The following is a 61,659-nucleotide window of genomic DNA, read 5'->3' on the forward strand; positions in this document are numbered from 1 at the left end:
CAGGGTGAAAGGTCTTATCTATAACCTGGTATCATCATTTTATTGAGATGTAGAACTATCATTGGCATTCACTTCAACAAAGACACTGCTACCTGGGAGAGAATGACTTGTACACACTTCAAAGGCAAAAAGCCCAGCTCTGCCCCTACACCTCTTATTGCAAGCTCAGAAATGTTAAATCAGCACCATTTTTAAGTGTTTAAGTCCAGGATGCACAGGCATTACTTCTTACTGGTGGTTACAAGCCCCTCATTTTTACTCCATAATTTACAAGCTGCTTGCACAGACTGTGAACAAAAGGGAGCTAATATTTAATCCAAATACCAAACATCTTAGGTAGAGCTATGTGTGTACTTCTGTGGGGGAAGAACAAGACTAATATTTTTCCATTTGTAAAACTCTATAACCTGAATTTTTTTTTAAAAAAGACTCAGAGCCACCAAGCAGGGCCTTTTGTCCTGTTGTAAAGGCTTGTCTGATACATTAAATACCTGCCAATAACTCCTAGGACCTCCTGCCATGATACACAATGATCGTGTATTAGAGGTGACAAAGGAGAAGTTATGAAGGGAGGTGGTTCTGAGATGTGTGTGTACAAACATAACAAGCATCCCTCCTGTGCACATAAACACACAATTCACCACAAAACTCGAGTTGTTACAGGCAGGTTGTGCCCACAACTTGGGCATCTGTTCTTTTAAGCATCAAAATGTGTCTGTGATGTGACACTGACTTTTGAGTTATTTTTAAACACAATGTCCTAGGATTTAGCAGCACAATTAACACTGAAGGAAAACTGATTGCAAAGGAGTTAATAATCTGATTCAAGATCTGTCTGAGCATTCACAGACAACAAGGTCTCTGCTAGGAGGGCAATAACAGTTCTGGCAAATTTTTTAGCTGTTAAGTAACAGCTCACACACAGCTTTAGACATTAGAGGCTGTTTACTGAAGTACAAACAATAATGGGGGTTGCATATAAAATCACTCAAACACGAGTTTGCACATACACCCTGCAGGGTCCATGAACTGATGAGGGATTGACAAAACAGAGCAATCACCGTCCATTATGGAAATAATTTACACTCTAAGAGGCACAAATTTAATAGACCATTATGGTTAAAACACCGTTTAATATCTCTGATACAGCTCGTATTCAAAATATATAGGGACAAAATAATATGTATAATACTCCTTTGAGGCCTCTGGTCAGCATGCTGAGAAGCAGGAATTAAACCGTAATCCAAGAGTTTTCATGAAAGTAACAAGTAAGAAGATGTTTTGTTGCTGCCATTAATACTTTTACTCAGAGTGAAGAGACATTGCAGAGACATTGCAGAACTGTATAGACAGAGGGATTCTGACACAGAATTACTCGATGTCAGACATACCTAATTCTAGAGTAAGGGAAGGACTGAAGTCAAATATGGTGACTGTCATTGCAAGTATGCAGCAACGAGGTAATTTAAAACCTCAGCAGAGGACCAAGATGCCCAACACGTCCTTTCTGAAGCTCTCACTAGGAAGAATTCATGCAGACAGAAGGCTGCAGAACAGTTCATCTACGTCAGATGGAGCTGAAATCCCTTAGAAATCCCCCCTCACAAGTCCCACAAGCCCCTGAACTCTGCTACAAAGTGACCATCTCGAAAATGGTTTCTGAGCACATGGGGATTTCCTAATTTCCTTTGAAAAAAACCCCAGAAATACAAGGCTGAAGTACAGAACAGGCAACTAAAAACTGGGAAATCAGCTATTTAAGGTCATTATGATTGACTTATCTTAATAATCATGTTTTCACCTCAGCAATTATTTCACTGAGAACCGTCACTATGCACCACTTTAGGGAAGTGCCTTTCAATCACCATTTGCAAATAGCAAATATTTGTAATCAATATTAATCACTCCCGACTGTGGCATAACAAGTTATCAAATCAGAGGAATTACCTCCTCCACAACAAAAGAACACAAAACATAAATTTTAGTCAGCCTAAATGCCACTTGTACAACAGACTCTGAAGAGGTATTTGCGTGCTGACAGGATCTACCAAATTGCCTTTGAAAAAGCAGATCAATTAACTGAGAGGCAAGAACAAGCATAACGTATTTTCTGAGAAAATCTGAACAAATTCCTTTTTTATTCATTCACATTCATGACCCTCTGCAATTATTTTCTCCATTAGTATATAAGCACTCAGTCTTCACTAGCATGAAAGTGGGAATATAGCTATTTTTTTAGGTTGAATATTCATTAAAAGCAAATCTCCTACTGTGCACTCCTTTATCAAGTGACCTGGTTAGCTAAATGTGATATTGGTTTTGTTCCAGGCTAAATACATTAGGAACATATCTTCTGTAGCACTAACTTAATTTAGTCTTAATATACAATTCTAGAACTGCTCTGCGTTGATCAGCTTCATAAACCTCTTCAACCCATTGAAAAAGCATTACAAAAATCACTATCTTTAGAACATTTAATTAGTGATAATTACATCAATTAGTAGCACCAGTTAGTAAACCCTACCTGTTTCACGTGGCAATCGTTTTTAATCCATCTACAAGTCAGGTTTTGTTTACTGTGAAAAAAATCCTGAATGCCTAAAAAGAAAAAAATAAATCAGAGTTGCCTGAGTGATCTCTCCAAAAGCTCCCAAAAACTACCACAGACTGCAGTTCCACAGAGGGTAAAATGAATACTTGAGGATTTTGTGGAGGGCAGATTTTTTTTTCAAATTCCAGGTTCTTTGCCTTGCCTCAGAATTTCTGCATGATTGTCCAAATCCAGACAGATATTTTAATTCAAAATTTCTAAAATTCAGTGGGACACTTTTCCCATCCTGGCTGGATTTGGACCTCGACCTCTTGTGATTCAGTTTCTACTAGTGAAAGAAGTTTTAAAAAAAACCAACAAAAACCACTCACAAACTTAATGTATTGTAATAATGATTATATAAAAAAATTAAACTCAGGAAATTTTCATCCCTCAAAACCATTTTCTTAATGGCCATAAATTTGTTAATGAAGCTAAATTAGTTAATGAAGCCAGAAAATTTTGGTTGATATAGAAACAGAGATGTGTTAGCTTGCAAAAATAAAATACATTTTTTCAGTATAGATACAAGGGCCTCAAGCACAGGTAATATGGGGCCTAACCCATCACACTGATGGGCAACCTTCAAACCCTCAACTTCTGCCACTGAAGTCATTTAGTATTATCAGGTTTTGTTTCTCTAGACAGAGCTCAGCATCCCAGTAATTGCTGATTTGAACCACTGCTTTAAACTCCCATTACATGTCTGCTGTGGGGGTGGGTAAGCGAAGAAAATCAACGTTTTCTAAGGCAATGCAGTAAAAAAAAATATTGATTTAATACAGTGACCTTTTACCAGGTTACTTTTTAAATGTGATAAATGTGAATCCTGTCTGGACAAAGCACTCTAGCTGCCCAAACTCATCTCTCTGATTTATAACAGAGGAAAACAACAGGAAATGAAGAGCCACAAACCAGTACGATTTCATGAATAAGATAATCAAAATGTGGATACTTCATCTGTAATATCACAGATGTCTTCTTGACAAACCAGTGTTTTAGCAATTACATTGCCTCATGCAAATATTTTTCTTCATAAGCATTTTTCACTTTTAGTGGAAGATTAATTTGTCTGGATTTAGAGAGTGAATAGCCAACTTCTATCAATGGCTGATTAAGGGTGTGTACAAAGGATGCACTGGGTGGGATTCACACATCTTTGGAAAACTGTGATGTTTCAGCCCCAGTGGTAATTAAGCACCGAGGATCCAAATGTCAAGATTCAAATGAGAAATCTTTAAACTACCAGGAAGCTTTTCCATAGGCGAAAATTGATCCCAAGCCATAAGATGCTTTCTAAAATATTGACTCTTACCTGCACATTAATTGCCTATTGATTTCCCCAGTTACAGAGACAAAAAGGCCCCACTGAGCATTTGAATAACAAAAGATAATTTGTTCAGCAGTTCGTTTTCAGTCCTGCTTTTCAATCAATGCTAGTAAGGCTGGATCTAAGTGCATTTCTAAACCCACATTTCTGAAAGATGGTTGTGTCTGTTTAAAACATTTTCAGCTATGTGAATAAGCACAAGGCTCTTCCTGTTTTGTGTCTTGTTTTACTCACTAATCACGACAGAAAATAACAGGATTTGAGTGTGCTGCAGTGCTACATTCTGGTTAAATGCCCCACCAACCTGAGCCTGGGTGACCATTGTATTATGCCAGTCCCTGCAATTAAAATTAATGGAATGTTACCAGAATAAAATGGATTGTAACAAAGTAACCAGCCACTGCCATCACTTCTTGCTGAAATGAAACATGCAGACAACAAGTTAGTTATTAAACTATAATTATATGGATTAGCAGTATGGCTGGTCTTTTTGTCCTCACTCATCAGTCAGGCAATGTATATATAATACACAAATACATGTCACCAGTTTGGTGGTATTAAGAGTACAGCAATAAGCAAAGAACAGAGCTGGCCAAGGAACGCACACTTCAAGGAGCCAAGGCAATATTTTATATAAACAAGGGCAGAATCAAAAACCCAAGCCCTGTGGATGAGAAATCGTGCCTCCTTGGACAATTCTATTTCAATCAGTGGAGAGGAGATGAAAAATTACTCTCAGTGGGGAAATGAAGGACAAACACAATCTCAACACTAAAACAAGGTGGATTAAAAAATCTGTCTTTATCCTACGTTTTATGTCTCAGAAAAATGGGCACATAACACATGATAAATTTCAGAACTGCTTAAGGACAAATGGAGAGCACAGCCTGAAGGGAGCTTTGTTCTGTTATCAAGAGTTGCAAAATCATCCCTTATCATTATTGGCACACAAATGTAACCTCCCCTCCAAACAGTAATAACTGCAGTCTTCCCAGACCTCTGCAGTGCAGGCAGAATTAATCCCTGTTTAACCAAACGGGAAAACTTGTTCCTGGGGAATGCCACTCAAACTGGCACTATGGAAGACCAGCAGAAAACAAAGTTGTTCCTCAAAGGCCAGGCCCACATCGACACTGGGACGAAGTTTAGCAGTATCAGGATGGAGCTTTAAGGTACACCAAAGCCATTTTCACAATGGTGATGAACTCATTATTAATGGTCCAAACCCAAAATAAAACTCTCAGTTACGACAGGGCTGGGAAAGAGATGCTGAGCTCCGAGTTACCTCTTCTTCCTGATTCAATGCTTTAGTTAATCTACTGCATTGAGTCCTCAATACCCACGTGTTTAAAAGTGTGGTCCTTTTTAATGCTTGCTACATCACCACTTGATTTTCTTTTTTTTGTGCAATTGATACCACCTACGTTTTCCAAGGTCTTACAAAGGCGGATAGAACTGTAAATAAATATAAACCCCTACAATTAGCACCAAAATAGTGTTGTAATCATGTACTAAAAAAAATGCATTAAAAAGATGAGTACTAGAACTGTAAAGCGCTAAACAAAATTACAGTTCAAGCTCCTCCAGGAAATAGAGGATTGACTGGACTTTAATTCAGGTTAAATTCCCAGGGCTTATTGTCAGAATGAGAAATAAAATCTACCATATCTCTCCTGTTGCCAGCTTAAAAAACAAGGACAGCATCAAAGACTCAGCAAGGGAAAGCAGACAGTAGTTAAGGAAAGTCACACAGAAGAAATAATCCCAGCCATAAAAAATGGGAAGAAATCCTATGGCACTCAACTCTTCCCTGAAACAATTCATCATTCTGTCTCTTAATTGAATTATTTTTTCTTCGCTGTTCTTAGAGGTAAAACCTGTTTCCTTTGGAAATACCTTATTTCCAGCAGACCCAGAGGTTACTCCTCAGCCCTCCTGTGCCTCTACTGGGGGATCCAGGAGATCTTCATGCTGGTTCTGAAGGAGCACTCTGGAGAAACGTGGGCCAAGTGATTCACTCAGCCCTGTGAGCAGTCACTCCTGTTTGCACTCACACAGGGCCCCGAGGCAGGAGGTGATTCCCCCTGGTGCAGGTGTCTATTGACTCTGGTAAATTTGAGCTCTTACAAACAGTTGTTCCAACACTAAAGCTGGAGCTATTTGGCACTTTTCATCACCAGATGAAGGGATCCTGCAAAGCCTCTCTGAACCCTGTAAGAATCATGGTGCTGTCACCCCAGAGCAGGTGGCTGAAATGTTGAGCACAAAGAACCCAATTCCCAGATCAATAGGACACTCTGGGAAGCCGTCAGGAAACCTGCTGAGCTTTTCACACATCAGTAAACAACACTGCTCTCCCCTCAGGAACTGAGGTTGCAGTGAGCACCAAGAGTAAGGGTGAAACCCCCTGTGAGTACAGAGGTTTTTAAAAAAGCCTCTGGCATTCTCAAACAGTCAGAGAGTGCAAAGTATCTGCAGGTATTAAATAATCTGCAAAGAAGCTGCACCAGCTTTGGTGCTCAGGCAACCTTCTCCTGGTTTTATTAAACTGGCTGAAAAGCCTGTAGCCGTAGAAGGAAAAACAACAGTGAAGCCTAAAAATGCTGCACTAAACCAAACAGAAGGAGAGAACTGAGTATTAAATTCTACTTAATTCAGTTTGGTAAATCCCAGGGATGAGGCAAAACACGAGAGACTTAAGGATTTAATATTAGTTTTCATTTTTTCCTGATCCTGTTTATACCAATATCACTGCTTATAATGCATAATTACTTCACACATGTGATCACAAATAGAAACACTCAGAATGTGGATTTAGGAGAGGCAACTACCTGTTTTGCCCATAATTTTATTAGATAATTCAGGGATTTGAGTCGACCCTGCACTTTTTGAGAATTAAAAACTCGCTGCTCTTAAGAACAAGAAGAGGTATGGACCTGATTTCTTACACAGGCAAAGTTACTTCTAGTTATATAATAATACTCATAATTACAGAATTGGTCCCAACACTGATACTGCAGGAGGGCATGAGTGGAGCTGTAATTTAGAGATTGAATGAGACTGCCCCTTTCCAGCCACAGGCAGTCAGGAAAAAATCCATGGTTCATGGGATCAGACATTCTTTTAAGGATGTGCCATTCCGAAGCATTAGAGTATTAGAGATGAAACCAAACAAAATGTGCAGTGAAAGAAGTAGGAAGATTTATCACCTTTAGCTATGATGTATTAGAAGTGGTTACAGGCTATAGCTGGATTTTTTTTTAACCCACTCAGTAGTTCCATCTACTGCTGACAGTATTTGTGTCTCAGCATTTCACAAGCTTGTTAAGGTCCCTTAAGAAAAAGCTTAATGGGTTTTGAAAAATTTTGACTTTTCATTACTAGTATAATTATCTTTTACACAGAATATAACCAGAGTACACAGAAGTAACTCTTCCTTCACTGTGAGAGGGCAAAGATCCTCTGTTCTTAAATCAAGATTTCTGAATTTCTAGAGAATAAAATTTAAGAACATGGTCCAAAAAAAAAAATCACACGGTAAAAAAAAAAAAAAGGAGGGGGGACAAAGAACTGTATTTTTCTTTTATTTAAAATATCTAAGCCTAGGATTTCTCAGAACATTGCTTGAGATTCCTCCAGGAAGTGGGAGAACTCAGAAATGAGTCTCAGATGGCTGTTCCCTGGCTAGTTTATACTGCTACTTAGCTGCTACTGGCATTTAAAGATAGTTAATTATTTATACAAATGAGGAAACGTTTCAGTCATTAATTGCAGTTCTTTTGTGCTCCTCCTCCCTAAAATTACTGAGGAGCTGTGCCTCCTCTGAGGGTAAAAACTCACACGAAATCACAGCAGAGAAAGAAAAAAGTTTAAGAGAAGATGACTCAAATTGGTCATTGTATAAAATCAGATAAACATGGGACCACCTTATTTTAGAATTTATGATTAGTGAAAATTGAGAAGAAACTTCACTACAATTCATAAAAAAAGCCAGCATCTCCTGCAGATCCTGAACTTCAGCTATTTCTACTAGATAGCATTCTCTTCCTTCCATAATTAACTATCTAATGCCAAACAAGATCCAGGTTTCCAATTCAACACCCATCATGATTACAATTTTCAAATTTTGCTGTAAAACACCTGAGACACCTCCAGGTGAATAAACAAACAAAACAATCTTTCCAACGCAGCAGTCCAGAACAAATCCACACACCGTGCCCTGGCATTTTAAAAGAGAAAACAACCCAGAAAAAAGAGAAACCAAGCCATGGAGATGCAACCTAAACGAAATGATGATTTTATTTTTGTTCTCCTTCCAGCACAGCCCACAGTAGTTCTGGCTCCTACCACTTGACTGGGGTTTGCCCTCGTGATTGTTCTGTCTTCACATACGTGTCATACAGTTCCCTGAGGTGCCACAGCAGCTCCTCCAAGTTGTCCCCCGTCAGAGCAGACAACGCGATGACCCGCTCAGCCACCTGCTCTCTGAGGAGCGGCAGATTGATCCTGGACTGGGCAAGGTCAATCTTGTTCCCAATGACAACACAAGGCCTCTCAGACAGCGCTCTGTCGTACTGTTCCAGTTCATATTTCAAGTCCTGCAGCTGAATCCATGGCTGAGGCACGGAGAGATCCACCACGTACAAGAGGAAGCGGCAGCGCTCGATGTGCTTCAGGAAGGTCACTCCGAGCCCCCGGTTTTGATGAGCACCTTTGATTAGGCCAGGAATGTCAGCAACTGCAATGGGAGAAACTCCACACTGAATCCACCATATCCAATTAAAAAAAACTGAGTAACAAATCCCTTTTACTGGCCAGTGCCTAAATTCAGGTGATTCCAGACAGAATACAGATTGCTAGTTATATATTAAGGATGGTACCTACAAGTGAAACGTGACACGGGCTTTCAGTAAAGTTTTGCTTGAAGTTCTCCAGAATTCTACAGGAACTGTCAAACTTGCTTCTGCAGCATTTCAAAGCATTGCCCAGGTGACACAAACCACCACCAGGGTACACACAACATGCTCCAATTCTTACCTGCCACTTGCTCATAGTCTTGATAGTGGACAATGCCAACATGGGGGTTTAGGGTTGTGAACGGGTAGGCAGCCACAGCTGGCTTGGCACGGGAGATGGCTCTCAAAAGTGAGGATTTGCCAGCATTGGGAAAGCCCACCTGGAATTCAAATGCATTTCTTAATCTTTAAAGAAATACTCAAAATTTCGCTAGGCCAGACAGTTATTGAACAGTTGCTGAACTACAGCAAGAACACTTTGCAGCAAAGCATAACTTTAACAGCTCCACCAGCTGGTGTTGAAACGTTTCCATACTCCACTATGAAAAATGCTTAAGCCCTAAATTGACTTAGCATTCATGTCTAAATAGATTTTTCATTTCAGAGGATGCTAAACTTGGATCTAACAAAATCAAATGTTTACTATCTGTAAAAAGAGAAAGATGGGGATGAAATATAAATGATGTGAACTTTATCGATTAAAAACAAGACCAAGAAAACAAACTAAATTAGAAGAATTCTCTATACTGTCTTGTCCATCTGCAGAATCAGCAGACAAAGCTGCTGTACGTCACCGATCACTGATGAATCTTGCACATTGCTTTTCCATATATTGTGTGGATTTTAGCAGAAGTAGGACAACATCAAGTAGCAAGAGAGTGACAGCTCTGTGAATCACTGTGGACACCTTTCTACCACTTAACAGCAAGAAAGCATCGAGCTGCATTTCTAAACAAGCAAGCCAGAGGCTAACAAAAATGTTATCACCCATTATTTCTTCAGTCAGTCAAGTGTCATCCTACGATGATAAGGAAGCTGAAGAACCACAGCAACTCACCAATCCTGCGTGAGCTGTTGTCTTGAGTTCCAGATGAAGGACCCTTTCCTGACCTGGCTCTCCTGGAGTAAATAACGTTGGAGACCGGTTTTCATTGGAAAGAAAAAAGCGATTCCCTTTCCCTCCAGCTCCTCCATAAGCTGCAACGTACTCTTCACCATGCTGAGTGAGGTCAGCCACAACTTCCCCATCCTCCTTCACCAAAGTACCTACAGGGACCTTCAAGTGAAGAGAGATGCAAACATTACATGGAAGATCAAAGCCTGCAGCAGAGTGGCAGCAGCAGGTCCTTTACCAGACAATTTCAGGTCTGATGGAAATCCCTACTCCTTATTCTCAACCTGAAGAATCCAAAACCAGAATTGCACTTCATGAAGCTCACCTTCTGAACTCAAAGAGCACTGTCAGACATCCACCCTTCTTCAAAGTGTTAGCAGAACCATAGACCTCCTTTAAGAAGCCTGAGAACAGTGGCGAGGTAAGAAACATATTGCAGGTGTGCACCAAAACAGCTGAAGAAAAGAAGTCTGCTCCTACTTAAGAAGCTCTGTGCTCAGACTGCTCTAGGTATGACCCTCAGAAGTCAAGCAAATTGTTCTGATCAGATGCAACTTCCAAAGGAGTCTAATTTTTATGAACAACTCAAAGCAGGTTGATCTGCCCTGTGCCAACCAGCCCTGTCTCAGCAGACAGCACGCAAGGCTCGCTGCAAACACGCACAGGAGATTTGCTCACAATAAGGTTCTCCAGCTTGAAAATCAGGATTGTACCAAACTAACACACAGCAGGCAACGTTCATTTACTTACTTTAACATACACATATGCACCATTAGCTCCATAACAGTTTTTACTTCCTCCTCTCTCTCCATGACAACCCTGATAGAAAGGGAGCACTGAAGAAAGTGATTTTGTTTGCTGGTCAGCTGTAAAGCAAAATACATGTATTTTGAACACAACATTTTGGTAAAAAAGGCACAGAAGAGCAACCTCTTGACTGTTCTTTCCCTTTCTGAATACTGCATGAATGCGTATCTATTTACTGTCTCAATAATAACACAGCAGGGTAGACAAACATTAATCTAAGTTGTGATGAAGTTTAACTGCCTTTGCTTATCTACTTAGGTTTATTAATGATGCACTTAATATAGTGGTCATTTCAAAAGCAACCATTACAAAATACTCTGGAAAATTAATTTGCCAGATTAGCACATTTTGCAGCAGGGTGGAGGTAGAAGCCGCTTTATTCATCTTAAGAGGAAAATTTAATCAGATTCCACGCTTATCATAACACAGTCAGGTAAAAGACACTAATATATGTGCAAAATACCTTGATTTTCAAAAAGCTTTCTAAGGCTGTCAGTGTCATTTATGTCCCCATTACCACAGCTCAGGACAAAGCTTAAAAAGCAAATACACCTCACACAGAAGTAACCACTTCAACATTTTTGACATTTACCATTTCTTACCATCCTGCAGGGCTGTTTTCGCTGGGATGGGGTGTTAAGCAGTAAGGCAACAACATGAGACAAAACAGATTTAGTGAGTTTTACCTTTCAAAATGACATGACCCCCATCACCTCCGTTTCCACCATCAGGACCTCCAAATATTTTCCTGGGTTCGCTGTAGAAGGAATGACCCCCTGTCCCTCCTCGTCCTCCGACCACGCGCACTTTCCGGTGATCCACGAAACACCGTGTCTGTAACAAGGGTGGGGGTTGTACCCTTTAACTACAATTTATCAGAGTCATCTTCCAAGGAGTTTTAATAATAGGCAGGCCTGCTATTTTTAGTCATGACGAGTTCCATTCAAGGGTAAAAATGTATCAGAACTCTGCTGCCATTCACAGATGTCAGTTCCTAAAGGGACTTCATGAGAATGGGCAATAAGGGTCACTTTAAATAAAAAGCCCAAATAATACGTGAAAGAGAAAATGTCTTATTAGTGTTTTGATATCAAAGAGAAGCAACTGAGAGAAAAAAAACCTCCCAAAACTGAGCTCTGGATAATTAAAGTTATACTAAGACCAGTGATGCCTTAAAAAGCCTCTTTTAGAAAAGCATTTGGCACCACCAACAGGCGAGATGAGAAACTAAGGCTTTAACTGGGAAGTGATTTATGGATCATTAGAAAGTAAGAATTTCCACACACGTGTAAACATAAAATGAAGATGAAGAGTAAATTCTAGGACCGTGCCGTTCCTCTGACATAAAATGCTATCTGTTTGGCAGCTGACTACTTAAAACAAAAAACAACAAAACCAGTGAGAAACAAAACAGTATTTTAGCTCTAAAGCTCGGGGGTTTTTTATATTGTTTTCTTATTTATTATTAAATGTTTTGCAGCTTTAGCTAAAAGAGGCTTTTTGCTTTCTCGACCCGTGGATGCTCCTTAAAGAGGCATAAAGGAAGGGTGACCGCTACTGTGACCCCTGTGAACACCGCGACGTCGCGGGGCAGCCCCATTTCCTCACTATTCCGAGAGTTTATTCTATTTTAGCCGGTGTTTCCTCACAGCAGGAGCTGGGCGTGAGGAGGCGGGAGCTGCAGCCGAGGCGGGCGGGGGGCGCCCGCCCCGCAGCCCCCTCGGCACTCACCAGCTGCCGCTCCGAAATGGCTCTTTTCTGCCTCAGCCGCCTGTCCTTGGCGCACCTCGCGCAGCTCGTGGAGAAGGTCGGCGGGCTGAGGAGGAGCAGGACGGGCTTCCAGGGGGCACGGCGGCCCAGCCCGGCCCCGAGCGCCGGCACCGCCATGGCCGCGGCACGGCGGGCCCGCCCCGCGCCGGCAGCGCAGCCGCTGTGGGGCCGTGAGGGCCGGGCCAGCCCGCGAGTCGCTGAACCGCGCGGTGCTTCGGGTGGGAAGGGATCTTAAATATCGTCCCGTTCCCCTTGTGCTGTCACTCCACACCCTTGTAGAATAGTCTCTCTCCACCTGTCTTGTCGGCTCCACAATTGGGTCACCCCAGACCCTTCTCTTTTCCGGGCTGAACAGGCCTAATTCTCTCAGCCTTTCCTCGTATCAGAGGAGCTGCACCTTGGTGGCTTCCTCTGGACTCAGTCCAGCAGGTCCATGTCCTTCCTGTGCTGGGGCCCCCAGAGCTGGAGGCAGCAGAGGGGCAGAAATTTCCCCACTGATCAGCCCAGCACAGGTTTCTGGGCTGGGTCACATCCAGCCTCTCACCCACCAGCACCCCCAAGTTCTTCTCCTCAGGGCTGCTCTCCATCAGTTCATTCCACAGCCTGGATTGATACTGGGCGATTGCCCCGACCCAGGGGAAAGAGAGGGGTTCAGGGATCCCTTCTCTGCCCACCTCAGCCTCACCAGTGCTGACAGTCGCTGTTCCCACAGTGATCCCAGAGGAATGCTGGTGCAGGTGTGGGTGGTGGCCCATGGTGTCCCTGCCCCACGAGGAGCCCCCGAATCCCCCTGCACCGTCACTCAGCGTGACCCACTGACAAGCTTTTGTCATATACAATGAACACGCTGCCCAGAGAAGCTGTGGATGCCCCATCCCTGGAAGTGTTCGAGGCCAGGTTGGGTGGGGCTTTCACAGAGTAACAGAATCATTAGGGTTGGAAGGGACCTCTGGAGATCACCCAGTCCAGCCCCCTGCCAAGGGGGACACAGGAACATGTTCAGGTGGGTTTGGAATGTCTCCAGAGAGGGAGACTCCATGCCCTCCCTGGGCAGCCTGCTCAGAGCTCTGCCACCCTCAGTGGAAAGAAGTTGTTCCTCATGTTGAGGTAAAATTTCCTGTGTTTTAGTTTATGGCCATTGCTCCTTGCCCTGTCGCTGGGCACCTCTGAAAAGAGTCTGGCACCATCCTCTGGACACTTTGACCAACCTGGTCTAGTGGAAGGTGTCCCTGCCCATGGTAGAACAAGATGAGCTTTAAGGTCTCTGCCAACCCAAACCATTCTATATGATTCTATAACCATCCATGACATAACCATAACACTTATATAACACATCAGAGAAGTAGGGCAGAAGGTACAGCTCAAAATAATCTCCCTTTACCTGTTGTTTCCATTCTATGTGTCATAAGAAAAGTACCACCAACTTCATTTCCAGATAATATTTAACCTAAACAGTTTTCAAGCATTTTGTATTACAAAACAGAAAATGATACAATTCATGGAAGAAGTCAAAATGCTGGCATCACTTTGTTTCCACATTAATACATAAAAATGGACAACACATTAAATAAACATTTTGTTATTAACAATTAGAAATATTAACACCAAAAATCATGTATAAATTAGGAAATAAATGTACAAACTATTTCCAAAGTGCTCTTTCAAATACATTATATACACAACATTCACGAAGTTCTTAATGTAAGACATTTCAGATTGATGTAATGTTGCTGTTTCAGTTTAAGTGTTGTTCATATTCTCTCAAAAGCATGTCAGCACTTTCAAAAACCACATAAAAGGCATATTTCCAAGCTGGCAAAGAGCAATATTGCATTCTTCTGGCTACCTAAAATATTAATTATTATAAAGAAAACAATCTCACTTCCTTTCTGTTGCTTGCTATTTGAGAGTACTTTTTTGTATGAAAACACCAGCAGGAAAGATGAGAGAAATGACTGACTAAAAAAATGTCTTCTCTTTTATCAGTAATTGAAATTATTAACATAGGAAGGGCAGTGCTTGGACAACATTTAACAGTAAACTCTTCAGTTGTCCAGTTAAAGACTTTCCTATAAAGGAAAAAAAGTAGTGAATTGAGAGATGTTCTGTTTTTCTTGTGGTCTTGGTTTTTAAAAATATAAAGTACTCAAACTTGAAATCCCATAAATACACCAGTTCAGACAAAGAATAAAGAGAAAATCCTACAGAGAGTGTATTTACTCTAGATTGCAAATTTGCAGTTAATCTCATATTAAAAAATGCTCGTGGGGTACAATTACCCCAGCTTTTTGCCTCAGAGAAATTTGGACACAGTATTTTATTCAACACTTATATAAGCACTTTAAAAGTGCTTCTTTTTTTTTCCCCCCAACACTTTATAAGAACATATAAAACTGAATAGAAGTGACTTACATTGTTTATACTGATTTTTACATACCACTAGTTTTTATCTCTAAATTCTCCCTCTATAGGTACTCCCTCACTGGTTGACCCCATTAATAGCTCCCCTCTCCATATGCATAATAGTGTTTCACAATTAAAGCTGAATTTAGTTGCTTATCTGCAATAAAGATGGATTTTTTTTTTTCTTTCACTTCTGAACTATTTCTGTCAAGCTAGAAGAGGAAAATAAAGGTGATGATGAACTCTAAGAACAACGGACCAACAAATCCGACAATGTTTATGGTTACAATGCTTGCTGGGAGATCTGAGCAAGGGCAGCAGAAGAACCAGACCTAAAGAAGGATGCCAGCCACCTGCTTGTGAAATTTGGCGTGAAAATGTATATGCAAGTTACAAAATTTGGAGTAGCATATTCAAGACGGGACTTTTGCCAGATGTTTTTCTCAGCTAAGCACGATATGAAGCGAGATTGACGCCGAGCAGGTGGACACTGCAGATCCCAGAGCTCCCTTCTATTTCTCTTTCCACGACAGAAATACCTCCATTTACATGGACAGATAAAAGGTGCCTCTAAGTGATCAACATTTCCACAATTACAGTTTTGGGTCTTCTTTCTGTACCTTTTACAGCAGAAATGTGGACTTACGTGGATTACTGAATTATAAGATTTGGGTAGGCAGGTATTACAGAAGTTGCAGCTAATTTTATTTTTATCAGATAGCATAGAACTGTCTTCATAAAAGGAATGTATCCACCCGCTTGCTCTTAAGAAGTAAAGTTAAGAGCCATGGATTTTGGAGGCTGGCAGGTTATCTTCAATGCATTCAGTTAGAAAAAGATCAATAACCTACCACAGTGAACTTCCCTGGACCTAGATGTGAGTGATGGGCTTTGTACTGAGCCAGACTGCAGAACAACCTGGCTGTTTTCCAGAACGGGCCACAACTGTGATCAAATGATCCTAAAGCTATTTAGAAACATCAAGAATGGGGCAAGGGGGGGGTAAATGGAAAACTTCTGCGTTGTATCAACATACAGTACTATACACAGCACCAAATATCAAACCATTAAAGCATTGTCTTGTTACCAGTAGTGCACTGCTTCATATCCAGCATGAAATGAACACTGTTCACATACAGACGCTGCTTTGTGCTAAGGGGTAACCAACATATTACAATTAATCAAAACTGCCTGTACATCCAGTTCGAAAGATGGAAAAGATACCACTGAAATAAATCTGACACAGCATCGTATTCCTTTATTGCTGGTAATTTCCATATTGTCCCTGTAAAAAAGAGAAATAGAAATGTTGAAGGATTATGTATTGCAGGCTTACAGGGAGTTAGGCAATTTTCTTTTGGTCTGTGAATTTTACAAGACCCACTCAAGTATCACCAATATGCCTGCATCAAATTATCAGACAGATTTATACGCAGAGCTAACAGCTAAATCTGCTTTTTCAGAGCACAGATTTAGACAATTTACCTGCTCATAGCCATAAGGCCTCTGTTGCTGAGCGGATGGGCCTGTCTGGGAAGCTCTGTAACTTCCATATTGCTGCCCCTGTCCCTGTTGGTAGCTGGAATACTGTGAAGAGGCTCCTTGTGCAGGACCTGAGAAGACAGTAAACTCCATTACTAAGGCCTGATTTGCTGGGGGTATTCTTATGGTTAACTACCCCCCAATGTAAAACATGATGCCAACAAAGTAAGCCCTCTGAGGATGAACTGTGAGTAAATTCTGCCTAGACCTCCCCTCTGGCTTTACACTAGGAGGTGTTAATCCTAATAACAATGTAGGTGCAGCACTGTAACTTCAGTTTAGGTTTTAAACTTTGCTCAGAAAATGTGATATACTTCTAAGTGATTTGCCTCTCTGAAACCTGTATTGGCCCAGCTCAGTTATTAATTCTATACAGCTACCTGGCCTTTATTTTGGTAACAATTGCATGTTAATCTGGCTGTGCCACGAGTGAGGGAGGAGGGATCCTCTGGACTGTTGATGTTCTTCTTCATGTCAGCTCTGAAGGAGTAGGTGTGTAGGAGGCCTGGGAACCCAGGCAGTGACCTCCTGATGATGTTTAATGCAAAGTCCACATGAAGTAAATGTCTGTTTTCTAACTTTCTTTAAAAAGAGGGAGGGATTCAGGATGCTAATGTAACAGTATGGAATGCATTGCTGCACTAATGTATGTTACTGCCTCGAATCCCTTTACTAGCTCTTTGGCTAATTTTGGTACATGGATGACCAAGGTTAATCAAGGAAATAGTTACAGCCTATTTTAGCTTAGGAATGAGGCATCAGGATGAAGCCCTGCAAACCCTTGACCAGCCAGGGACAGTTTTCTTACCATATCCTTGCTGTTGTCCCGGGTAACTCTGTTGATTTGGGTATTGCTGCTGGGAATATGTTTGTTGTTGTGCAGCTCCCTGTTGGTATCCTGCCTGCTGCTGGCTGTACTGAGAATTTCCTGAGGAGGGGAAAATTGAAGTCATTTGGTTAAAGATGAGGCAGGTATTTCACTGTACACACAAATCATAAGGAAAACAAAGGCAGAAGGAGCCTTGGCCTGGAACTCATACTCTGGAACTTTCTTTTCAGAAACAAATGATTGCATATTGCCAAGTAGGATGTTTATTTCTTCAGTAATTTTTATTTCCTTTGAACAGGAGAGTCATTTATTTATACACATCACTAAACAAACAAACAAGCAGCCTGTTCCCCAAAGGGTTTTTTTCACCCCAGAAGTGTTTCAGAAGAAAAACAAAGTCAAAGATAAGGGTGCCTGGGTAAATAGCCAGTTTCTCAAGAAGCTCTCCCACTGTATTTTCTTCTAGATAATGATGTTTATTCATATATCCCAGAAAGACCACTTATCTAGTTGTTACTGGCATTTCCTTGAAATGCCTATGATGGAAATTCCATTTGCTGTACCCTGAAACCATAAAATGAATAGAGGCTCTATAGACAACATTGCTTCTCCTAAATGCCACCCTGCTGTATCATAATTAATATCTCCACTTAATTTAGAGTTCAGATATCTTAACAGTATACTGAATTTACTGATGTACTGCTGCTAAGATTTTGATTTGTTTTCCTACCTCCTTCATAATAGTGTTGTGTGGAGTCATCAAACGACCGGTCGTAGCTCTGCTCAGTGTAGGATGACTGCTGATAGGCATAATCACTGTGTCCTGCAAGGAGTCACAAAGATGTATCACATACATTGTTAATACAACTATAGACATGTTGTTGAATGATACATTGTGAAGCTGCTTACCCACCAAGATGAGGCTGAGAGGAAATACAGACCCCTTATGTGGGAGGTCAAACACATGGCAAGGAAAGTCATACCTATGGATAAATTTCCTGCATTTATTAATCCAAACTGGGCTTTGGGCTCTTTTTGCAGCAGTTTGGATAGCAAGGTGCACTGATGAGTATGTTTTGTACCAGGCTGCTATGCCCTGGGACTAGAATTTTCTGGTATTTAAATTGGAAATGAATCATAATAGGTTTGCCATGTCCTTGGATGTGGCAGTCACGGTGCTCTGCACTTTATCAGTGTCACAGTGACTCCAGCTCAGAGGAATTACCATCTGGGTAGTATTGCTGATTCATAGGTTCTGATGAGCCTTGGCCATGGCTGTACTGTTCACTGTAATATTCTTCCTGACCCATGTACTGCTGCGAGGAACCTGCAAGGCACAGACAAGACAGAACAACCTGAGCCCGTGGACTTCTAAGGGATGGGTTTCTCTTATCTATTCTTTTTGAAGAAAACAGAGTTTATGTCTGGATAAGCAAACAAGCTACGTATATTGAGAAGAGTTATAAAGATGTTTTGCTCACTAGAGAAAGGAAATAAATTTGTGTTCTCAGAAAAAGCTGGTTGAAATTGAAATTACACAGCAGTCAGTAACATCCTAGAACCAGTCACTTCTGCGGCAACACTGAAAGCAATGGCTACATTTAATGTACTAATCTGAGTTATGAGAAAGCACAGGAATGGATTCCATGCTCAAGAAAACAGTCGGAATTAAATATATTTTAATTAATACATTGATTTGTTTATTAGCAAAATTCAGCTTAGGTTAGAATCAGTCTAGCAGCTTTATTACCTCTTAGAACTTTTTCCAGAGAGGTCTTAGAGCATGATAGTTATCCTCTGGTGTTTTCCTTTCCTTGGCCTAATTTTTCATTCTAATTGCTGGCAAACTATGTCTTCTTTGCAGAAATGTGTTCCTTGTTAACTGTGCCATGTTACGGCTGATCCAACACCATGTGAAAGAACTGCAAAGATTCCCAGTGGCTTCAATGAGCTGTGTATCAAATTGTTCATCTTTTCTTTAGAGATACATGATCCCTTTTAGACAGAATTATTTTTCTAAACACCTGAAATAATTAAATAGATAAATCTTGAAAATAGATTCGGGCTCATCTCATTGTCATGACACTTCCACCATTCGGGATTTCCTGTGCTCCTGGATGGGATTCCCTGCTCATAAGCGTGACTAGGAAATTTTGTTGACTCGTGCCCCACAGGGTGGACTGGATATCATCAGTCTCATAACAGTTACATCAATGATCTAACAGCAGATTTTACCTTGCTGGGACGCTCTGTAAGGGCCCATGGGTCGCTGCCCCATCATGCTGTTGCCTTGGTTGCTCTGGCTCATCATGGCAATGGAGGACTGTCCCTGGTAGTGCTGGCTCCCTCCTTGTGCCGAGTTGTAATGTGATGTTGCCGCTTGCTGGTGCATCATGGAGACTACAATGTACATGGAAAACACTGTTTTCTAAAAGGATGTGGCAGTTCTCTCCCTAGTTTCTTTGGAAGCAAGTTAAAACCTCCAGCTAACGTGCATCCTGATAATTCTGTGAATTTTCCACAGGGGGAGATGTTTTCCTACTCCATTTATTTAACTCTTCTGCACTGTAATCCAGACAGGAGGTTATTACATGGTCAGTTCTTGCCATTTGCTTCAGTCAGATAATTAACAATACATCCAGCTTTGATTATTATTAGTTGGTTTATTTAAAAGAATGTAAACCTTATTGAAGTAGGACTAAAGAAAGAAACAAGAACTGATGCTTGTTCCTCCCTGCCTTCTGACTATTTCATCACTGTGTTGCTTTTCTAATAAACTCTTCTGCTCCCATCTTCTTGTATACTTGATGATTATACAGTCTGAATAAACTGATATTCTAGGATTTATTCGATCCCTAAATTTATTGTCAGAAACAATTCTAAAGCATGAGACATCTCATTCAATACTCAGTAGCAAGCTTTAAATTTTAGATTAATTTTAATTTAGATTATGAGATTAATTGAGTTGTCTGCTAGTTTCTCAATGCCCTGCAAGCAGTGTGAAGTATCAGTAAAATAACAAAATGGGGTGGTAATGTACAAACAGTAAATGTGTTATACTCTTTGGTAGGCTCTTTCAGCTTAGATAAAGGTGCTTCTCAGATCCCTCAGATCCCTGGATTTGCTGCCAGGGGTATCAGATAGTGCTGCTGCACCTCTGTCTAACCCTCTTTTCCCCAGCTCATCACTAACCATGGTAAGTTGGCGTAGGTTAAAGCAAGTCTGAAACTGTTCTGACTTACACTGGTGCCTGACACCTTGAAATTCAGAGATGTCTTAAAGCTGGCTTTTCCTCTGGTATGCTTGTCACTGTCTACAGAAAATATTTACAGAACAAATTGGTGTGGTGGTGGTAAACCGCGGCGGTCACTGAGAAGTCAAGTTGGCCCAGAAGGAGGAAGAGGGAGGTTACCTGGGTTAGACTGCATGTTGATGTTTGTTCGAGAGACATAATTGCCTATTGACCCCTGGCCTTGCATTGGCACGTTCTGAGACGCAGGCACTGTGTGGCTGTAACCAGGGCCAGTCCCATGACTGCTGACAGTCATACTCAGAGAGGTCGTGGGCATAGTGTTCTGGCCTGACTGCTGCATAGACACGTGGTTGGGACCTAGAAAAATCAGAGAGAGCAACAAGAAAATCTGTGCTATTATTGGCAATGTACAGTGAGCATTGAAGCCCTTGCAGCCTTTCTGAAATACCTCATGACAAGGCAAAAACACCCCAATCTTCATTATTAAAATTCCCTGCTATCTACAGAGGAATTAGAACTGCCTACTGCATAGTTGGAGTGATCCTCCTCTTCCTGGCTGCCAAATCCAGGCTGTACAGGATTGCAGACAGGAAGGACAAAACCAGCAGCAATGCCCTGCAACCTTGGAGGCAGCAGAATTAACAAATGCCAGTAATTTCAGTTACTTCAGAAAACTCTGGAAACATCCATGTGTTTATTATTAAATCCATGAGAATTACCCAGCTACTCTCCTGCAGAGCTGATTCCTGTCAAGTCCTGGCTGAGGTCCAATAAAGAATAAAATGTAATATCTTCTATGGCTTCATCCCATTACACACTTCCATTTCCATTCCCATTAGATGAGAAGTTTTCACAAGTCCCAGAACCCACATATTTGTTTCTACATATTTACTCCCAATTTCCAAAAAAAACACTATCAAGCAAGGGTGTGAGTGTCCTACTCTCACAGCAGGTACATGCCATCATGCTGCTGTTACTCAGGCTACTCAAAGAGGCACTTCACTGCCTTCTCAGTCACACCTTTGATGTGAAGTGTAGCTACCTCCTCAGTCAGGTTTCCAGTGCACTGACACTGCTCATGGTAAAATACCTCGCACTGCCCAGGTGACTGGGCAGAGAGGGAACTACCCTGAGACCTCACAACTTGGGCTGGGTTTAGCACCAGGCTGTAGCAACCTGAGGGAACTGCCCTGTCTGGTCTGCCCTGTGGATAATTCCAGTCTTCAGGACTGCCAGTCTGCTTCTTTTAATCAGCACTAAATTATTACAAAGACCTGGAGTGTGGAGGGCAAATCAGAGACACCAGAAACAGTGACACTAAGAACCCTGATTCTTAGTAACACAAAACAGTGTTCTGACTGACTTACCATATTACTTATAGTAGGTATTAAATCTTTCAAAAAGAAGGCCCTAGAAAATTTAAGTAAGTTCACTTTATAAGTTGTAACCGTTTAAAGGACATACCTCATCCATTAGTTTAAAAGGTACAATCACTTGATCATAAATGGATTTTTAAAAACTCAGAAGTAATTTCATGGTTTGCATCTGCTCTTGAATCCCCCTACCAAGGTTTGTGATTTTACAATCAGGTATTTCTATTTATAGGAACTGGGTTTGCTCTGTTACTCTGGGAAAGACCCACAGCAACAAGAACTGACTAGGAAGTTAGGAACTACAAAATAAATAGATAATTAATAACATAAAATGCACAGATTAAAAAAAATGTTTTTCAATTAGTTTAGTTGCATGAACAAAACCAGACAAATTATATTATCTTATTAATACAAAATGTCTGTGCAAACTCTTGGGCTGTGCAGTACAATCTCTGCAGGCTTCTCTAGAGGACAAAGGCTAGTGCAACATCCAAATGATTTGTAAGAAGGCACATATCCTGGAAGGTCTGCAATTTAAAGGTTTGGTTATGTGGCTAGTCATGCAAGCAATTCCATTTTACCCTGGCCAACCCCACCACTTTCAAGAGAAAAATGCTACAATATATGATTTTTCTTACTAAAAACATGGATGCCCCTTGGTGATTTTCATTATGCATTTTTTAAAAAATGTTTTTAATTTCCTCCACAGAAATACAAAAGCACACTGGAGTCCTTGCAGAAGCCAACACCATTACTGCCTGTAGCCATTTTGTGGTGATTTCAGCATGTGCCTGAAATCCCCATATGCCTGAAAGGTGAGTTAGGAGAGGTCTTTTCCAGCTCTCTAAGTATATTCTGCATTAATGATTTTGTTGCCAAGCAACAGCAAAGCAGCACAAAGGGGACCAAAGCTCACCATTGCTAATCTGACTCTGCATGAGGGAGGAAGGAGGAAGGCCCGTCCCAATGGCATCACTGAGATTGCTCTGGGAATGGAGAGATTGGTTGGATGCGCTCTGACTCATCCCTCCGGGGCCCAAGTTTATATTTTGCGTCGGTGGCTGCAAACAACAAGGAGGAGAAGCGAATTCTTGGTTAGGTTTTTAATTAGAAAAAGAACAGCCCCCAAATTAGTCTAACTATGAGTAAAGGCTGCCTCGGCTAAAGATGTGTTTCCTCCACATTTTGTGTAAACCTTTCTTCGTGTGACTCCTCCGTGCGAGTGACACCGAGCACGACACAGAGCAGCCGACAGGCAGCAGAGGGAACGTCTTAAAATACTGCTTGTCACAGATTCTGGCTTCTGTGTCCGTCCCTCCCTACTTACATGGATTTCAGAACACAACCACTGCAGGGAATGCATTAGCAAAGACACCACAGAAGTGTGCTGACAGACTGACCTTTGCCAAGCTATGCTGTGGTTTGTGTTACGTGTGGTACCTCCCAAATCAATTCACTGAGCAAGGATAATACAATGTTTAAAGACAAAGCCAGTGCCCAAGTGCTGAACTAGATTTTTGACATAAAATATTGGCATTTTTTCCCCCCAAATAAGAAGAGATAAAGAATAATGAATCTGGAACAAACAGAGCTGTTCGGATCTGTACCATTTACAGTATATAGAGTACTGTATATATTATACTGTACAGAATACTCTTACCCTTGGAGACAGAGATTAACACAAATGTCCCAAGGAATGTATTTTAAACACAGTAAAAGTAAGTTTTGATTTGCTTGGTGGCCTGCTTGGCCACTTCAAAGCTTTTAGCTGGAAAAATACCAAAAAATGGTTCATTGGTAGTGATCAGTGACAGAATCAAAGAACATTTCCCTATGGCACAGTTAACTGAAGGCAGACTGGTACTTACAGCAGGAAGCAAGGACTGCATATTCTGGTTGGAGTCTGCTATTGTTGCCAAGTAAACCAGATTTCTGTGCAAGATTTGTTGGTATCTACAGAACAAGGAGTAAAGCTTATTTGGAAAGGGTTAAAAATACAGAAAATTCCAAACCTGTCTCCTTTTTTTTTTTCCTATTTAGTTAAATTACATTAGCCCATTTTTGTTCTGTCCTAATAAATAGCAGCAGTAATGACCTCTATCTGTGCTGTCATGTTTTCCATCAAGGATCAGTGTGTTCAACACCTCTTTTACAGCAGGATAAACCTGGGGGAAGGGAGAGGTAAAATACACTCTCCTTTGAAAGCACTTTGAACTGTGGAGCTGGAGCTCAGCCTTTGAGGACTGACACCCAGTCAGCTGCTCCAACAATCAGCCACTTTCTTTCCTCTGTCTAACAAGGATGCTCATAGTAATGAAGTTCCAAAAATCCCAAAACCAAAACCTGTTTTCCCTGCAGGCAAGCTGAGAAGAACAAGATTTTTTTTCAAGAGTGCTCTAACTGGAGTGTTTGCTCAAGCACCACCAGAGCCATTTGTGCTCCTTCACAGTTCTCCATGAACTGGAAAAGCTCATAATAAAGAACAGGAAGGTTTCCAAAGCAAACTGACAGCTGTGCCACTGAGCAAAGGGAAGAGGAAGACTTCTGGAAACAGGGACCGTGCCAAGAAAGCAAAAGGAAAAGGGGTTTTAGCATTTTCTTCTGATAAGGGAAAATGTCTGGGAAAGTGGCAAAGCAGAGCAAGTGGTCCAATAACCATAATACTCACTGAGTACATTCTGCAGTTTTCCCCTTGCTCTGATAATCCATAATACACTGTATTAGGTGGTGATTTTCATCTAGCATCTGCATAAAAGAAATACGATCAAAACATGTTACTACAAGAATTGCATGAAAGTCCTGTGTTTTTGATGTCCTCCACCTTCCCTGGCACTTGATGATGTTTGGTTGCCTTGGGGATATCACAAAGTACCTACACGTGACTTTATCGAGCCACAACATTCTGCTTTCAAATCATTCATTTATGAACAGTTACCTTTAAAGTATCTAACTGAAATACCCAGCACAGAAGAATTAACGGACTTACCTTTCTTGTTCCTCCAATGGCAGGTAAATTTTAATGCTGAAGAAAGAAAACGCTTTCACTATGAAACACCTCTGCCTCATTCTAACATATCACCCAACCCCTTCCTGATATACCTATTTTTAAATAAGAAACAAACTTTCAAATAATTATGCCTACTAGTTCTCCTGCCCAGGACTAGCATGTGCCAACTGCTGAACTTGATGAGGAATAGAATTTGCATTATTGGAGCAACTTGAAACCGCATTTAAGAGAATTACATCCCAATATGTCCTTTGGGGTAGTTCAGTTCCAATACAGGGAGGACTTAAAATGAAAACACAGAGTAATTACAGATTATATATATATGTATATATATCTCTCTCACAATATATATATATTGTGGTCCTGCCCATGGCAGGGGGTTGGAAACGAGATGATCTCTAAGGTCCCTTCCAACCCAAACCTTTTCGTGATCAGTAATTTATGTCTATGACCACTGACCTTTATTTAATGAACTCCTAATACAATTAAAAGCTTGAAATATCCTTGGATTTGTTTCAAAATTTCAAATACAATAGTTTGTCTCTTTCCCCCAGATTTCTTGTGAATGTGACAAGCTTTCTGCAGGTGAAGGAATAAAATAATAACACCAGCTTTTAAAAATTTAGATTCACCTCTACATGATACCATTTGTGGGTACCACTGCTATCAAGTGCTTGCAAGACTGAGCCTTTGAACCACTGTGTCATCAGTGACAGAATTCTTGAGGAAAGAATCATTATATAGAAGACACTGAAGTTCACTGCCCTGCAAATGTTATTTGATGAACTATTTTAGAGCACCATCATCACTGCTCTATTGCCAAAAGCTCTGACTTACTCTATTTTAGGAATAGTTGAGACTGGAATAAGAACAGCCTTGAAAGACCATCAAAATTGAGTTAATAAATAAAACCAAGCTGCTTATATAATAAGAATGCAAACAAGAAAAATCTTCTTCTTCACTGAGATTGGTATGTGTTCTAAAAAGCGCACTTTAATGAGGATCTTCAGAGTTCCTGCTTGTGGTGGGTCTGGTGGCTCAGCCAAACCTACCACACTGCTCAAAAAAATTGCAGGAGCACCTGCCCCTGCTCTCTCTGTGCCATTTCCATCCTTGACTATAAATCCCATCCAGTTCCCGTGCCTGGAAGTCTCTTCCTCAGCATTGCCACTTGGCAAAGAGAAAATCACTGCCAACAGCCCCACACTGATGAACAGCCCTGAAGTAACCTGCCATCAAAGGTACCTGGGGTGGGAAAGGGTTTTACTCATTATTTGTGAAGAAAGAACTTCCATAAAGTTTCTGAATATGCAAAAGGCAAAGGGCTTGAAAATCAAACTGAAGATACTTTATGTGCCCTTTGTCTGTGACAGGTCATGGGTTTAATCACAAACTATCTGAATTATGAAATAACTCCAACTGATCTGGAGGTTAGAGAAAAACTTCTTCAGCGAGTCCGAAATATTTCAGTATTTAAAATGAATCAGTTCAAAACACCACGTGAGCTCCGCAAAATGGGATGTTTCCAAACAGTCTCCCGAGATGCAGGTCATCCCTTCAGCCTCTCCCGTGGCAGTCTGTCCTGCCTGAATCTCTGCTCTGTCACAGGCTTCCTTTCCCCTTGAAGCCACAAACTGGCACCAGCTCATGGCTGGGCTGCACGACCCCTGGGGATGGGTTAATTGCTGTGTTGGCAGTGGCACTTCTACACTGGTCACCCCCTCACGAAGGGACCACACAGAACTCACACCTGGCTGCCACCACAACACACCTGGGCGGTGGGGAACGGCCAAAATCAGGACAGAAACACAAATGACAAATAGCAGCCGCAGGAAAAGCATGCACGTTTCTTTATTGACATTTCCAGCCTCGTCGTCCCTGACCGTCACCTTCCGCAGGAGGAGGGGGGTCAGCATGTGTTCAATAGGAAACAATAACTTCCCAACTCGGCACCCTCTGCTTTGGTCTCCACGCGGGGATCTCCCCTCCAGAGAAAACCTTTCAAAACCTTTGTTTGTCATTAAACATCAATAAGCACATCACAAATAATAATAGTATATGAAAAATACCAGTGACTGGTGCTCCCTCTATCTTCTGAGAGATTAAAATTCTGCATCCAGATACAAAAGAACGCCCTTACAAATTCAGTATTTTTTTTTTTCAGGTTGGATTCTTTTTGGGGCCAGAAGCTGACACACCATCATAAATTAACCGCATATTTGCAGATTTTATTGCCCTTTCCCAATGTCTGCTTGGCAGCGTTTCCCCTTGGCGAGCAGCGGGGATAACGTGCCATCCCGATTTTATTCCCTGCGTCCTTCCCTCGCTCTCTTTGCAGCGATCTGAACACCTTTGCTTTGTTCCACCTCCTCCTCCTCCTCCTCCTTCCCCCACCTCTCTCTCTCCAGCTGTCCATCTCTGCAGCCCTCGCAAATTCACGAGTTTTTCCTGATCGCCCCAGAAATCAGCCTCCAGCTGCAGGAGCGTGGACGGAATAAACGTCTAAAATTGTCTGTATAAAAGCATGCTCTTTTACCTTCTGGATAGTTTGCTGGGTGACCTCCCCTTTGCCTCTTGGGCGAGCAGAAGCAAAGGCAACCGACATGGTGGGGGTGTTTTATGTGCCTATAATATATCGGTCCCAGGCTCTAATAATATTGTTATTATCTGGCTGCTATTGCCGTGCGAGGATTCTCCGCAGTGCACGGCCAGGGGGGCGGCCGCACATGGTACGACCTGCGCCCCGCCGCCACCCGCGGGCACCGCGCCCCCCGCGGGCGGCCACGGCCCGTGCCTCGCCCCCAAAAAACCCCCGGGGCCCCGCGGCGGGAGGGAGCGGCGGGGATTTGGGGCCGGGGCGGGACCGGCGCGGCCGCCGCCTCCCCGCCAGCCGCACATGGTGCGTCCCGGCCGCCCGGCTCCCTCAGCCTCGGCCGCGCCGCCCGCTGCGCCAACTGCGTACGCCAACTGCGTACGGCGGGTGCGCCAGCGCGGGCAGGGCCGCCGGGGGCCCCTGCGCAAAGTGCGTAACCGCGCGGGGCGCGTACGCAAAGTGCGTAGCGGCCCCGCTGAGGGGAGAGCCGCCCGCGGGGCCGCGTCCGGAGCCGGGAGCCGGCACGGGAGGGACATGGAGCGGCTGGAGCGAGCCCAGAGCGGGCACCGAGGTGATCGGAGGGACTGCAGCACCTCTGCCGTGAGGAAAGGATGAGAGAGTTGGGGTTGTTCAGCCTGGAGAGGAGAACGCTCTTGGGTGACCTAACTGGGGCCTTCCAAGTGCCTGAAAGGAGCCTCCATGAAAGATGGGGCAAGAGAATTTACAAGAATCTGGAGTGACAGGACAAGGAGAAATGGGTTAAAATTAAAAGACAGTAGGTTCAGATGAGGTGTTAGGGAAAGATCCTTCTCTGTGAGGGCGGTGAGGCCCTGGCACAGGTTGCCCAGAGAAGCTGTGGCTGCTCCATCCCTAGGGGTGTCCAAGGCCAGGCTGGACAGGGCTTGGAGCAACCTGTTCTGGTGGAAGGCGTCCCTGTCATGGCAGGGGGCTGGAACACGATGAGCTTGAAGGTCGCCTCCAACCCATGGCGTTCCACGATTCCATGAACCCACGAAAACCCCGTGTATCTCCAGTTACACGCACGGCTTCCCCCAAATCACATCACACCGCATCTTACTTTCCGGTGTCTCCTCCGCGGCAAGCAAACACACGTCATTATTTTTAATTTTTTGGGGGGTTTTCTGAGCGGCGCTCCCGCCCCGGGGCCGTGCCGGGGTTCCCTCGCGCGGGGCGCGCGCCCGCAGCGTACGCCGGGAGCGCAGCGGGGGCGCGCGGCGCGGCCCCGCCCCCGGCCCGCCCGCATGACGGTGCGGGTTCTGCCGGAGCCATGAGCTACGACCGCGCCATCACCGTCTTCTCCCCGGACGGCCACCTCTTCCAGGTGGAGTACGCGCAGGAGGCCGTCAAGAAGGGCTCCACCGCGGTGAGTCGGCGCGGGGGCGGCGGCGCGGCGGGTGAGCGGGGCCCGCGGCGGGGCCTGCGCCGCGCCGCGCTGCCGGCCTGGCGGGCCCCGATCGTGCGGGCCCGGGCGGCGCTGGAGCGGGACCGGCTCTCGGTCGCGTTCCCCGCGGTCCATCGGGCTGGATGCCGCGTGTGGAGCTGCCTTAAAGCCCGTCACTCCCTCCTCCGCGATGTGTGGGGCTCAGGCGCCCTGTCAGGCCTGTAGAGATCCTGTCCTGTGTTGGTCTGTACGTGGTGGAAACAGTGGTGGTTTGTGCTTGTTCACGATGCAGATTCCCAGAGGATTGTGAAACACGTCGGCAGAGGCAAGCAGAAGTACTTTACTGCCTCGCAGCTTCCACTTGTCCCAAGCCTTTGCTCAGTGAAAGTTTTATTTCATTTGGGGGAGGAGGAAAAAAGTATTAATTTGCAAATGACATTATATTGATAAATGCAATAACTTGTAGTAATAATTGTATTATTAACAACAATAATAAGTTGTAATAAGTAGTAGTTGTAATTCTAATAACTATTAATTTCCAATAGCAAAAAGCAAACGTGCCACCTTTGGGATGGGAATGAATCTAACAAGACTTAGTGCCAAATAGGCTTTTTCATTTTCTTTCCCAGAAATTAAAAATACTCTAAAAGTGGAGCCAGCATTCAGTATAACCCACCCCTGTCTTGACTCTTGTTGAGCTTAACGTTTTTGGAAACATCTGTAACATGCTGACAGTGTAGGGCCATAAGAAAAAATTATTCCTGTCATCCTGTGAGAAACAGTGAGAGTGAGGGTGAAAGGTCAGGGGGTTTTCTTTTTCCCTGATGTTGGAAAAGGTGTATTCAAAGTATACATTAGGACGTTAGGGCAGCTACTGACAGGCACTGTAGGTGTTACTTGGTCTGATGTTCAGTGGTTTGGGCTCTGAGGTGAGCGGTGCCACTGGACTAGTGGGATTTTCCTTGTTGATCCTGGTTCTGTGGCTGTGGAAACACTGATGGTGGAGTTGGGGAGGAGAGTTGGAACATATCTCTTGGGACCTACACGGGTTTAAATTGGTATAAACTGATGATGAAACTGCACCCTGAAATCCAGTGCAGTATTTGTTACATCAGTTCTGCCTCCTGGTTGGGCCGATGAGTGGGACAGTAAATCCTGCCTTGGTTACAGTGTGGGCTTTGTGTTGTGCACTTACTACTCGTTGAAGTAAAGCCTACTGGGATTTTTGGACCTGCTTAACTCCTTTTGGTGCTTCTTTTCATGCACTGAAGGTTGGAGTAAGAGGGAAGGATATCGTTGTCCTTGGTGTGGAGAAGAAGTCTGTGGCAAAACTCCAGGATGAGAGAACCGTACGGAAGATCTGTGCTCTGGATGACAATGTCTGCATGGCTTTTGCAGGTAAATGGTCCCTTCAGGGTTTTTGGCACTTACTGGGGCATCTTTGGATGTGTTAGTGGATTCTGAGAATATAAAATACTGGGCATAACTGGCTGAGGACTGCAAGAAGCAGTTTATTTCCACAGTTTCTAATTATAAACGTAGCCTGCTGTATGGATAGAGGCCGACAATGATCTGATGAAAGGAAGTGCATAAACCAAAGTAAAAGCTCCTCTGTTTTAGTTCAGAAGACTTCTGGATGAACAGCTCTGGATTTGAAGCATAAATATTCTAGTTCTACATTCTTCCTGTTCCACATGCCTCGAATTCCATTGTTCAGAGCTAAAACAGGAGGTGTGAAAATTTTAAAAAAATACATAGATTGAGAGCAAACATATTTCATGAGGTTTGTCCTCTCTTCAAGTAGTTTAGACTCTTTGTGTTAGTAATACTTTTAAGGGGAGATCTGATTTAACTGATTAACAATGGGGTTTAGGTTTATTGTGCAGGAATGAGAGGCTCAGCTCCTTCCCTGTCCTTGCTCCCTTAGCTAAGGGCTGGAATACGTGCAGGGGGAGTCACAGACTTGAGGAAAAGTTCTCTAATAAAATCAAGGCTGTAAATTGAAAAGGGCAGCATTAGCTAAAAAGTGAAATAAGAAATAAGTTTCTTTTTAATGTTTTTTCAAAGGGTCACTCCTTTTTGTCAGCTAACATTGTGCTGCTGTAGCCTTGTCAACTAGACAAGATTTGCTGGGCAGATAAAACTGGCTGATGGGGGGGTAATAAATGTGTGTGAGAGTGGAGATTGCTGATTTGCTGGGATATGGAATGCCATCAGTAATATTCCCATTGGGTCAGAATTACGTGTGTTGTTACTTTGGTACATCAGCCACTTTCTGTTGCCTTACAAATGCTCCTGCCTAGCAAACCTGAGAGTGTGAGCTCTCCTTCGCTGTTTTCACTGACCCCATGGGCCTTTTGGGGCCAGACTGGTTGTGTTACGGGGTTGTTTGATGACTCTGAGGACGTGCTGTTGTTCCAGGGCTGACGGCTGACGCCAGGATAGTCATAAACAGAGCACGTGTGGAGTGTCAGAGCCACAGGCTCACCGTGGAGGACCCTGTCACCGTGGAGTACATCACACGCTACATTGCCAGCCTCAAACAGGTACTTTGGCCTGACCAGAAGTGCTTAAAAATGTGTCCTGGCCTGTTGTGTTGCAGATGTTGTGTGTAATTGTGAAGTTAGCAGATGTTATGCATAATATACAACTTCTACGTGTGATGTGTAGTTTATAACGTGTGTGATGTCTGACACTTCAGACAAAGTGTGCACCATGGCTGTCCTGGCCTCATTCTACTCACCTGGTAAAAATCAGCACAAAAAAACACATTGTGGATGTTTATTTGGAACAGGTCTTGTAGCAGTAGAAAAGAAGGGTTGAGTGCTGTTTGCTTTTGGGGGTTTGTTCCTCCCGAGACAAATTAATTAGTGTTTGTTAGGACAGGACAGCTACTTGTGTTATGTCATCAGGAACACTGCTCTTCTCCAGCTCACTCCAAGAACAGTGGGACTGGGTTACTGTCAAACCTTTTCATGGCTCCTGGGAATTTTTCCTCCTGCTAAGCCATTGCAGGGAGGGGCAAGAGGGGCATGTTTTGACACTGCAATTCATTTTAAATTCATGAATATCAAATATAAACCAATTTAAGTACTGCACCACCCAGCAGCCAGGGAGATGGTTCTGGTAGCTGTAACCAGGGGTAGGAACAGGGGCTGGACAGGAACCATCCCTCCCTTGCCCCCCATAGGGGTTCTGTGAGGTGTGGAGTCCTGCCTTTAACAGGGAGATTGGTAAGAGAGCCAGCTAAGTTTTTCTGGTTAGGACTTCTGCCAGTGTGTGCTTTGCACTCTAGAGATGTTTTCAGAACTGCTGAGTGAGTGTCTGTCCTTCCTGCTCAGAGGTACACGCAGAGCAATGGCCGCAGACCCTTCGGGATCTCTGCCCTCATTGTGGGATTTGACTTTGATGGGACTCCACGGCTGTACCAGACCGACCCCTCTGGCACATACCATGCTTGGAAGGTGAGTTGGTTCAGTCTCTTGTGGACATGGGATGAAATATTTGTGACTTAAATGTCTCCCTTAAAGAGGGACCGGTGTGGAAAGGAGATCTCGCTGGCCAGATGGTGCTGGCTCACAGCTGCAAAAATCCTTAATGATCAAATGTACTGAGAGTCGCAGCCTGCAGTTCAGCTTTCCTTGAGAAACCTTTTCTTCCTTCCCAAAAAAACCCCAAAACTGACCCACCTGTACCTGACAACTGTCTTTGACGTGAGGGAAGTAAGATGTTTAGCCACCTGAAAAATACATGGTGACCACAAAATGGCTTCAGATTATGTAATTCTACAACTTGTATTTCTTGCTTCCTCTGTAAATGAAATCTTCTTAAAATCCCATTTGTTGTCTTTTTCCCCTTAATGTTTCCAGGCTAATGCCATTGGCAGAGGAGCCAAATCTGTGCGCGAGTTCCTGGAGAAGAACTACACCGATGAGGCCATAGAAACGGATGATCTGACTATTAAACTTGTCATCAAGGCTCTTCTCGAGGTGAGACTTCTTCACATCCCTTGTGTGGCTTTTCACTGGGTGTCCAGATTCACTTCTTAGATGGGAATATGGGAAAATCTTTGTGGCTGTCCCAGGGAAGTACCGCAAAGGATCTGAGAGAGCTCTTTGCTGTGGGTGTGGGATTAAATTCAGGGTTCAGAATATTTGGGATAACAATATCCGCAGTTTACTCAGAAGAACTTACCAGCAGCCCTGGGGAGGAAAACAGACTTCAATTCTGGGCACCAAAGATGTGTGAAACCACACACTGAATATTATAAGGTATCAAAAATATCGCAGGTCAGGTGGTGGGGCTGAGGTGCTCTGGTGTTCTCCAGCCACTGAGGGCACTGGCACCAAGGTGAAGACCCTCATGTTTTGAGAGTCACACTGCTGCTGGCATCCAGAGCTTACAGCTAAGGAGTGAAATACTCCCCATCCATATCTGTTCTCCTTCCAAGGAGACCTGGGAGGGGGTTGTTGGAATGAATTACTGGCCAGGCTCCTAATGCCTCCCTGTGCTCTCAGGTGGTGCAGTCTGGTGGGAAGAACATCGAGCTGGCGGTCATGCGGCGGGAGCAGCCGCTGAAGGTATGGCCCTTGTTTGCTTCTCTCCCTGTGAGCCTGCCTCTGATACTGTCCTTGTTGATCTGCCTTAACTCCCCAGCCCTTAATCTCACATCCTGCACTGACAGATACTTCAGTTTATTCTTAGTGGCCAAGGAATGTTGTTGTGTCTGCAGCAGGTACCTGCCTCCGGATAAACAGTTAACGTTCTTCCCGTAGCAGAACTAGAATCACTTCCATAAATGCCTTTAAGTTTATTGGTATCTTGAGCGTCACCTGTGTTTCTCTTGTAGATCCTAAACCCTGAAGAAATTGAGAAGTACGTTGCTGAAATCGAAAAGGAAAAGGAAGAAAATGAAAAGAAAAAACAGAAGAAAACATCATGATGAATGAAATGCAACCGCTTAGCTGCTTGTTTTTAATTCGAGTGATGGGTTTTTCTGTATAGACATGTAGGCATTCCACTTACTCATAATGTGCCCTCTTGAGACCTACAATAAACCTACTGATTTTTTTTTAAAGCTGTTATTTAAAAAAAATCTGTCTGTTCCTTGGATTTTAATTACCCAGGATGATTTGCTTGGCTACAGAACAGCAGCACTGACCCATTAAAGGACAGAGACTTTGCTTGCTTTTTTTTTCCCTGGACACTTCACTTTGTTTAGTGGTTCTTTTCTGCACTCAGGTCTGTGTCTCCCTTTGTTTTCTTAAGCAGCTGTCTCGAGGGTTGTTATGGCCTCGACAGAACTAATATGGAGTTAGGGAGGAAAAAACCTAAGTGGCACGAAGGTGAAAGGGCTGGGTCTGGACACAGCAGCCTGTGACAGCAGGTGTTTTACTGCTGAAGGATGGGACAGAGGGGATGAGTGTTCCTGGGGAGGACTCAGGAGTAACAAGTCCTGGGGCTGAGCCACAGCTACCAGTTCCCTCACTGCTCCCAGACAGCAGGACACCAGCACTGGGCTCAGGCTGGAACACATCCATATCCATAGGACACAAACTTCAGCAGTGTCAGTACTAATGACGTGTCTTGTGTCTGGGATCTGAGGCTTTCCTGTGGAAACAAGGGAATTGTTGCCAAATAACAAGGCCCAGTTACACCAGGGTAATGGTGACTGGCCAGGAGCAATGACAATTTCTCAGTCTGCCTCAGCCACCTCTGGCAGGACAGTGGATGGGCAGCACGATTCCATCTCCACACCTGGAGTCACACTGGCTGCTTCAGCAGCAGAGAAAGCAGAGGCTCTCAGCAGCTCCAGAGCCCCTTCAGCACCCCTCGTTTCTCAGGTGTGAGCCCTGGTCCTGCACTTGCAGCAGGCTCCAGGTGGACCCCAGCAGCCCAGGGACTCAGCTCCACACAGGCTGGGGTAACGTAACCCTCATTAGGCTGATCCCCAGCACAGGAACCAGGGCGACATCAACACTGATTTGGGTGTTTGAGCCCTTTTCTAATGCTGTGGAGCATTTCCCAGGCCTGCCAGAGCTCTGCAGCCAGGTTTTCTCCAGCTTGGCATGAAGCCCCAAGGACAAGCACCCGACAAGTCAGAGGGAGTGATGTTACCAAGCTATGCACAGAAGAGAGGTGGAGGGAAACATTAAACATTTACATGTTTATTATAATTACAATTTACATTACTCCAAAGAGCAGCCCCACTGCTATGTTCTAATTCTTAGCAATAAAGTCCTACAAAAATAAATCCAAGCTTTTACAGTAACCTAGGTCAATGCATAACTAAAAAACTCGAGCTATGTAAGGGGTTCAGTCGTCAAGGTGCTTTTTCAACAAAATTCCCTACCAACCAAAAATGGGACACATGCCTATAGCAATTTAACCCACTTATTCATGCAAACAAAGGTAAGCCCCCCCTCCCAGCCCTCTCCCCACATACAGTTTTTTAAAAACAAAAGAAAAAACAACTAAACTATTTACAGTATGGGGGTATAGAGGAAAGAAATTAAACATGCCCATCTGTTAAGCTTCATTATAATGGACTTCCATCCCTAGCTGAATGAAAACATTCCAAAGTGTTCCACCACAGTCTACTAAAGTACAGAGAACTGTTTGAGCTTGGTGCTGCCTCCAGCGAGGTACGAACCGAGGCAACAAGTCAGAGCTTTGGGTCTCTTACTGCCAAAAACTCTGCACTGAGCACACGAGGGGACACTCACTGCTCCCGTCCCACACGCTATCCCCATGCTCCATCCAGGAGCTCCAAGCCCCCGAGGCATCCCCAGCCGCCTCCAGCTCGAGGGAAAGCCCCGGTCCTGCAGTACCTCCAGCCCAGCACCAGCCCACAAACAGCTGTACAGTCAGTTACACTACTACATGATCAACACTCCAGTATTCCCAAGTGACAATATACACAACTCCTCAGCACCAGGAATCCATTCCTCCAGATACCAAGCGCTGCTTCACACCTGCTGCCGAGAACTGTGAGACCAGCAGCACCAAAGAATCCGTTTGGTTACTCAGAACAAAACAAATTGTAGCTGGTTTATTTTGAGTGAGCTTTGGTTCTGTGTTAAAACAGCATGATTTATCTTCTCCAGGGTTCAGAAAAGGAGTCTGACTTAGAGCTTTAGACTATAGCATCCTTTGAGAGACCCAGAAAGAAGAACTGTGTAAGTTACTCTGCACTTAAAAAAAAACACAAAAAAAAAGACACCCTGAAGAAGGTACCCCTGAACACATTCCCTCTTCCAAAGAATATTCCAGCTGATGTTGCTGGTCCAAAAATAAGTCCAGAATATAAGCAGTAGTACATGAAGTTCTGTCACTTGAGCTGAGACAGTAAACAATATGAACCATTTTCCCACATTAGTGCAGCAGTTGGTTGTTTTCTTTCTATGTACAGTTTCACCCTCTCAGGAGAGATGTTCGAACCTATTTGGAAAAGAGGTAGAATCAGATTTGAGATCATGGAAATCTTCTTCCAAGACAAAGAAAAGCAGCAAAACTCACACCCCTGTATCAAATGAAATGCTTAGCTACAAAGGATCAGCTCAAGCAGCTCCTGCTTTCTCAAATAGGTAAGCCCAAGAAATCAACAGCACTATCAGCACATTAAACACCAGGTTAAACCACTCTTATCTCCTTAGAAAGATCAAATCAGATCCAGTACAGAACAATTCTTGATATATCCATGAGACTGGAGAGCAGAAGAGGCTGTACAGACAGTTCAGGCAAGGAGTAAGAGATAAACCTGGCTCAGAGACAGTATTTACTCTTGTTAGAGCACTTGCCTCTGAAGTTACACTCTGCCAGTACCAGCTCTGTGAGTGGTTTGGTTTCTCCTCGCTGCTCCACTCCCCCTTCCCCCTCGAAATCCACCTCGAAAGCTGCGGCCACGAAGGAACCGTCCAGACACTCCGAACGTCTCTGTATTGAGCTTCCTCTCCTCAGCCCACGTGGTGCGCCTGGAACTGAACAGGGCTGTGTTCAGGTTTAACACAAACATTCAAGAGCCACCAGCTCACTTAGCCAGGGAGCCTCAACCCCCCAGTTTTGTTGAGCTGAGCTGCAGCAAGAGCCAGCTGCAGCACACACACACACACACTCCAGCCCCCTGCAGAAACACTGCCAAGGGAACCCCTCATGCTGACACTGAAGGGATGTCTGACTTCTCCAGGCACTTGATAACATCACTGTCAGCAGTGAGAGCTGAAGCTTTCCCTTCATATTCCCAACATTTAACTTAATGCATTTCCACAGCCAGACCCGACCTCCTCCCTGTCCCAGCTCCAGGCACAGCTCACTCCTGTCTGCCAGCTGCACCTTCAGCACAGCATGACCCTGATGCTCCCTCTCCCACGAACCAGATAAGGAATTTGTTTAAAATCAATGGTTCAAAGCCAGTACTAGGAAACAAAACTGGAAATTCCTGTATCATCGTTTAGGCAAGTGTATCATTATGAGCTGAAATGCTTTTTGTTTGATCCCACTGCGTGAAGGCTGGATAGGATCACTTGTGAGCCACCAAATGCATGGCAATACTCCCTTTTAAAGCCTGTTTTGCTGACTTTCTTGCATTCTGAAATTTTTAAGTAATTTTAAACCATGTCACATAGATTATGTTTAGAATTTTATTCCTAAAATTCCATTTAAAAAACAAGCCTTCAGAAAACACTCACCTCGATTTCAGTTCTGAAGAAATGTTGTCAAAGAAAGACTTGGATTTATCATAATAGCAGTTGGGCCCCAGCAGATCCTCCTCTGCATTACCATCATTGTTTTGGGTTGCCACTCCAGGGTCCCCTTTTTCTTCCCCCGTCTCTGCTTTGTCATCTGAAGATAATGAAATGTATTACACTTCCTTGAGGCACACTGCAGAGCCATCTGTTCTCTTGCTCCCTCAAACAAGATCTGAGTTGTAATCATGCAGTTTCTCAGAACCAGTTTGTCTATGCAGTGTTTACTACTAGCTCAGCAATTCATATTTAATGAAGACACAAACCTTTAAAGTTTAGTTTCTTCTTGAATTCTTTATCAAGTTCCTCTCTATTGAATTGTGCATTTGCACTTTCAAAGTCAAAGTCACCTTCGAACTTTATTGTATTTTCCTTCACAGTAGTCGGTCTGTTCTGTCCTCTAGAACGGTTTCTGGTTCTCCTGTTTCCTGAAAGCAGGAGAGTTTAAACACTTGGTAACGCACAGGGAGGTTACATGACTTGCTCAAGACCAGAGGAAACCAGGGATAGAACTCAGGAGTTTCTGGCTTCCAGTCCTGTGGTTAGGCCACACCTCTTTGAAAGCAACTTCTGAATTTGGCTGTAGAAGACATTACAGCAACACTTAACTTTCTGAGCAGCATTCCTGGATGTCAGTCTTACCAGTAAGACAGAGGGCACCCAAGTTTCCTTCCAGAGCACAGAGAGGAAGTCAGAACAGCTATTACACAGCAGGAAAATCTGAGGGAAGTGGGGAAAGCTATCTTTCCTGGCTGCTTTTCACCTGCAAGCACAGCACTGTAACTACCCTACAAACCTGTCACGATGACAAAGAGACGCTTTCAGAAAATCCACCCAAGGTTCATCTACCCACAAAGGCAGCTTGTACTTCATATAGTTTCTTTCACTATCCACTCCTTTTTGGAAAAGCTATAAACCCTTCTACACACAAATTAGTTTGAAGACCTGAGAGTCTGAAGCTGTTTCCCATCTTTTCTCATTTTGCTTGGGCAGAAACATCCCTTTGAATTTCACTTGCTTCTGACCCGTGCTTAAACTGCCATTGTGAGATAAGATCTCTGCTCTATGGAAGTGAGAGCTCCACAGTTCCTCTCTGTTATAAAAACTCTGGAAAGTCTTAAACAGACTGCCCTTCCCAGCAAAAATACTTGAGGTTTCAGAGAAATCCAGTTGCTGCTGCCAATTCACAGCAACAGATCAATTTTTACAACATACTTTCAGTTTTCTAGAAAGACCGCTAGAATTCCATCCCTGAAACACTGAATTTCTGAACATGCCAGAACCTTTTCTGTTATGGAAGCACCTCCGGATACCCAAAGCCTTATCAAGCTTTATTTTGCTCTCAAGTCTTCTGTCAGATAATCCTTCCCTGAAGTTAACACCACGTGCCTTTAGATGCTAACGTGACTGTTCAGTGTCAGCTTAACCTACCCGATCTTCTCCTTTGAGGTCTTCTGTTCTCATCGTTCACCTGCCCTTGGGTTTGCACGGGTGTTGCCTGAACTGCATCTACTGAACAAGAAGGATAAACTTAATAAAGGAGCATGAGAACAAACCCAACCCAGCTCAGGCCTGCAGTGCACCTCTGCAGGATGCCCCAACCCAGCCCCTCGGAGCCGGGGGGTGCGTACGTACCGCTCGCCTTGCTGTTGGCCGGCGGAACCTGCCGGGCACTGCGCGGAATCCCCGGAGTCACCTTCACTGGGGGCAGCTTCGGAGAGTTCACACTGTCCACTGGGCCAGTCTGAACAGCCTGCTCCACCATGGGGCTTTTGCGGACTGGGTGAACAGAAGGAAAGCCAGCACCTGGAAAAAATCCCAGTGACTAAGTGCCTCTCGGAGAACGTGCCAACACCACTCAAACCCTGCCCACTTCTATGGAGAAACAGTTTGGTCAAGAATTACTCAAAGCCTCGAGTGTGAATCATTACAGGCTAAGTTTAAGTGCCACATACTCTAGGTAAGGCACCACTGCCACACAAGTCATGGCTCTCAAATCCAGAGCCCCAGTATCAGAAAATCTACCCCTTTATTTCTTAAACCAAGTTAGACAAACATCAGATAACCAAGCCGGGTCAGTCTCTCAGACAGTTTATCCCAGAATATAATTTCTAGGTGTATCCTTGGTTATGCAGGGTTGTACTTTATATGATAATAGTTAAATCTGAAACAAAAAGCCACCATTTTGAAGCTGTTCAAGGAAGTTCCCCACTTTGTCAAAAAAAGTCTTGCAGCAAACACTTAAGCACCTCAGCTATATCCCCTTTTGTAAGCTGCTTTTAGAAGTCCTTCAAATTCATTGCTTATTGTTAGAGCTTTCAGACAAAGAAAACCTGAAACCAGACCAGGATCTCAAAGTTACCCTTTTAAATTCCTTCTTGGTCAAGGCCAAAGTGTTACCAAGACTTCTGTTGCTCTTCCATCCAGGCTTATTTATTCACACTACAAAACATGTAAATACTTTTCATGGTTTGGTATACCTTACACCAATTATATTAAAAAGTGACAGTCTTCAGTACTCAGAAGAAACACTGCATTCTAGGTTTAATTAGAAGGTTTGGAGTACTACAGGTTTATGTAGTTATGCATAAGAACCGCTTGGAAGCAAAGTTTAACTGAATATATTAAAAGAGCAAGAAAAGTGAAAAGCTGAAGAGTACACACAAACCAAGCCACTGACACTTCTGGGTCACCCAAGTCCACATGAGATATACCCAGTAGGTTACATCATGCAGGTTCCCAGTTAATGTACACCTGGAAAACTTGCAAGGAAGACAGACATATCCTAAGGATTATTGAGCAGGACAAAGCTGGTGTGCAAGTTTAACATGACAAAGTTTCGAAGTTTAGCCAGAATACTGGGAAACAGATAGATGGCCAAAACCAGACAGCAAGTAAAAAGCTTCATGCCAACACAAGCATACATGCTTAAGCTAAAAACAGATGAAACTAATTACCATGTGTAAGTGCAGGCTGCACCTGGTCTCTGTGCTCTGAGGATGGTCAGTCTAGTATCTCTACTCAACCTCCTTTAAACGTTTTACACACAGAAGCAAGCACCCAGAACTGTTATCTCAGCTACCCAGGACTCAGGAATTACATACTGTTAGTCATGCTTTACTAACTGGGAGTGTGGACAAGGTACAACGCCCCATCATGCAGGAAATCTACCCTGATGTTTCCTCAGTCACAGAAATACTCCTGAATTTTCAAATAACCTGGGTCTCTTAACCACAAGACCACCCACAATTTAGGCAGTGTGCTTGTCTTTCCAGGAAAGGCTAATTCATTCCTCACCCAATCCCTACAGTGACACATGTTCCTGGACAGGATGCAGCACACTAGCATCCCTAAACTTCACCCCTCTCCTGATACTTACACATGAGGATCCACTGCCATTGGATTTTTTCTTTCTCCTGTCTCTCTAATTGGTAATTCTAGGACAGGAGGAGTAATACTTCATGTAATGGAAGGCAAAAAAAGCTGAAAACTAGTTCTACTGGCATTACCCATATGAGCACCATCATTCTAGGAGGGGTTAACAAGAACAGAGTGTTTGCAAGTGCCATGCAGTTCTTCCAAATATTTGGAGTCCTCAAACTGCTGTTACCCTTGGAAGAGAGCTGATGGGGCTCTGAAGACATGTCAGGCTCTGAAACAGGTTGTGGAGACGGAGAAGAACTAGGGCTGGAAGCAGCTGCTGATGCTGGAGGGCTTACCAATTTCTCTGAAGAGATAGAGGGAAGAAGAGAGAGCAAAGATATATGGATAAGATACCAGGTAGTGAAACATCTGAAGGACTTGGAAAGAGCTCCAAGAATCTCTAGAACAGCACTAGAGCAGCTTATTTACAGTCATCTCTGGGAATACAAGTTCTTCTCACATGTGATGCACATGTAAGGTGTGTCAGATGAAAAATGACCTGGCCTCAATCGTTAGGTATTCACATTACTTTCAGAAAGAAACTTGAGCTATTTATTTTGTTTCTTTCCTGTGCATGTGTGTGTGCACGTGGAAGTGAAACACAGGCCTCCTTGTAGTACAATCATCGCACAAAGTTAACTACTTATTCACAGCCTGACACTTGGCAAGGAGTAGGGTATTGGCCACTGTTATTTGTTTTCACAGGAGGTGCATTACAAGGACTGTACCTTTATTCTAGCAAGTAAAGTTGTTACTTACCTAAACCTAAGGAAGCTGCATACTGCTGGCTAAGCAAAGAGCTGGCAGCAAGCTGGCTGTAAGGTGGCATACCTCTAAACGGGCTGTAAGGCACATGTGGCTGAAAGGATGATGTAGAGGCAGAGCCCAGTGAAGACTGTAACAAGACAAAGTACATTTCCATTTACAGTGTCCAGAAGTCAACTTGCTTTGGCAGTGATTCTCTACTTCATGTACAGCAAATACTACAGCTTAAGTAAATACTCAGAAGGGTTAGTTTACCTCTTTATGATTTTCCTGCATTCTCAGCTAGCTCTGGGTGTTGACTGAAGTCTTTAATGCTGCTGCTATTTTAACCATTATGACAAAATTCAGGATGCTTCAAACAATCTGAAGATTCCTGGAGACACTGACTGGCCTTCATTTTTGTAAGTTTTTACCAAAATCCAGTCCTCCAACACAAATGTTTTATCACAGCTTTTTAGCAACACTTCAGGCTAACTTACTTGGACAATGGCAGGATCCTGTGGCAGAGTATGTTGAGCTTTTGGAGGTTCACAGACAGTGATGTCTTTGATGTCACTTCCTCGAAAAATAATGTATTCATAGATTTCTTCTCTCGGAGGAGCCGGTCTGTCTGTGGGCCGGTCCTCGGTACCGAAGGATCGCACTGGAGCATTGGGAAATGACTGTTAGTGCAGGGTTACCACTGCAGCAGGGAGCAAGTTAAGATTTATGCAGTTAATAAGTACTCCTGTAACACTTGCCAAGTGTAAACAACAACAACAACAAAGGTTACCTCCAGAACCCTGAATCTCCCTCTCACACATCTGTTCCCTCAAATGCCAACTTTTTCAGCAGCCTGTATAAACAGTTTTGTTTACATCAAGCTGTGAAGGTAAAGACCATAGACCAGCTGGAGTGCAGAATTCCTACTCCACACCCGAGGATTCACCCACAGTGCTGTACTGCCATACTCCCCTTCCCTCCCCAGTACCTGTCCCATGCAGGCACATTCAGCTCCAGACAACTGCAACACACCAGGGGAGAGGCCCCTGAAGCAGCAGAGGGTAATCTTAGAAGGCTTCAGAGCTCAAATCTGCACCTTTGTTTTCATACATTTATTATGCAGATAAAGTTATCAACGATAAGAATTTCCTATCAAAATTCCCTCTCTACTCCATGTCACCATTTTAATGATTAATATGACTATAAAGCAAGCTTTTAGTGATAAATCTAAAACCTCAGTGCCTAGGGAGGCTTTACTGAGTCCCAGCTATCAGGACACTTGAGCAGGTACTAACCAGGGAGGTTATACCTCAGAGTAGAAAAAAGGCTTCAGCTGACTGTGGCAGCTACCAGGTAAAACCATTAATTAATTTGAGCCATTAAAGGGGAAGATGTTAGACTGATTCACTGGATTGCTGGCGGAGGAAAGTAGATGGCATAGTTGTATCACACACTGACACGTGAAAGCTTGAAACTTCAGCCCCAAGTTAGAGAAGCTCACCCAGTTCTCTAGTCTAGCTGCTTTGTCTTCATGAGGCTTTACCAGTTTGGATAAACACCAGCACATACTGGTTTATGCACATTTTCTGCCAGTGGAAGAATTCTGTATCAGAGTTCCATCAGTTGCTTCTAACAGGTTACCACAGAAATACTGAAACCTCTCTGCAAGGACACACCACAATTCCTGCAGTACCTTTACAAATTCCATCCTTAACAGACCTTTCATAAGCACCTGTCATGTCACAGTCTGTGGTGATATGCCAGCCAGCTGCCACTCCCAGTGCACAGCTGGAATGATACAAGTACAGACAGCCCTGCCACATGGATGACAGAGGGCACCACAGCTTCCCTGGGAAAAGGGCACCAAAAGTGGATCCACTGAACCCTGGTGCTGAGCATCCCCGGCATGCCATACTGCTACTAACTTACTAGGAGTGTTGGCACTTGTAGGCAGGGACTCTCAAGAGTCCTGTTCTGAGATGAGCAGCTGTACCCAGCTGGTACACCCACCCAAGCAGCAGTTAGTGCTGCAAGTGCTCTTCACCCCATTAGTATATAGGGAGCCCCAAAGAGCAGGTCAGTGCCAGACTGCCTATCACACTGCCTATCACACTGCTCAGCACCTTGGCTGGCACCTAACAGGAAAGGAATCTTCCCTGCTGCAAGGACAAGCTGTCAGTCACTTCCTCTGAATGGCCATCTCCCATGAATTCCTAGGCTAAATAACCTCTCTAAGTTATTTTAGATCTCCAGCTGCTGTTTGATCATATTACAGCTGTAACCCAGTCAACTAGAAGCAGATTATAAACTGAAAGCAATGCTTGTGGCCTTTTGGACATGAACTGTACCACTGACACCCCAGCTCAAGATTAGATTATTACAGCACACAGCTCATGGCAAGACGTGCTAAAGGTACCCAGGGACTACTGCAGCATCCCAGGGCAAACTTGGAAACCACCACAATCAGCCCATCAACTTCCACATGAACAAACACATGACCTGCAAAGCCCAAGGCTCTCCAGGCAGCCTCTGACTTGGCTGGTCCTAAGGTTTCTAACTAAAAAGGTGGAAAACCGTGTCCTTGTTGTAGACAAAACAGCAGTGAGGGCATGTGAGAGAGCTGTAGGAGTTGAGCTTGCCTATCCCTGCAACCGAAGTGTTTAACTGTTTCTGGGACAGCACAAAGCGCAGCTTGAAGTTCCTGCAGAGGTGGGAAAGGCTGTCTCCCACGGAGTTAGTGACTGTTGCTTACAGAGGAGCAGGAAATCAATCCCACACCACTGCAGCTCATATTTTACAATACAGTTACTACTCAAGTAGAGGCTGTTGAGCACAACAAGAGTGACTGGGTGTCTGGAAAGCAGAGCCTACGTGGATATTTCTTACTCGAACAGTCCAATTTCTTTAGACTTCTACAGAAGAGGGAAGAAGTTTCTGGTGTTCACTGTGACAGGACAATAATGGGTCTAAGCTTCCTTTGTTTGCAATTAAAGTTCAGCATTTACCAAGACAGACAACTTTCTGGTAGTGATTAATTAACACATGGAATCTCCAGCGTTTAAGATACTGTGCATGTGTTAAGATTTAACAAATACAGATCAATAAAGTTAGCCTGCCTTTGAGTGAGAAGCTAAACCAGATCCCTTCCTGAGGTCTCTTTCAATCTAAGTTTTTCTTTATGTCACCTGAATGATGGAAGTCAAGACAGCAGCACTTATGTTACACACTGAAGCTGTTTGAGCCTTAAGCAGTTGCGCCCAGGGCTTAACAACAATTTTACTTTAACTGCATGCCAGTAATTCATGGCTCTTCTAACCCTTCAGAGTTTTAAACCACTGTCCCCCACCCCCCAGGCCTGATACTGCTGTGCCCAACTTCAACACTGTTGCTACATTCATAATTCTGACCCTAATTTTGGTACAAAGTCTTTAAATTTGTAAAACCCCTCTGAGCTAAAATGAGAAGCAGGGTTTGTGCTGTGAAGTTCATAGAGCAGTGCTTTAAGTGGGGACAAATTATATTCTCCATCTGTTGTAAAAACTACCTCTTAGGCATTCCAGTTCATCAAAAACTGAACACTAAGAAACCACTAAATACAAGAACCGCCAGAAATCTTATCCAGAGCATGCACTTACACCACAAAGCACTTTAATCACACATGCCTTTGAAACACACCACTTCAGCTCTGAAAAGCAGAACTATGTGAGGAACCATCTCTACTTGCTGCTGGGTCAAGGTGAAGACCTTCCTGCACGTACAGGAAAGGAACTGCATCCTTCCACCAACCTTTCAAGTACTTTGAGTAAAGCACTAACATAAACAGCTCCATTTGTATAGTTAAATAAACAGCTGCACCCCTAGAGAAAAAACGAATTAGAGAAAACTCATTTTAACTTCAGAATATACACTCTAATAGGTGTCAAATAGTGTCCAACATCACATAAACATCATTATACAGGATAAACAATGTGACAGAAGCTGCCTTGAGGGTAGTTGTGAATCTGGCAAGTCAGTGTCTCCTGCCAGCAAGCAGCCTTCCAAAACAAAAGGTGTTTGTTTTGCGGACAACCCGGATGGGTGGCTGAAGGCAATGAAGAACGTGTGAACTTTCCAGGACAAGGAAGGGCAAAACTCAGGGAAAGAAAAGAGCTGGTGCACGTTAGCTGGAGTAGGCAAGCTGGACATGAAAAGCAGTGCAGAAATAAGATCATGTTTGAGAGACTGAACAAGACAAGACAGGTTTTGCTGAGAGAAAAGATGGGAGTTCCCAGCACAGGTGACGACTGGATCCAAATGACACCACTTAAGAAGAAGATAAAGATCAGTATTTCTACGGGTAAACGAGGTGCAAAGCCCCGACGACGAGCCTGCAAGGTCGGCGGGGCCAGACCCACGTGCGGGTGCCCCAGAGCGCTCCCACCCTCCTCACCTGAGCGGAGCCCAGCTATCGATCACGGCAGGAACAAAGACACAGCCACACCAACTCCGCTCTCCCCAGCGCCGGCCTGGGCCCCGCTGGAGCCGAGCCCCGACACACAGCCGGGCACGGGGGAGCCGAGCCCGCACGGCGATGCGGGGCCCCGACAGCGGCACGGGGAGCCGGCGCTGCCGGCGGCGCTGCCCCCCGGGAACCCCCCGTGCGAGGCGAGCGCCCCGGGCCCTGCCCGCCCCTCCGCCGCGGCCCCCGCCAGTGCTGACTCACGGGGAGCAGCGGCGCCCGGGGCTCGGGGCGGGCGGGCCCCGGGCCGCGCTCATTGTTCGCGGCACGGCGGCCCCCGCCGCGTCCCCTCCGCCCGCGCCGGCCGGCCTAGGCCCGCCCGCGCCCCCCGCAGGGCCCCGCCTCACCCTTGGCCAGCGCCACGGTGGAGTTCTCGGTGTCGATGGTGTAGAGGATGCCCTCATAGCGGATCTGCGCCTTGGAGATGAGGCTGATCTTGCTGCCGATGTAGGGGGTCCCCGAGCTCATGGCGGCGGCGGGGCCGGGGGGTCCCAGGGGCGCGCGGAGCCGCCCACGCGCACTGCGGAGCGGGGACCCCGCCGCGCGCGCCTTATATAGGGCGGGGGGAGCCGGGCCGGGGGGGGGCGGAGTGTGCTGCCCGCGCATGCGCCGCCCGCTATCGACCAGACGGGAGAGACGGGGTCAGACGGGGAGGGGCGGGGGAACACCCGGGCCCCGCGTCACGTGACCAGCGCGAGCGAGGGTGCCACGTGCGCCGCGGGGCGGGGCGAGGGCGGGGCGGGGCCTGGGCGCGCGCGCGGCGGTTCCCGCGCTGCCGCCGCCGCCGCTGAGGGGAGGGCGGGGGGACCGGGCACGGTGACACCGTGACAGCGACCCTTGCGTGGCACTGCCCCTTGCGTGACACTGCCCCTTGTGTGGCACTGCTCGTGTGAAACCGACCCTTGTGTGACGCTGCCCTGAGTGATGCCATCCGTGTGGCACCGACCCCTATGTGACACTGCCCGCGTGACACTGCCCCTTGTGTGACACTGCCCCTTGTGTGACACTGCCCCTCACCGTGTGCCACCGCTCTTCGCCCCTGTGTCGTTGCCCCTCGTTTCTGTGGCGCCGCTCCTCACTCCTGTGGCGCTGCCCCTCACCCGCGTGTCATTGCCCCTCGCACGTGTGTCACTGCCACTCATGTGGCGCTGCCCATGTGGCACTGCCTCTCACTCGTATGTCATTGCCCCTCACTCGTGTGGCACTGTCTCTCATTTGTCTCTGCCCCTCACTCGTGTGGCAGAGCTGCTGTCACAGAACACATGGAGTGGGGGATCACCCCTTCCCTGACAGAACAGCCACGGCTGCCTCTGTCCAAGCCCCATTTCCCTCCAGTGCCGCGGCAGCCACAGGACCCGGTTGGCACTGGCAGGGCACTGGCAGAGCCCCTGGTGCCACCAGGCCCTGCCCTGTGCAGGTCACACCGCGCCTTTGTCCGGCTGTTCCCGGTACAGGTCACCCCGGCGCAGTCACTCATGGCCGGGCCGCAGCTGGAGCATGGACCGCTCAGCGCGGTGTCCCCAGGGAGCCATCGTGCTCCCCAGCCATCTGCGGGTCAATGAGAGACAACCGGCAGCATCTGGCAGACATGGTCACAGGAGGTGAAATCACTCACCAGCGCCAGGGTGGATGGGGATCAGGCGGGGCGGCTGCGTTTGGGGCAGCGGGTCAGAGTGCACAAATCTCACTAATTTGTGTGACGCAAATGAATAAGATTCGAACCCAGCGGCCGCAGACAATACAGCAGAGCCATTGTCTGAGTGCGGGGAGGTTCGCTGGAGCTGCAGGCGCCCATGCCTTGGTTACGTGTCTTCCATCAGCGATACAACAGCGACACGGGGGATGCAGTCCACAGGTTTATCCGCGTGTCAGGACGACCTGCTTCCCTGCACACCACGGCTCGGAGAGCTGTTCTCCCAGTGCCCCAGGCTGTCTGCCCTGTGACCTTTAGTGTTTTATGGTGTTACTCTTCATGCTGTTTGTGCAGCCTGGAGAGCAGATCTCCCTGCCTGAACAGGGCAGACGCCTTCCTTTCCACTCTCTCTTACAGGCACATGTGCCCAGTCTTTTTCTGGCTAAATTGCCACTGTTCTAACATAGAGTTGCTAAAAAAAATATAAACCAAATAATCTACACATATTAATTGAGCAAGGAGGAGTTTTTGACTAAGAAAGTCAGCCTTTAAAGACAATCATTTTAGATTTTTAGCTCAGCCTTAAGTATAACCTACACAGGAAAAGAAGAGATTCCTTTTTTCCTGCAGTAAACAGTGCCCTTTAGCGGGCAAATTACTGCTTAGAAACTTCCTTGATGAAAAAACCCATCTAGTTCCCCTGTATGAGGAGTGTCTAGTTTAAGAATGTAGAAAAATTCAAATAGAGAAAAAATAGGGCAAGAAATAATAAAATGCTCAGGACAGCCAGAATAATTATTTATAATGAGCAAAATGATGCCAGTATAGGCAGTACAACTAAAGGAAGAGAAGCAGTACTCCCTCTTTTGGTTTATAACCTCCAACTCCACAGTAGGTGGAGTTTCTAACTTTATGTTACTTATTTCCACTCCTAAAATATTTTTTAGAAATAGTAAATAGCGCTCTGGGGTTTGCAGCTCAATTATTTTTTTTCTTTATACAAATCAAAATATCGCTGGTTCATAAGCACCTTTAGTCCCAGTATTTTGCTATTTATCCAACAAAAGCTCTCTTGGTTGTTTTATCCCTTCACTTTTTTTTTTTTTTTTAATATATTCAATATCAGAAAGGAGAAAGGGACAATTGCATGTACCCATACAGTGGTGTGGATCCTGCAGGAAAGCTAATTAAAGCAGTGTGGAAAAAGACAACTACACCAAAGTGGCATGACCTATACACTGGTAAGGAGAGATATGCAAAGGTACAGAATTTTAGTTATAATCATTGTGGTCATAAATCAACCTGCTTCTGGAAGATACTCTTATTGTAATGAATTTCCTCAATATCTTTTGTTTGACAACAGTCAGAGATAACAAGTGATCAGCAAGAAGAAATATGACACTTGACATTTTAAATGCCCTGTTAGTGTTATTTATTCTGCTAAAAAATACAGTTCTTCATCCACTAAGTGTTGAAAGGGGTAAGGAAAGAGCATCTTTCACTGTGTAAATTCATGACAAGTGTGTGATCCTGGGCATCCTTCATACGAAGAGGGAATATTTGGCTTCATATGGAGAAGCCGACTGCACTTCATCATGGCACTAGGAAGAAACCTGGTGGAGAGACTCCTCATGATCACAGCAGACACAGGATTCACAGAACAGCAATTTGGACTACAGGGAACTGTGGTCTTCAGAGACTGGAAGAAGGGTAAAGTAAATGTAACCACGTGGTTCATTCATTTACAGGAAAACCTGTGTTGTCAGAATTAAGGAGGCTCCCGTGGCCGCTGGAATGCAACTGTGGTGTTTGGGAGGGTCACCCACCCATATATATATCTAATGACATCTCACAGCAGTTAAAAGATAAACCTGTGACTTGCAGCACTGATGGAAATTTGTGGGGTGCACGATGGTGAGAGAGGAAATGTGGGGTGGCTGACGGCCACATCCATGGCAACATGAGCTGAACTGACTCTGGCAGAGTTAATGACAGAAACCAGCTGTTGGCAGGACACCTCCAACCAGCTCCAAGTGCTGGAAGAAGGGAGCCAGGCTGCAGAAGCATCACCTTTTGCGCCTGGGAACAGTGAGATATTCTTGAAGTTGGTGACGAAGGAGAGGAGAGAAAAGAAACAAGCATGGAAAATGGAGGAAGTTAGAGTGGAACAGAGATTTGAGTTTGGGTAGGGCAAACAAAACAAATGATGCAAAGGAAGGGAGAAATGTGTGAGCCCTACAGGGAGAAAAGTTAGAAATGGAGCAGCAGTTTCAAAGAAAAATTGTGGTAGCTGTGGGAAGGAAGGAAAGGTCACCAAGCACAGAACACATTTTCTGTAGCAGTGTGGGAAATGGGTAGTAGAAAAGAGCCCAGGAATGAAGGAGGGACTAGAAGATAGAGAAACTGAAAAAAATTCAGGAAAGATGAGAAGAAAAAAAAAAGATCCATCCTTGTAAGGGTTTTTATTCTAAATTAAGAATCGCAGAGGAAGTAGAATAAAGAAAAAGGCATGTAAAATCAACTGAAGGAAACTAAAATAAAGGGAAGAGAGAGGGAAGGTGAATGGGATAATGGAAAGAAATATTAATAAATAGAAAAAATAGAAAACTTGGTAATCTTTATTTAGACAATTCAGGGTTAATACAAATAGTTTCTCTATTTCCCACAGTCTTAGAAAAAGCGATACAGTGATGTATGTAGGAAATAGTGTTTCATTACATTAATTTGTCTTACATCTTGGCAAAAGGGGCCTCTCTTATGAAAAAAAAAATCCATCAAAACTATAGGTGTTGGTGTTTCTTTATTTCATAAATAAATACAGAGACTGTAATAGCTGTAATGGTGATCTTTCCTCTCTCCCCTTCTTCTCTTTCTCTTTTCCTCAGATTTGAGTCTGTGCCTCAAGCACTTCAATTTTGACATCTTTCCTTCCACCCCCATATATCAAATTTAAAGTCAGATTAAATCCTGGTTTTAAATGAAATATTTTCTAAAGTGTCTTAGTTTTAGGCTTGTGTGGGTTTGGCTCTCTTAATTAGTGGCACTGGCATAAATCTGCATTATTTCATTGCACTTCTCAGCAGTCCAAGGGACTGCCAAGCACAGTCAAGACAAAGTATATGTTACCAAAAAGGAGGAGATGGTAGGAAGATTAAACTTCTTATCCAAACCCACAAAGTTTGTGAGTGTGAAAGCAAGACCACATTATGGACACTCCTGTTTATTTGAATACTCCAACTGTATGAAACACAAACATAAAAGGAGGAAATGTTTGCATGAGTTTGGCTGAAAACAAACTTACTGTTTTGTACAGTGTTTATAAGGTATGGTGTCAGTATCTGAGATAAGTCTTTACCTACAGAGATCAAAGAAGTAGCATTTTATATTATTACTAAACAGGCTCTAAATCTACACTGTTTAACCAGCTTTGTTATAAACACACTCACATTAAAATGATACATTTTTATTTTCTTGTTCCATGTATGCATTCAATCCCACTTTTCATACTGCAGTCACTCTTTTCCCTGATGTATCAGCCATTTTCTAAAGATAAAGATAGTCCCTTGCTCTAAAACAAAATAATAATTTCTTTTGTAGTTATGGAAATCCAATGGTAAAATTAAAAAGACAGGCTGAGGAATTGTTCTGTTTGTGTAGGACTTCCATGTGGAAGATTCAAATTACCCATCTGACTTGTAAACTCTTCAGTTTTTGAAGATAGGTTCAATATATCCACTAAATATATGGGATAAACCAACAGTGCTGTTCTGACCTGCCCAGTCTTTGCTGTTTGAATCTACTTATAAAAGTTGTGTTTGGTTGCCTGAGCCTATCGAGGTAAGAAGACATTGGGACACCTTTGGTACAAGGAAACATAAATTTACTTGTTTTTGTAAGACTGAAATATCTTGGACATGCATAAAAACTTTTATTAGAATGAACACAAACTGCTGTTGCAGACTTTCCATACTCACACCACTATTCCAGAGTCTACTTCATGGAAATGAGATTAAAAATCCATACTTGGTACAAGACATAAGATCAAGAACACAACTTAAAAATTCTACCTGCTGCTGGAGTTCATCACTGAAGCATGGAGGGGAATGGAATAGTTATGGAAGTGCAATTACCTTTTATACTGAGACCTTCTGGATCACAAATGGCAAGATGAAGTTATCCTCGCTGACCAGGAGGTGATTTATTCATGGATATGGAAGCTGGAGATAATTTTAAGAGACCCTTTTATTTCTTAAAGTAAATAGATAATGTATGTGGTATAAAAAAAGGTTGACAAAGCTGAAGTTTGCAGTTTGGTCACAAAAAATTGAAAGATGAAGACTTCTAAGCCAGGCCTAGATTCTAAAACAGGTGTTTATGCACCTATCTCCCATTCAAAAGAGCAAGAGGATTCAGACTTAAGTTTAGAAATAATTAGGGCATAAAGAGAGATAATTGTCTGTCTAGGACAGTGGGGAGCACTGAATGTAGCCTGAGATACAAAGTTCCATTAGGAAAAATTCTGACTGGTCTTTTTTTTTGCTGCAAAGGTTGCTTTCCTTGGATAATTTGCACTGAGGTGAACTGCAAGTGTATCCTTCTCATAGGTGCACTGATGTGAGGGCATGTGGTGAGAGTAGGATTTCTTCAAGTTCTTTCAGGCATGAAGTGAGCAAAAGGTGGAAGAGCACACTGAAAGAAAAATAGGAGATAATAAAAGGAGAGAGGAGGCAAAAAAATTGTGGTTTAGGGATGAAATGCTGCAGAGGATTAATCTGCAGGCAAAGATTTTGTAGAGGTTCACATTTATGCATTAACTGGGAGAATAAGAATCTGTATATGTAGCCTTGTGCCCAACTATCCTAGAGGTTGAAGAGCTGCAGTGATAACCAGTGATCTAAATCCACTTGTAGGCTGAAAGGAGCCCAAGGTACAACTGGACTGTCACAACTGACCTACTTGGTACACTTGACAATGCCTCAGTGGAGAGACCGAGGAGCAGATGGGAATACAGCCTGATGCATCGCTCTCTGACCAGTCTTTTCTGAACAAAATCAGATGGAGAGCACAAGTTGTATTCCCTGCAGGAATACAAGTTATGTTCACTTCAGACCCCTGGATGTTGCACACAAGCAAACATCACCATTCCCTGTACAGAAATCTGGCTTCACTAGCCGGGTTTGGCTAAAATTCCAGAAAGCTCGACAGCAGTGTTTCTTTAAGAGCTCCTCCTTCTCTCTCTGTACTTCTTTCTCTCCCTACAAATTATTGAACACATTCCAGCCATCAGTACTGAGCACTATTTCTTTGGCACTGAGACCTGAGTGGGGTTGAACCAAGGCTCTGCTGCACAGCTCCTGCTAGTGCAAATCAAATCACAGGACAACATACATCACTGGGCTGAGAACATAGAGGAGAGAGCTGTTTTATTAGATATTTTAGTTCAGAGACCTCATTTGCATTAATTCTTTGCAGTGGAGTCTGTTCTTCAGCCAAAGAAATGAATCTCCCTCTCCTTACCTGTTTTACAAATGACTTGTAGATTCGGCTTCTTTCTGTTCGGTGAGGTAACGTATCATTTTACCCAGCCTTGGCAGTGAGCTGTTCTTTCCCTGAGTAACATCTGCTGCAGTTTTCATGGCTTGAACTGTTCCTGGACTTGTTTTAAAAGGCATGTTTCAGAAATTGTCTTTGAGGACGTGAATTATTAGTCATTGTTTTCTCTGCTAGGGAGTTCTTCATTTATCTTTGTTATTTTCCTTTTTAAAATAAGAGTAAATAGGCTTTGGAATTTAAAGGTTATAGGTTTTAATTCTTGTTTAAGTTAAATATACCAAGAATGGTAAAGTAATTCATAGCAATAGGATGGTAGTACAGTTTCAGAAAGTTATTTATTTTAGTATGACCATAAACTGGCATTTAATCTCCTTCACATTTTAGAAGCTAAACTATAAATCAGTCTTCACAGAAGACAGCAGGGTCTCTCTGGCTGGTTAGTTCTAACTCATAGTTCTCCTTACTGTTGCAGTATTTGTGTACACACTTTTCACATAACCATGAAAATTCTGACATTTACTGTTCCAAAGCCTTTGCATTATTTGTACTTTATACCTCATTTCTTTATTACTTGACATATGACAGGGGGTTTAATAGTACCTTTTCGTACTGTAGAGTAACCAAAACATCTGAGATTTGACATTTCAATTTTCTCACTCAATTCTTATTAATATGCTTCCCCCCCCCCCAGAGAGTCCCACACCTTCACCTTGGACTCTGCATTTTACTCAGCAGCATCCTCAACATTTACTCTGCCCATGACATCACACGTGCCAACCTTCTAAAGGCTATCTGGGAGGACACTTTGAAGGCAAAAGGTTTGTGCAAGTTTAACTCAGCATGAACTGGTCTGAAGAATCTTAATTGTTGCTGATGAAGCAGAAAGAACCCCAAGTAGAGTTGAGGGTGAGGTTGTCAGAAGAAAAAAAAAAAATTGTATTTATTCCAAACTGAAAGAAATTTGATATTTGCATCTGCAAGAGAATGAACTGGAAGCCCAAAGTGATGTAGTACTGCACAACTTTCCAAGGATCTGAGCTGCAGCAGGATAATAACTCATTCTGGCCTTTATGGAGCAGGAGTCAGTGATTCAGGCCTTGTGGGTTGCAGGTGCCTCACTGCTCCACCCATTTATAAAAGAGGATGGTGTGACTCCTGCAGGGAGACAATCCTTCTGAGTCAAAAAGACTGCATTTCAGAACACTTAAAAGTGGTCAAGCTGTAAGAGAAGGTGTGAGGATTCTATTTTCCATTAATGTCTTCCCCTGACAGGAAAGCTTTAGGAAGGGGACAACTTGGCACTGTGCAGACTTTCCGTTTTCCCTTTGAGTCAGTGGAAATGCTGGTAACACTCCAGAGGTAAGAGCCAGCGTGTTGTATGATCACACCAACATCTGTACCCATCTCCAACTTCACATAACTTTGGAAGTCACAGGGATGTTACCTTTGGTGGGGATGAGCCTGAGCAGGGATGGCTTCAGCCCAAGTCATACAACTCTGCTTGCACGGCTTCGTGGCGAGGAATAGTAATAAATGAGTGAACTCACTGGCCCACTAAACTTCACAGAGCAGCAAAACTACCTCTCTCTTTTGCTCTGCTGAAAATAATTAAGAGAAACAAGTTTTATAGTCTCACAAAAACAATTTGACTGCCTTACACAAGAACATACAAATTGTCTATTGCTTCCTCAGCAAATCATCTTTCCTAAGCAAGAAGTTATATTTGTTGTCTGCCATTCAGTCTGGACATTAATACATGGGTTTTGTACACAGATAGAGGGGGTTACTGTCCTAGCAAGAAAATTAAATAATAGTGAGAGCAATTTTGTTATATTTCTGTGCTGATGGAAGAGTGTTGCCAGGTACCCCATACAGACAATATTGACAGTAAGGAACAACTTAACATAAACCCCTTGGCCATTTATCTGGGTGTGTTATTTCCTTTGGGTTGGAAGTTTTGCCCATCTTATATTTTGAGAGATAAAATCTTTTGTCTGTCTTCCTTCAAAACATGTACTAGTTTCTTCAGGCAACTGTGGGAACACATCCCATATTTAACTGAGTTATTAGATTTGTTTGCAGTTTCCAAAATGGGCAAAAGTATATTAAAGGAATAGGGCAAGTCCTTGAACTCTGATAGTGAGAATATATTTTAGGTAGTGTAAGAAAATAACCTATAGTCTGGAATCACATCCCTAACTAGACTGCTGGAGATTCCAGAAAAAGAACAAATCTGTCTGATAGCCTTTTGAGCTGTGTTTTCATTAAATCTGAGGCAGCTCAATAAAGAAGCTACAGCATGATTTATTTTAATCAGTTATTACAGAGAAGTCATTAAAAAGAAAAACACAAACAAAACAAACCCAAAACTCGGCAAAATTTTTCTTACGTACTCTTTGCATTCCAAATCCACAAAACATTTAGATAAAATCTCATTCCATTACAACCAAAACAACCCTCCTTTACTAGATTGCTTTCTTTTTTTTTTTCTTTAAATGATGCTGTTTCCATACCTCTTCTGTCTACACTGGCTTTCCAGTTCAGTGTCTTTGGGCCTGTTTTCTTTATAATGTCACAAAGATTATCCAGGTTGCTCTGAGGAATTCTATCGTATCATAAGGCTGGGGAAGAGCACTTGACAAACTATGAACTAGAAATGGAGTAGGGAAAATGATTTAAGCCATTTTTGTCATCTGAAGATGACTTTCAGAACTGCTTGCACACGTGGTTATTCTTCCAGTTCAAATCTACAAGAATCTGGATTTTGTCCTACCTATTGAACATGTGCTGAAAGTTTGACCAACTTTTTTGCCTGTAAATTCATTTGACACTATTAATGAGCTGGAAATTGTGTGTTCAGGCACACAATTCTGCTTTAAAATAACTCCTCTATCTTAAAAAAAGGGTGCCATGGGGCCACTGAATGATTTAAATAGGGGCACAGGGACAAAGAATGTGTCCAGCTCTGCTCCTGTAACTTACAGTCTCCAGGCATTGTGATATCAAATTCCAGAGGACAAATGTTTTCAGCTACAGCAACTGCTGTTTCAGAACTGAGGAGCTGACTGTACCTGTTATTGGCACTGACCAAGAGCAAACAAGATGAAGATTCATCTTCAATTCTTTAATTTATCTTAATTTATGTATTTTTGAAGGTGAATGAGTGGAGGGAAGCATATCAAGAAGGAGGGATGATAACACTGATTGCCATAACTGGCCAACTGTTAAATGTGACCAGTAAAAAACTCCTTTTGATGGGGCAGAAAGGCAATAATCTAAGAAAGCTGTATCATGGTATTAACTGGAAAAAATCCAACTGCCTTAAGTTCTTTAAGCAAACAGGAGCACTGGTGGAGTAAATGTTCAATGCTGGATGGTGCTGGAAAGCTCAGAGAAGAAATAGAACAGCTCTGAACTAAGAGAGCACAAGAGTCCTGAACTAGAATATCCATGGTATCATGTTGTCTGAGGGTATATTGTTGATAAAACATCCCTGGCAGGGTCATACTTTGCCCACAAAGAATCCCAGACCAATTGAAGAAAAACCTGCCAAAGTCAGCTATCACTAAAAAGAAATATTTCAAACATATTCTAACAAATCCTGACTGTTAAATGTGCAAATTGGATTTCCAGTAATGAGACCTATCAGTAGGCACATTTTCTTGACATATTCTGTCTTGGAAATAGTGATTCAATTTTCAAAAAGTTCTTTAATTTGCTTGGAGAGGAAAGCATTTTCATTTTGCCAGGTCAGTTCTAATAATTTGCTAAATTCAAAATATGTGAAATTACTGAAGCTGGTTGGCTGTAGTTACCAGAAGGACCTCTAATCTTTTAATAATATTTTTTCCCCCATGAATCATGTAGACTTGCACAAGAAATTTTTCAGAGCAGATAAAACACAAATCTTTGTTGACATGCCCGCTGCTTGTCTCCTCCATGGACAAAATTCTGGACATTTGCTCGTAATCTCCACTCAGAGGATTTGCTTTAAAAATCTCTGCCAGCTGCTGGGGTGTGTGGTTAGAAACTCCCATCTTCTTATATAAGTGCTCCTTTTTCTTAGTGAAGTTCCCCAGGAATTCCCGTACAGATGAGTCTGGATATTGATACTTCCTATCTTGGCAGGCAGTAACAAGCGTGACGAGTTAGATGAAGAGCAGTTGGGAAGGAAAAACAATATTGCACAGCTCTTTTCAATACTGTAAAGCCTTGAAGGGTTTTAAACAATAATCCTTTATCCCATGGTTTATTCTCTGGGCATCTTCTTTTTGGGCACAGGATGTTGAGTTACATGGACTTTGGAATGCCTCGGGACAGCCCTACTTAAATAACTCCCGTGTGAGTTGCATGTAGCATTTATTAGTGACACAATCTTCTGCCCATAAACACTAGGGGACATTGCCAAGGCGGTTGTGTGCTCAGCTAACTTTTCATTTTGAAAATCAAGTTCTTAACTAATCTCTCTCTAACAGATATTTTCTATGTATTCCCCACTTAATAACTAGGTATTGGTAAATACCTTGTGTTTAAAAAGAGGATAACCCCTTACGCTGTTACATATTTATTCAATCACATATCTTTTATGAAAAGAAGAGCTGGGTTTTTTCTGCTCTACTTCTGGAGTTCCAGTAACTGTTAGGTAGATATAAACATTTTAAAAAGTGGATGCTTTTGCCATTCCTCTTCCCTAGTGAGGTGTTCAGTCCAGAACACCGATTTGCAGTCAAAAGTGGTGCTTCTGTAGCTGGCAGAAACAGTCCAGTACTCACGAGGACAGACACTGTCCTTTAAGGAGTGTAGAGAGGTACGATTATCACAAAATAAAAGGGGAGTGTACACTTCCCTTTCAAATCTACTGTTCATCTCCTGTTATTTTACTCTGCAAGGGTTAAGACTTTTTCCTGGAGCATACCATACTTAATTTTGAATATTAATCCCTATTAGGAGCATTAGACTTCTTCAGGGATTCACTTAAGGACAACTGAAGTACATGGGATGATTTGAAGACCAAGACTTTAACAGTGTTTTGAGATTCTAGGGAGAGGACAGTCAAGGGCATAAACTGCAAAGAGGCTCTTAAGTTGTTTTATTTATTTCCAGGTATCTGTATATAGTAAGATTGCATTTGCCCCTAAATTCAAAGTAAAAAAAAAAACCAGGAATATTTTTCCTATAGATTGTCAAATGTTTGTATTTCAGATGCTTATGAAGTCTTGATGGTTTTGCTGAATACTTGTTAGAGGAGACTGGCACTGGCTATAAGAACAGTGATGCTTTCTAATAAACCCAAAATGTGGGTTAATTTCATCATCTTGTTTGACTGACCTTGTGGAATCGAGGTTATTACTGCTTAAGTCCCAACTTTCAGCATTTGAAATGATCGGTGGCTGGGTGAGGAAAGGGCAGGAAACATGAGCAAAAAATCACCAATCAGAACTATAACCGTCAGTTTTTCATCTATTTATTGATGGGCCCTTAGTCTTCCGAAGGTCAATTAAGACTGAAACCATCTGTAGGCTGCTCTGTCCCTTATCACCCCAGTCCTTACCTCTGTCAGGTATTCCTGCAACGAGTTCTAGGCTAACTACATTTTAAAAGAGAAAAAGGATGGCATTACTATAACCTGAGACACAGTGTCTGTGTCATGATCTACATAGGCTAGTTCTAGGGGGGGGAAAAAGTATTTAAAATAATAATATCCTTAAGGGAGCAGTTGAAAAGAACTGACAGCTCTCCGTTTTTCCTGTATAGCTCCTGCTAAGTTCTGCTCTTTGACACATGGAGAATCCATATGTGCCTGTGATACTCAAGATCTTTTGATGTAGCTGATAGGTGAAGTCCACAGCATTCATTGTATATTCAGTCTGATTATTTCTACACCAACACCAATAATTACCTGTAACCCATTACTAGAATTCTTATGCAAGTTGCTCTTTTATATAATTTAAAACATGAGCAGTACAGCACAGAGGAGCTGGAATCCCTGCCCTGAAGAATTCAGTGTAGAAACTTACTTCCAGTGTCAAACAAGAGACAGAGAGTATGAAAAGATAAATTATTCGGTAATGAATCCTACACACTTATAATGCACAAGTTGTAATGAATCTCAGTTGCTCTTGTAATTTTGTGAAGTTGTTTACCTAATATGGTAGATGTGCCATATGGTACACTAAAGAGAGTGTTAGAATGAGGACGTGAAGATTTCGAGGTTTTTATTTCTAGTTTTGTAGGCATCTGTAAACTATATTCAAGCTGCCCTGGAATGTGAGCAGAGGAGCAATATAGGCTGCTCTGCCCCTTGATGCTGGCTGCTGCTGCTGCCACTTGATAACATCCTACATCTCTTCCTGTCCCTCTCTCTTCCCTTGGGCACCGTGGCCCAGCACGGGGCTGTACCCTGGTTAGATGCCATCATAGACTTTCAGCCACTCTGCACCTTTGGGTGGTTTAGCTTAAGTCGAGCTTTTCCACCCTTAATAAATCACTTGAGCAGCTGATGTAGATTAACTCTTCTGCTGGTTAGGGAATGTGACCAGGCTTCTATTCCAGAGAGTTCTTTGGTATGTTGCTTATAGAATTTCACCATAGCTAAAACTAGCAACGTGCTCGACTGTGGCAGCAGCAGAGGTTGGGACAGCCCTGCTCGAAGCAGCATTCCTGTCTTATAAGAAACAGGCAACGTGACCTACAGCGACGTCTGTAAAATCACAGCTACTTTGCACCGCTGTAATTTGTCAAAAATTGATAAAATGGAAGTTAAAAGTCATAGTGATGGAAAGGGCAGTTTCTCTCCTTGAGTTTCAAATGATGACTGAGAAAAGTATTTGACTACAAGAATAAAAGATTAATATATAACTTCTCAGAGGACTTAGGCAGTCCCTCCTAGTCATGCCACCTGGTGAAGTGAGTGGAGCCTTGGGAAAGGCTCAGTGTTGTAATTTTTAGTCACCAGCCAAAGTTTACTGCAGGTTAGAGGAGGACATAGAAACCAAAAGAGCAACATCCCTTACCGTGAACTGAATTTCCAAGATTTTTGATTTAAAGATACTTACACTATTATTTGGGGCCTACATGTTAAGACCAAATACCCATCAGTTTTTACTGTTTTTTTCCTGTGAGCTTTTTTAGGTACATTTGCATATTTGGGGGCAGGGTATGACATGGACAGTACTTCGGCACTGTTTCCACTGCTCACGGGGTCAACTGTCGAACAGATCAATTTATTTCATGCTACAGCATTACAAGTGAAGTGATCACCACAAATATGCATTGAGGGAAAGCGTTGACACCTACATTTGGACAATCCTAAGTAGACAATACTCTGACCTGTTTAAAGCAACCCCCTTCTCATAGCTCTTATTCTTCCAGGTCTCCATCAGCCTTCAGGCAGCAGCTTTCAGGCCCGTCAATTCTGAGCATCGCAAACCAGCAGGTGCTGAGCCCATCCCACTAACAACAGAGTTCCAGCCTCTAATGCTGCCCATTCCCAAAACATAAGAGCAAAGCTTATTTTAAAATACTGATATAAGAGGTGCTATTTTAAGCTTGTTGCCCCTTAAAACTTAACTGAAAATTAAGTTAAACCAGGCATTTGAATAGGTTGCCCAGGGAGGTGGTAGAGGTGTTTAAGGGGCATCTGGACGTGGCGCTGGATGATGTGGTTCAGTAGCTCAGGGGTTACAGTGGTAGTGCTGGGTTTATGCTTGCACTTTATCTTAAAGGTCTCTCTCAACCTTGACGATTCTACGATTTTATTCCCCGAAAGATAAATCGTAGCATCTGGCAATATTGTTCCAGCAATCCAGTTTTTCCGGGGAAACAAGCGGCTGGCAAGAAGAAGAGAGACAGCGCGCTTATTGAAAGGCGGGTTGTGCCTTTTTTTTTTTTTTTTTTTTTTTACGTTATTTACTTCCTTTATGATGGTTGCACAACAAGGTCAAAGTGCAGCCGCCTCCCGCAGACGCGATCGCGTCCCACCTGCCGGCAGCGCCCGGCCCCGCTGCCCGCCCTTCGGGGGGCTGCGCTCCCGGCCGGGCGCTGCGCGCAGCGCGGCTCCCCCACAAGGGTTAAGCGGCGCCGGGGGTGTAACGCGGGCTGACACACGGGCGGGGATCGCCCCGCCGTGCCGCCTCGCAGCTGCGACTGGACCGTTCAAAATCGCCGTCTCCCTCCTTCTCTTTTCTCCCCCCCCGCCTCCCCTCTCTCTCCTCTCCCTTTTCCCTGCGCGGCGTCCGGGCTCGCAGCGCTTT

The 61,659-nt window shown here is 43.7% G+C and overlaps 4 protein-coding genes across 5 annotated transcripts; 1 reads left to right on the plus strand and 3 right to left on the minus strand.

Moving 5' to 3' along the window:
* Positions 1–8,201: 8,201 nt before the first annotated feature.
* Positions 8,202–12,532, minus strand: MTG2 (mitochondrial ribosome associated GTPase 2). Its single transcript, XM_050313870.1, has 6 exons — positions 12,369–12,532; positions 11,324–11,471; positions 10,581–10,696; positions 9,774–9,992; positions 8,958–9,096; positions 8,202–8,658 (listed from the first exon to the last, which is right to left on the minus strand). The coding sequence occupies exons 1-6, from the start codon at positions 12,522–12,524 to the stop codon at positions 8,264–8,266; spliced, it is 1,173 nt and encodes a 390-aa protein (XP_050169827.1). The 5' UTR covers positions 12,525–12,532; the 3' UTR covers positions 8,202–8,263.
* Positions 12,533–13,831: 1,299 nt separating this feature from the next.
* SS18L1 (SS18L1 subunit of BAF chromatin remodeling complex) lies at positions 13,832–27,564 on the minus strand. Its single transcript, XM_050313868.1, has 11 exons — positions 27,351–27,564; positions 24,476–24,552; positions 23,676–23,760; positions 22,724–22,868; positions 20,594–20,791; positions 19,417–19,581; positions 18,407–18,508; positions 17,912–18,004; positions 17,161–17,280; positions 16,296–16,423; positions 13,832–16,095 (listed from the first exon to the last, which is right to left on the minus strand). Exons 1-11 carry the CDS (start codon positions 27,417–27,419, stop codon positions 16,069–16,071), a joined length of 1,209 nt encoding a protein of 402 aa, XP_050169825.1. The 5' UTR covers positions 27,420–27,564; the 3' UTR covers positions 13,832–16,068.
* A 1,062-nt stretch (positions 27,565–28,626) lies between these two features.
* PSMA7 (proteasome 20S subunit alpha 7) lies at positions 28,627–33,886 on the plus strand. Its single transcript, XM_050313871.1, has 7 exons — positions 28,627–28,791; positions 30,081–30,207; positions 31,231–31,355; positions 32,151–32,273; positions 32,679–32,798; positions 33,327–33,389; positions 33,659–33,886. Exons 1-7 carry the CDS (start codon positions 28,696–28,698, stop codon positions 33,749–33,751), a joined length of 747 nt encoding a protein of 248 aa, XP_050169828.1. The 5' UTR covers positions 28,627–28,695; the 3' UTR covers positions 33,752–33,886.
* Positions 33,887–34,960: 1,074 nt separating this feature from the next.
* Positions 34,961–46,762, minus strand: LSM14B (LSM family member 14B). Of its 2 annotated transcripts, none has more exons than XM_050313865.1 (10): positions 46,569–46,762; positions 42,221–42,384; positions 41,736–41,871; positions 41,164–41,280; positions 39,189–39,359; positions 38,985–39,062; positions 37,820–37,981; positions 37,497–37,650; positions 36,609–36,788; positions 34,961–36,249 (listed from the first exon to the last, which is right to left on the minus strand). In XM_050313865.1, the coding sequence occupies exons 1-9, from the start codon at positions 46,687–46,689 to the stop codon at positions 36,617–36,619; spliced, it is 1,275 nt and encodes a 424-aa protein (XP_050169822.1). In that variant the 5' UTR covers positions 46,690–46,762; the 3' UTR covers positions 34,961–36,249; positions 36,609–36,616. The 2 variants fall into 2 exon arrangements, with proteins under 2 accessions (XP_050169822.1, XP_050169821.1); XM_050313864.1 differs by having other exon boundaries at positions 38,985–39,065; positions 46,569–46,761.
* Positions 46,763–61,659: the final 14,897 nt, after the last annotated feature.

This window comes from Myiozetetes cayanensis, unplaced genomic scaffold (assembly GCF_022539395.1).
Source record: "Myiozetetes cayanensis isolate MyiCay16 unplaced genomic scaffold, myiCay2020 scf19, whole genome shotgun sequence".
In the NCBI taxonomy this organism is placed as follows: Eukaryota; Metazoa; Chordata; class Aves; order Passeriformes; family Tyrannidae; genus Myiozetetes; species Myiozetetes cayanensis.

Coding starts and splice junctions, on each gene's coding strand:
- LSM14B (XM_050313864.1), bottom strand. CDS start 46,689: ATGAGCTCGGGGACCCCCTACATCGGCAGCAAGATCAGCCTCATCTCC. Junction 37,982..38,984: donor ACCTCAAAGGAGAAGATCGG/GTAGGTTAAGCT, acceptor TCCTGCTTTCAG/GAAACAGGAGAACCAGAAAC. Junction 37,651..37,819: donor GAAGAAACTAAACTTTAAAG/GTTTGTGTCTTC, acceptor CATTATCTTCAG/ATGACAAAGCAGAGACGGGG.
- MTG2 (XM_050313870.1), bottom strand. CDS start 12,524: ATGGCGGTGCCGGCGCTCGGGGCCGGGCTGGGCCGCCGTGCCCCCTGG. Junction 11,472..12,368: donor CCATTTCGGAGCGGCAGCTG/GTGAGTGCCGAG, acceptor CCCTTGTTACAG/ACACGGTGTTTCGTGGATCA. Junction 10,697..11,323: donor GGGTCATGTCATTTTGAAAG/GTAAAACTCACT, acceptor TTTGCTTTACAG/CTGACCAGCAAACAAAATCA.
- PSMA7 (XM_050313871.1), top strand. CDS start 28,696: ATGAGCTACGACCGCGCCATCACCGTCTTCTCCCCGGACGGCCACCTC. Junction 32,799..33,326: donor TCATCAAGGCTCTTCTCGAG/GTGAGACTTCTT, acceptor CTGTGCTCTCAG/GTGGTGCAGTCTGGTGGGAA. Junction 33,390..33,658: donor GGCGGGAGCAGCCGCTGAAG/GTATGGCCCTTG, acceptor TTTCTCTTGTAG/ATCCTAAACCCTGAAGAAAT.
- SS18L1 (XM_050313868.1), bottom strand. CDS start 27,419: ATGTCGGTTGCCTTTGCTTCTGCTCGCCCAAGAGGCAAAGGGGAGGTC. Junction 22,869..23,675: donor TGCAGTCCTTGCTTCCTGCT/GTAAGTACCAGT, acceptor TGTTGTTTGCAG/CCACCGACGCAAAATATAAA. Junction 19,582..20,593: donor CAACATGCAGTCTAACCCAG/GTAACCTCCCTC, acceptor TGTACATTGTAG/TCTCCATGATGCACCAGCAA.